Source organism: Lytechinus variegatus, chromosome 1 (assembly GCF_018143015.1).
Source record: "Lytechinus variegatus isolate NC3 chromosome 1, Lvar_3.0, whole genome shotgun sequence".
Classification (NCBI taxonomy): domain Eukaryota; kingdom Metazoa; phylum Echinodermata; class Echinoidea; order Temnopleuroida; family Toxopneustidae; genus Lytechinus; species Lytechinus variegatus.
Window position 1 is genome coordinate 50,257,917 of NC_054740.1, and position 72,089 is coordinate 50,330,005.

General features: G+C 35.5%; 2 protein-coding genes and 1 long non-coding RNA gene across 3 annotated transcripts; 2 read left to right on the top strand and 1 right to left on the bottom strand.

The window, feature by feature from the left end:
* The first annotated feature begins 11,529 nt into the window (after positions 1-11,529).
* On the top strand, positions 11,530-16,311 carry LOC121406466 (monocarboxylate transporter 1-like). Its single transcript, XM_041597476.1, has 2 exons — positions 11,530-12,464; positions 16,107-16,311. The coding sequence occupies exons 1-2, from the start codon at positions 11,597-11,599 to the stop codon at positions 16,244-16,246; spliced, it is 1,008 nt and encodes a 335-aa protein (XP_041453410.1). The 5' UTR covers positions 11,530-11,596; the 3' UTR covers positions 16,247-16,311.
* Positions 16,312-22,850: 6,539 nt separating this feature from the next.
* On the top strand, positions 22,851-57,474 carry LOC121415767 (cytochrome P450 2U1-like). Its single transcript, XM_041609096.1, has 6 exons — positions 22,851-23,474; positions 28,218-28,428; positions 50,477-50,894; positions 52,705-52,894; positions 54,387-54,524; positions 55,838-57,474. The coding sequence occupies exons 1-6, from the start codon at positions 23,081-23,083 to the stop codon at positions 56,026-56,028; spliced, it is 1,542 nt and encodes a 513-aa protein (XP_041465030.1). The 5' UTR covers positions 22,851-23,080; the 3' UTR covers positions 56,029-57,474.
* Positions 35,046-38,272, bottom strand: LOC121415777. The gene is made up of 3 exons (XR_005970051.1): positions 38,240-38,272; positions 37,114-37,243; positions 35,046-36,643 (listed from the first exon to the last, which is right to left on the bottom strand). It is a non-coding gene; the product is annotated as an uncharacterized LOC121415777 (long non-coding RNA).
* Positions 57,475-72,089: the final 14,615 nt, after the last annotated feature.

Sequence of the window (72,089 nt, forward strand, 5' to 3'; positions counted from 1 at the left end):
AAAATGAGAGAAAAAATTAAGTCTTTAAAGAAGAAATTGTCAGTGGAAATTAAAGATAAAAGAGTATTGTGGGATTTTATGAAAATGGAAATAAGGAAATTTACTATTAAAATATCAAGAGAAAGGGCGAAGGAAAGAAAAGAAAAAATTGAAAAACTGGAGGAAGAGATAAAGAACTTAGAGAGTCTATTGTCGATTGATAGTGGACATCAGAAAGACATTTTTGAAAATATAAGAACTAAGAAGCAACAACTAAGTTTACGATTATGTTAATGAAGGTTTGAAAGTCCGTTCAAGGTCCTCATGGTATGAAAGTGGAGAAAAGAATACAGCATTTTTTAAACAGTTAATAAAATCAAATAGGAAAAACAGTATAATACAAAAATTAATTATAGATGGAAATATCACTACTAACGAAAAGGAAATTATTGAAGGAATAAAATCATTCTACAGGCAACTATATAAGGAAACAGATATTATAGAAGACAACACTTTAAATTTCTTTCCTGGTAACCTACCAAAATTAAATGATACATCACAAAATTTATGTGAAGGAACAATCGTTGAAAGAGAATGTGTAGAGATATTGAAAGGTATGACACTCAACAAATCTCCAGGAAATGATGGTTTAAGTGTAGAATTTTATCAGAAATTTTGGTCAGTAATTGGAGATTTAGTACTTGCATCTTTTAATGAGGCTCTGCGATTGGGAGAATTATCAGCCTCTCAAAGACAAACAGTTATTACCTTGATACACAAAGACGGCAAAGATCCAGAATTTATTAAAAACTACAGACCGATTTCGTTACTAAACGTAGATTACAAAATTTTATCTAAGGTACTTTCAAAGAGAATACAAGAAGTTTTACCGGAAATTGTAGGTTTTGATCAGCTGGGCTATGTTGGGGAAAGAAATATTGGAGAAGCAATCCGAATAATAGATGATATGATCTTTCATACTTCTTTCTATAGAGAAAGGGCTTTTTTGGTAGCCATTGACTTCGAAAAAGCGTTTGATTCTGTGTCACATTTATTTTTACATAAGGTACTAAAATCATTTAATTTTGGACCAAGGTTTCGCAAATGGGTAAGTATTTTTTATACTAATACTGAAAGTTGTGTTATAAATGGATGCGCATCGACAGGTTACTTTAAGGTTGGAAGAGGAGTAAGGCAGGGAGATCCTCTTTCTCCATATCTGTTTGTTTTGTGTATTGAAATTTTAGCTCACATGATTAGGAATAATCATCAGGTAAAAGGGATCCGTTTTGGAAATACAGAATTACAACAAGTTTTGTACGCAGATGATATAACGCTTTTTATTAAAGACTTACCTTCATTTAAGGAGACTGAACGCATTTTTGAAGCATTCTATAAAATATCAGGATTAAAGATAAATAACGACAAGACGTTTATATTACTTTTAGGCCCACAGTTTTCCACTCATAACTTTCCTTTTGGGAAGCAAGTCGATATCGTTAAGATATTAGGAATTTATTTTTCGATACACGAAGATATCAAGGAAAAAATGAACTACAAAGAAATACTAAGTAAAATTAAAAAATTATTTAATTGGTGGAAGCAACGCGATTTAACATTAATGGGAAAAATTCAATTAATGAAAGTATATGGCTATTCCAAATTGATATATTTATCATCATTGATGCCAGTTCCAGAGTGGGTACATAGTGAGATTGAAGAAATAAGTTTTGATTTTTTATGGAAGGGTAGAAACAAAATAAAAAATACCATAATAACTTTAGACTATTCGCAAGGGGGGCTCAAAATGATGAATTTCAGACTGTTTGTGAAAGCACAGAGAATAATGTGGATAAAAAGGCTTGTTACAGGAAAACAAGGTATTAATTGGAAAAAATACTTCAAATATTTGATGAGACCAATGGGAGGTAATTTGATTTTTTATTGTAACTATTGGGACAAGAGTGTGAATATTAAGCTACCTACCTTCTATCGAAGTTTAATAGAAACATGGACGGATATGAAAAATTATGTTAAAGCAGAAGAGAATTACAAGGGAAATGAAATTTTGTACAACAATAAATATATTCAGCTGGATGGCAAAACATTATTTGATGAAAATTTGTTTTTGAAAAATATATATCGAGTTCACCATATTTGTGATGAAAAAGGGTTATTGAAAAAGGATGCTTATTTTATTTTAAAGGGTTTAAGTAAAGAAGAAATTACAAAAATTGGAAAAATATATTCAATAATTCCTCATGAATGGAAAAGAAACTTTCAGCCGGAAAGGAAGTCTATCCACTGTGGCCTCAGCCTAGAAATAGTATTTACAAAGAAAGTTTATAAATTTGAAGAAATAAATGCAAAAATGGTTTATAGAAGTCAAATTAGCAATAATGTAGAAATTAGCTCTGCTTTTTATAACTTAATGGAAGTTTATAATATAACAGTTAAGGAAGTGGAAAAGATTTTTGTTCGACCAAGGTTGTGCACATTAGTTTGCAAATTGAGAGAGTTTCAGTTTAAATTATTGTATAGAATAGTCTATACGAACCATCATCTACACAGATTCAAACTTCGGATAAATGGGTTGTGTTCATATTGTAATACTTCAGAAGAAACATACCAACATGTATTTTTTGAATGTAATATAATTAAAAGACTGTGGGAGAAATGTGCTGATAAATCAAACTTACCGTTTCTTAGGAGAATATCTTGGAAACAAATTCATATTGGAATAAATGGGACTAATGTAAAAACAGAACAATTATTAAACCACATTATGATTTTGATAAAATTCATGATCTTCCATGGTAGGGAAAAGGGGTTACCTCCAAATGTAAAGGAAATTAGAGATAAATTAATTGAAAATAGAAAAGAAGAGAAACGGCTTGCAACGGAAAGGGGAACCTTGGCATTTCATTTAAGAAAATGGGAGCACTTTGACGAATCAGCCTCACAGTCTTCCACCACTTAGGTTTTTTTTTTGTTTTGTTTTGTTTTTTTTTGTTTTATTACCATTATTATTATTCTTTATTTGTAGTTTATGGGGGTAGGGGGGTTAAGTGTAGCTAAGGGTCTGGTTTTAAGTTGTGTGTATGTTTTTTTATTAATATAACTTCCTCATTAATCAGTTTGAAGAGTATGGAGAATTTTGAGTTTTATATACAGATTATAAGTTTATTTCCGTAATTTAGATTTTTGCTGTTGTACCCGGATTCTGTTCTGTATTTATCCCTTCGTGATTATAAGTTGTTAAAAAAAATTTGAGCAGATTAATTTTAAGTTTACATTTGAAATTCATATATATTCCTTTTCTCACCATGTTAAAATGTTAATGTGTTAACTTGAAACAATTAAGTTTTAATGTCATGTTATATATATATATATATATTTTTTTACATGTGATATGAGGAAGAAATAAATATGATTTAAAACAAAAAATTACCGTTTCTTAGGAGAATATCTTGGAAACAAATTCATATTGGAATAAATGGGACTAATGTAAAAACAGAACAATTATTAAACCACATTATAATTTTGATAAAATTCATGATCTTCCATGGTAGGGAAAAGGGGTTACCTCCAAATGTAAAGGAAATTAGAGATAAATTAATTGAAAATAGAAAAGAAGAGAAACGGCTTGCAACGGAAAGGGGAACCTCGGCATTTCATTTAAGAAAATGGGAGCACTTTGACGAATGAGCCTCACAGTCTTCCACCACTTAGTTAGGTTTTTTTTTCTTTATTACCATTACTATTATTCTTTATTTGTAGTTTATGGGGGTAGGGGGGTTAAGTGTAGCTAAGGGTCTGGCTTTAAGTTGTGTGTATGTTTTTTTTTTATATAACTTCCTCATTAATCAGTTTGATTGAAGAGTATGGAGAATCTTAACTTGAGTTTTATATACAGATTATAAGTTTATTTCCGTAATTTAGATTTTTGCTGTTGTACCCGGAATCTGTTCTGTATTTATCCCTTCGTGATTATAAGTTGTTAAAGAAATGTGAGCAGATTAATTTTAAGTTTACATTTGAAGTTCATATATATTTCTTTTCTCACCATGTTAAAATGTTTATGTGTAAACTTGAAACAATTAAGTTTTAATGATGTCATGTTATATATATATATTTTTATATGTGATATAAGGAAGAAATAAATATGATTTAAAACAAAAAAAAACATTGTTTGTATTGCGTCTTCTGGGCATTGACACCGTGCTTGTTCATTGAGAATATGCCTATGCTAATTCTAAAAGGGAAGATGAAAAGAGTACTGTAGGTCAAGTCTTGATTAGGTAAATAGGTCTGCGTCCCAAAGTTTTCAATATTAACCCATCACTAATTGCAACACTGGATGTTCCACTGAAATGCTCTCCAGGAAGGTCCCCTAAACATGCTAAACAACATACGAAAAGTCCCCAAAAATCCAAGTGGTGGAAATTTATGAAATTTGCATATTATGCAAATTAGCCATAAAAAGTTAGAAAAAGAAGGAAAATAGTCCAAAGATTACAAATTATAAGTCCAAAACAATTTAATTTTATTCAGCTTTCATGATAAATAACTGATTTCAATGTTTTCAATCAAAAGTGCAAAAGAATATACCTCATTTGCATAATATGCAAATAAGCATCCTTATATGGAAAAAATGTCAAGATATTGTGATTTTTCTCTTATAGACTGCTTGAAAACATTTCATTATTGTTGACATTTACATGCTACTATCACTAAGCATGATAATTCATCCCAATTCCTGAACATCAATTTGCATATTATGTATATGATGCAAATTAGCCATTAAAAATAGAAAATAAGGAAACTAATCCCAACATTACAAATTAATTGTCCACAGCAAGTAATTTGACAAAAGTTCATGGTGAATAGATAAGTTCAATGTTTTTATTTTTTATCAAAAGGTAGCAAATCTACCTCATTAGCATATTATGCAAATAAGTGGAAAATGTCATTTTTTTCTCTCGTTGATTGCAGTGAAAACATTTCAGTCGTTCAAATTAATATGCTGCTGTCACTGAGCATGCAAATTTATCCTTATATAATTTATATATCGAATGAAAAATACTGTAAATATGTTCTTCGCTTCCAAAAGCCATGTTGTTAGTCTGACAAGATGGTGGATTGGCAAGAGCAAAGCACAGTATTTGAACTGGTGTGTAGTTTGTAAGAGTTCACAGCCCTATCTTGTATGGATGGGAACGACAAAGACTTTCTTGAAATTTCACCGTTTAAAAAGGGAGGCCAGGAAAAGCAAACTTATGGCAGGTAAGATCTGATGGGTAGTTTCATTTAAGAAGTGTAGCAGAGATTCCATCTGGCCTAGTAGCTTCATGCAGGTTATTTCTGTTAACAATTTCTTCAGTAGTTTATCTACACCTGCTGGACTAAACATTATGTTATCTGGTCATGTCTGGAACATGACTTGTAGAGCAGCTAGCGTCATCATCATTATCATGATCAGTGGTAAATACTGAGACAAAAACATTTTGCCTTTAATAATGCTATTCCAATGTAGTCATAGCACATGATATCAAGGGCTTGTTACAACCGATAATTTCGCACCAACGCATAATGTCGCAGATTGCGACATTATGCCAAGAGTGTCCGTCGCATAATGTTGCAGTCAACGCATAATGTCGTAGTTTTTCTAACACATAACGTCACATGTCGCAACGCATAATGTCGCAGCAAATTGTCAACGCATAATGTCATATGTCGCAACGCATAATGTCACAGCGGTATTTTCTTCAGGAGTCGAGCTACAGATAAGATACAAAATATGCTATCACTAAGTATTTTGAGACACGAGAAAGAGAATGAAGTTATTTGAAAATCAGGATTACTCTTTGTATGGATATTCATCGGTTTATTGGCATTTCGTATACTGCGTTTTTCCCCACTATCGCATGGTCTGATATCATTTCGTCTACCATTAGTTAGTCAACTATCAACATAGTCCAATAACCATTTCGTCTAATTACCATCTCGTCTAATAGCCAGTTGGTCTAATTGCCGTTTTGTTTATTATCATTTAGTGTAATTGTATTTTTTTCAATTGGTCCAATATCCACTTTGTCCAATATCCTTACGTATATTACCTTTGGTCTAATAGCCAGTTGATGTAATAACCACTTGGTGTACTCTCATTTTGTCCATGTTCTATTTGGTCTGATTTCAGTTGGTTCGCTATCACTTTGTCTCAACCCATTTCGGCTAACAATCATTTGGTATCGTTGCCATGGGTCTAATCACCAATAGGTCAATCACCGGTATAGGACAATTACCCCCCCCCCCGACAATCACCTTCCGGACAACTACCCCTGACAATTAACCCCCGAGGACAATTACCCCCGGACAAATACCCCTGGAAAATTACCCCCGGATAATTACCCCCGGACAATAACCCCGAGAACAATTACCCCCCCAAAAAGAAAAATTACCTTAATTTTAGGACATATACCCCAGGACAATTACCCCCGGAAAATCCCCTCCCCCCTTCTCTCCGGCATCGATGTTAGAATCAAGCGTGACCCATTGTAAGTCTTGGTCGGTGGCACAAGTTTTCAGTATATTTTCTACTTTTTCTTATGTTGATAACTTTATCTCTTATATTGCTCTTTCTCCTTTCCTCTCTCACTCTCTCTCTCTCACTTTCTTCTTTTTCATGTTTTCTTCCTTTTCCACCTTTTTTCTTCCTTTTTTGTTTAGCAATGCCTTCTGCATCATGAAAAATGGGGATGGGGGCTTGCGCTATATAGCTACGCATATATACATCAGAAAATGTGTAAACTGGCCCTCATGCTAAGTTTTCATAGAACAATTGAACATTCAAGAAAGGACACGATTAGACATAATAATCACAAATGTTAATTTATCTGATTCCAACTGATCTGATTTTTTAATATTTATTTGGGGTTTAATTTCAGGAAAAAAATCAGGCAAATTGATAATACGTTAAAAAGACACCTTCACAGGTAGAAATATTGAAAGTCGATAACGCAACCCTCAACACTACCACTGACAAGTAGGACCCATAAACCTGTTATTTTAAAACAAAAAGACACCTTCACAGGTAGAAATATTGAAAGTCGATAACGCAACCATCAACACGACCACTGACAAGTAGGACCTATAAACCTGTTATTTCAAAACAATTCATCTAACAAGAAGCTAAGAATTATGAAAGAATTGGTGCACATTCCAGATTAAGATGTGGCTTTAGTTTATAACTTAATACAGTAAACAAACTAAAATTATGCAAAGATAATACACACGAGAACGCCTTGTAATTTAACCATTTAGGCCCTAAATAGTAAAATTACAAGGTGTTCATGATCTTGTGCTACCGTGACATAAAAATTATGATAGAATTTTGGGTTTCGTAATGATTTGCAGATGGAGTTCACTTTTTACGGCTTTCTTACTGTGTTCGTTTGATTCCAAGATACTCGACAATGCCTTGAGTACTTCTTACGTCAAACGTATGACCGTCGTATGACTCTGTGTACACACTTTGTCAAGGGGGTTATTGTCCTCGGTGGGTAGTTGTCCAGGGTGTAATTGTCCAGTTGGTAATTTTCCGGAGGAATTGTTCTCGGGGATAATTTTCCCAGGGTAATTGTCCTTAAGGGGTAATTGTCCTCGCGGGGGGTTATTGTCCTCAGGGGGTAATTGTCCAGGAGGTAATTGTCCTCGGGGGTAATTGTCAGGGGGTAGTTGTCCGGAAGGGTGATTGTCCGGGGGGTAATTGTCCTAGATCGGGTGATTGGACCTATTGGTGATTGGACCCATGGCAACGATACCAAATGATTGTTAGCCGAAATGGGTTTAGACAAAGTGATAGCGAACCAAGTATGGAGCCCTGAGGAATTAAACTGTGGAATGCCTCAGGGCTCCATACTTGGACCAGTTTTATATACAATTTACATAAATGATCTCATAATATAAGTAAAAAAAAACGCAAATTGCATTTATACGCAGATGATACAGTGTTATATTTTTCTCATAGAAAATAGACATTATTTAAAAAATAAAAATTTTGATCTCCCTAAAATTCATAACTGGTTATGTTGTAATAAACTAAGTTTTAATGTTAATTAAACAATTTGAATGTTATTGGGAACTGGGACAATGCTATCTAAATGTGATACTTTAAATGTAGCTATATCTGGTAAACTTATTGATCGACGAAATACTGTCAAATATCTGGAAATGTACCTTGATCCAAAGTTATAATGAAATATATATATTGAGGAAATGTGCCCTAAAATTAGTAAAGTAGTCAGCTTTCTGGTCCGTCATAGACATTTTGTATCAGAATCAAATCTTAAGATATTTTACAATTCTATTATCCTTCCGCTTTTTGATTATGTGGATATTGTTTATGATTCGGCAAGCAGAAAATGCACTGACCGTTTGCAATAATTACAAAATATGGCGGACGTCTCATTTTAAAAATAAATCCGTTTAATCAAGTTTCAAACAATGATATTCATAGAGAATTAGGATGGCAGTCTCTCAAATCAAAGCGTAAATCACATTTAAACACAATGGTTTACAAATCCATTCAAAACTTAGCCCCACCTTATTTAGAAGAGTCTTTCCAATATTGTAATCATTCGCATTTTCTTCGATCGCAAGGAAATATTAAATTCCCAAACCCTAAAGTGAGAATATAATGATCTACCATCTACAATAAAATTATCAAATAGCCTATTTACTTTTTATAAAAATCTAAGTCAGATAATTCAGTCTTGCCCTTACCTTTAAAATAAATATAGGTTTTCCAGGTCAAATGTCCGCAGATTGGAACCAATTGTCCAAATAGGTATTTCAAATGTCCTTGTACACGAACAAATGTCCGAATAAGAAATCGGATGTCCGATTTCAAATGTCCACGTAGGTTCAAAGTGTCCATATAGCTAAATCAAATATCCGATTAGGGAAATCAAAAGTCACATTAGAGAGTGAAATATCCCACTTGGGAAAACAAATGTCGTATAGGGATCTCAATTGTCCACGGTTTGAAATAATGATGACTCGAACGTGATAACTTCATTTTTCATCTTTCACTTTTTCATTTTCTGTCACTCACCCTTCCCTTTTTCTTCCTGCTCGATCTATCCATTTGTTAGGCAAGGGATTTCGCCCCCCCCCCTCGTTTCACAAATTTGCTGACCTCCTTGATTTTTATCCTTATTTCTATTTATTTATTTATTCATCTTTTATCTCCTTTTTTTTTTGGGGGGGGGGGGTGGCTGGGTCTTGGCCCTGTATGTTTTCATCGTCTTATTTATTTATTTTTGTATACAAATATCAAATAGTGATTTCAATAGTCTCTATGGGTGTAAAATTTCAAGTTTCTTGCATATTCTGTTGTTATTTACCAAATAATTACATTCCTTCCACTACATATTGAACGCCACGCAACATTATCTACAGACAAACTACGGATATATTATTTCAATTTTTTTTCTCCAACCCAGAATATACAAATCTATGGCATTTAATATCATCATTCATATGAAAAACTCATTATTTGTGAAAATGTTTGTTCCTCATGCACAGTTATGAAACCTATTTAACTCATAAAAATAATTATTGTTTAATTCTTCTTATAAAGTATTAGTTTATATATATATATATATATATATAGATAAATTTTCTCAGTCTCTCACCCATCCCAAACATTTATCTTCTTGCAGGCACAAATAAAAATTATTTCTATTTATGTCTGTATTTTTATAATGAATATACCTACAACCTTATTTTTTGTGCCATGTGCTAAATCATCTCTTCATGAAAATGTATGTTAATTCAAAACGGTTACATTTCATACACTCATTTGCATTACCTGCAAACGTGTAACAATCTTGAATGCTGTTAGAAATCCTCTTAATTATATTTTGGTAATTCAGATAAACGCCTTAGACGAAATAATTTTCAATGTTGGATTTAATTTTGATTACTTTAAGTCGATTTGATTAGATGGGGTGGGTAGGGTGTATCTAACTCGATATATGCAGTAATCATTTTGATAGGCTCACTCAGGCAGGGTAGCAATTTCAAGTTTTTGTTGTTAAAAAAAATCATCATTATGCAACTAACTATGATTTATTAAAAGTACCTCCTAATAATTAAAACAATAGTTCTGTCATGTTTATTAACGATTATTTATTTTTTCATATCTTTTTCACCATTAATTACCTTGTTTTGGACCCTATATGGTAGGCTAGCAGAGTGATCGATGAGAACAGATATTTAGACATAATAATCAATTTCAACGCATTTTCCTTTAAGTAAATGTTATTTATGTTACACTCTCGTTATATGAAGCATGTTTGTTTTTGTTAATCTTTCTATATATTTTCAAGTATCCTCCCCCTTTTCTTTCAATAAACCAAATTGTAATTGGTTTTTACTTTATTGTTTGAATAATATTTACTACTGAACAGAATTTCGATACTTAGTTGTGTACATTTGTCATACATTATAAGAAAAAAATCAATCTCTTTTCAGCATCATTAGCAAATGGACATTTGAATTACCTAAACGACATTTGATTTACCTATGTACGACTTGATGTCTTAATTTATGCATGATTATGTAACATTTGCTATTCAACGGATATTTGAATTCCCTATGGACATCTTATTTACCTTTTAGGACATTTGATTTTCAAGATGGACATTTGATTTACCTATTGAAAATAAGTTCTATGCGGACATTTGAATTATCTAAGGACATTTTATTCATCTATTGGGATACAAGTCTGGCTAATGGGACATTTGAAATCCCTATTGACATTTGAATTACCTAATCGGACACTTGCTCTGACACGGCGGACATTTGACCTGGAAAACCTATACTAGCGACAAGTGGGTGGGTGGGGGTGGGGGTTGCGTTAGGGTATAGAGGTATTCTCTTTCATTCTTTTTGTTGTTTTTCATTATTGTTTAGCTCAATTATTTCTAATGTATAATTATATCTTATGTCATCATCTGTAACTGTTATGTCATGTTTTGTACAGTAGGCCCTTACTGCTGTTGCATATTCTCTGGCCCCCAGGGAAGAACCGTTTTGTTATATTAACAAAGCTGAGTGGGTTTATCCAGCTATATCTCACTATATCTCACCGTTAAATAAATGCATGAATTTCCCTTTTTTTAATGGTTCCTGATGACTTGTTTTTTGTTTTCTATTCCTAATCGGATGTGAAATTATTTGTTTATTGATGTACACAAGGTACAGTAAAAGCATTTTCAATTGAGAGAAAATCACATTTCATTGATTTTTCACCATTCGCTATATGTAGGAATTCTGCTCGTATATGACGTCACAAAGCAAATAATCAAATTTCTTTAAACTTTTTAATTCTTTGGTAGACTTATTTGAAGCCTTCGTCAATATTTTCTATCATGTTTTTGTAATTAGTACAATAAACTTTTGTCAGGGTGATCTTCCCCTTTAATAAGAGACCGAAACAGATCACACAATGTTGATTTTTTTTCTGCATTTTTTTGTAGGTCTTTTCGCTTCTCCTCTGAGGCAATCATCAGGTGAAATACTCCATCAACACTTCAGAGAACATTACGGGATGGCTACGACAATAACGCAATTGGGAAGTCAGCTTGGGAGTTTCTTTTTGCCGTACCTAACTGTTTTATGCCTGGATGCATATGGACTGAGAGGGAGTCTTTTACTTCTGAGTGCCATGATGTTTCATAGTGTTCCAATTGGAGCGACAATGCGTCCACCCCGATGTCCGAAAGACCGAAGTAAACTAAATGATCCTAAACGAACAGAAGATGCTCACTGTGAACTTGAACCACTTCAAACCGGTAACGTCGTTGAGAGTTGCGAATCTCCGGGTAAAAAAGAAACATCCCGAGAATTAGTGAATTCAAAGTCTGATATAAACACTGAAAACAAGGAGAAGCGAAGTTTTCTACACTATATCAATGTGGCCCACGTGGTCAGTAAAATTCTTCATGATACTGTCGATTTCGTTAAAGCTGAACGTGTTTTTACATTCATTATGCTCCCCTGCCAGACTTTCTTCGAAATTTCTTACAGCTGTTGGATAATATCTTTATTCTCCTATGGAATATCAGAAGAATTATCGAACGATGAAGCCGTTTTCTTGGTGATGATGGGTTCTATCGGTGGCATAACTGGGCGTTTTTTGGTCATAGCAATCCTGTACAGGTATCCTGTCGTTTCGCCTCAACTGCTGGCATTAAACTGTTTAATAGCATCCATGTCAATGTTGGTCTACCCTGTCAGTTCATCTCCGACATATTTGGCAATTTGTTCCTTTTTTGCCGGATTTGGTTTTTACAATTCATACTCGGCGTTTTACGGAGCAATCTCTGTGCTTGTGGGAAGCAAAAATTTCGCAAAGGCCATTGCTTTATCTTTCGTTGTGTGTGGAATATCATCTCTCATATCAGGACTGATTACAGGTGGGTGGAACATACAATTTATTGCATGCCTGACGTGTAATCTCAACCAAACAATTGTTTCATTGGTTGTGTTACAACAAAGTGGGAAAAAGTCTTATATGTGCAGTTGCAATCAATTGGGGATTTTTTTTAGTAAACCTACTCCATATCTATATATTTGAAGGTTACATCGGTCTCTTGAACTCAATACCCTTGGTTTTTTGGTTTAATATTGAGTGCATTCAGATTTCAAAATGCCGTGCGACTAAGGACAAACGAAATCATTTGAATTGAAATACACAGGATTTATTCAATATGTTTTTTACAAAACATTCTGATGAATGACAAAATATTTCAATAACATTTACATATTCTAAGGGTTATGCGACATTTTTCAAAAGATTGGTTAAAATGCCCCCTGATAAAATGAAACATAGGTAACTGTAAAGTGAGAAACCGTGTTTCTTGTCTCTCATGTTTATTTTACCAATAGGTAATGTTTATGCCACTATATTGCACGTATACGAAAACAAAAAATATTTTTCTTCCAGTATATCAGCTTTGGACACTTCGAAATTTAGCGTCTTCTTTTGGCATTGTATAGCCCTCTCCCTAAATGTGCACATTTTCGAGTAGACGTCAGAATAAAAATGACATTTTTTAATGTTGGTTAAGCTCAACTTGTCTCCAAAAGCACATTCGTACATTATTCTCTACATGATGACGTTCATGGCATTATGTAAATCTTTGAGCTCTTTGGCGAAGTCAATTTCCTTTAAATGTAGCATGAGTGATTATGGACATCCTAGACTTCATTCACTTTTTGTCTCGCCTGCATAGCAGAACGAGATCTACAGGCGCCGCTTTTCCGACGACGGCGGCGTCGTCAACATGAAAACTTAACCAAGATTAAGTTGTTGAAATGTAATCATACATTAGAAAGTATATAAACCTAGTACATGAAACTTCGACGTAAGGATAATCCAGCAATACTAAACATCCTCCCTGAGTTTCAGGGGTGGTATTCTGAGGTCATTTTATCTTTAAAATATTTTATTTTATCTCTTAAAATGAAATTGGTATTCTGAGATGAGATTTTATCTCTCAGATAAAATTTTAGATTTTATCTTGCGTATAAATTTTATCTTGCGTATCTACAGATGATACGCAACAGAACAATGCCTGCGTACACATACCCATCGCGCATCTGGCCATTGCAACGCAGATGATGTGCTTGCGCCCATGTTACTTTGGAGAAAAAATAAAATAAACTTAAAAGAGGATAGAGGGTATTTTATCTCTGCGACGTTGATTTCACCAGTATTTCTTGGTGAATTAACCCAAATGGTGACATGAATATGAAGAAAAATTATATACTTATATATTATATCTCTGCGACGTTGATTTCACCAGTATTTCTTGGTGAATTAACCCAAATGGTGACATGAAAATGAAGAAAAATTATATACTTATTGAGAATAACACCTTAACTTTGTTCCAGTACAATCAGAGAGTATTTCATAAGACTTTTCTTTACTAATATTGTCTTTGAAATGATGTTTGAAAAGATGCGATATAGACTTCGAAAAAAGATGAGAGTATTGTCATTTTTGTTAAAAAGAAATCTCCGTAAAGACGCACAAGCGTATAGTGCAAGCGTATTTGAAGTCAATAAATTGACGCAATCTGGCCCCTTTGCCACACCTCCTGGCGGAATGGATTTCAATTGGTTGAGTGATATGAGAGAGCTATAAAAGCGTGTTTCTAATTGGACACTGATTAAAAAATAGGTGTGTCTTACAGAGATAAAATGAAGATAAAATGGTTCTCAGAATACCAATTCGGAGAGATTTTAAGGGTATTTTATCTCACTGATTTTAACGGCGATAAAATATTTTATTTTATCTGAGATAAAATGGATCTCAGAATACCACCCCAGGTCAAATGACTAAGGTCAAAGGTCATTTGGGATCAATGGACTTCGACGATGTTAGGGGAATCAACATTTAAATCATGATACCCAAGGTTAAATGTTTTGAAATTTCGTCATATCTTTAAAAATTTATGGATCTAGTTCATGAAACTTGGACATAAGGGTAAAAGTGTATCACTAAATATCCTGCCTGAGGTCGTTTAGGGTCAACGAACTTTGGTCCTGTTGGGGTAATTGTTGCATTGCAATCATAACTTTGAATGATTGTGGTTCTAATTTATGAAAATTGGACATAACGGTGAGGGTGTATCACTGAACGTCTTGCCTGATTTTAGGACACATGATCAAGGTCAAACGTCATTAAGACAAAAACGAACAAACGTTTGACATGTTTGGGGGGGATTGTTGCATGGATTGCATTACCGTGAAGGTTTACAGATTTGTTCATAAAATCTAGACATAAGAGTAATCAAATATCATTTAACATCTTGCCTGCTTGAGTTTCAGGTAACATGACCAAGGTCAAAATCATTTAAGGTCAATTAACTTTGGCATGCTGGGTTATTGTTGTATTGCCATCATATTGCCATCGCACCGGTGTGTTTGCTCAGTTGGTACAGCATCCGTCTCACAACCGGGAGGCCGGGGTTCCAGCCCCGTCTGAGTCAGAACAAAGGACGTTAAAAGATGGAAGTTGCTGCTACCCTGTTTGGCGTTTAACAATTAAAAGGATAGAGCAGCAAATATGGATTTGCATCATCTTTCATCATGACTTTGAAAGTTGTATGGATCTAGTTCATGAAACAATGACGAAAGGATAATCAAGTATCATTTATTGTTTTGCACGAGTCTTAGGTCACATAGTCAATGTCTCAGGTCATTTAGGGTAAATGAATACAGTATTTTATTATCATATGAATGTTTTTTTAATATTATTTCAAACTCGTTTTCAAACTCAGCACTGCTGCTTTATTGAATCGCGTAATGCAGGCGAAACTGTCAGAGGCGCACCACCTGTTTAGAGGTGGGATATCATTTCTTTTTTGCATTTAACAGTGTGAGTTAAAAAAAATGCCACCTCACGAATCCCAAATTTAGGGAACAAATACGTCATGGACGCATAATTATTATATATGTCCTGAAAGAGTTCCAAATAATTTGATACCATATTTATATATTATGTGTTAGCGCTTGGATGATCAGGAGGTATTCAAAGTAGGGCATGACTGCAATCAATGAATCGAGATGTCAATTATGTTATAATCCTACAAGGGTTGCATTAAAATGCATGTATTATAATTATTTGATAACAATTTTTATTATAAATTCTCAAGTTAATTTCATTTAAAAGTGATTTGCAAATGTGTTTACTAACTCATGGAGTATTATGACATCATTGCCATCTGGGGTTCATTCATTGCAGTCACGCGTTACTTTGCCTTAAATCAAAATTTACATCACTGCAAAGAATACCTACTGTCTATCCAAGCGTGCAGACATACAACATAAATAATTACGCTATCAAATCATTTAAGAGAAGATATTCTTTCTAGCCATGTATGATTATTAAGTGTTCATGACATCTTATTTATTGGTTATGGGTTTATTCACACGGGTGTGTCGTTATCATGATAGTGTCTTTTGCATCATTGACGTTTATTGATTAGTTTAATTTGGCGAATATAGTTATCACATGATCTCCATGGGTTATTTTTCTTCTCTACTCTCAGGTTTCCTGTATGATCTATTCGGTTCATACCGGGTTACTTTCCGCATCGCGGGGGTTCTTCTGGCTGCCATCGGTTTGTCAATCCTGATTTATCTCGGCAGAGATTCTTTACGGCGCAGGAAGACTTTGACAGATCAATGAATGTACAAATTGACAGAAACACAGAACGAAAGTGATGGTAATAATTGGATATAAAAGGATACGTAACAAAGACACGTTTAATCGTGGACGCCAATGTTTCCAACATATTGTATTTTCCTTTAAGGATACTCTCCGGGCCAGTTTCCGGTGGCATTTTGTTGGAGCTGATTGTGGTACAAACCATTCCCTAATCGTTAGTAAGGTGAGACTCATGACTAAGAAAACACACTGTGCAATAACCAAATCACTTATTAACACCTGCTTTCCCAAAGATCCGGTAAAGTCTTCCCTCTTCCAAGACTCACTCAACATGAAATTGGCTTCCTCCACCCCCGTTACAACCGACTTTACTAGCAAGTGGTGCCGTTTACTTTTGGAAAGAAAACAAACATCGATCGGACTGCGGACTGGTATGAAGCTCACTTGAAGGAGATGTAACAAGTAAATGAAGCTGGAAGCCCAGCTGAAATACAAGCAGAATCCTTCAAATAGCACAAGTGACGCAGTTAAAGCTACTCACAACGAGGCCCTGCTGACAACTCGCTGCTATGCAAACGACTACTGGCTATAATGTGCAACAGTACCGAGGCAGCCGCAAACACTGGGTATACAAGGGGCATGTAGGGCAGCATCAAAATAATCAGCTACCGGTTCCACCACAACCAAGACAGCACCTTCAGAGTCCAAGACGTGTGATATCATCACTGGGTGGAACAATACCTAGAGCTATACGCAGTCCAGAACGTGTCAGCAACCACTGGTTTAGACGCACCCCACCCAGTCTTTTAGTCGTAGATGCATAAGCTTGATGACCTGCCAACTAGAGCTCAGTAAATCAATTAATCGTCTCTCATGAGGGAAAGCATCTTGAAGAGATTGCATCCCGTCAGATAATACTTCTGGGGCATCTGCACGAGCACCTGTGCCCAAGTTTGGAGAGGGGTCCTGTCCGCTCAGACATGCGCGGGGCCAACATTATATAAGAACAAAGGGCACCGCAGCCAATATGACAACTACCAAGGCACAGTATAATAGTGAAATTCTTTGCTCGTGTCGTCCTGGCACGCCTTAAAGTATACACACAAAGAAAATTCATGAAAGTGATGATTATAGACAAATTATATATGAATGGAAAGGTCTTGTCTTTTTATACACAAATATGTCACTAAAAAGTCTTACAGATGTGGTGGAATTCACGAAATGAAATTAATAGAGACCCTTCTCAGCCCCCCAGCCGCCCCAAGACAGACAATCACGCGGTCGAAAACAGTCGAGAATAATGACGTCACATGATCGACTCGCACCTTATCTCTCTGTGCATAATACACTGACACACCTTTCTGGTCTCTATTTTTCTTCGAATTTACCGTTTTCTTCATGTATTGTGATATCCGATTTCTGTTTTCGACAACTTCAGACTATAAGGGAACCAGAACTGTCTTACTTTGCCCCTTTTTTTATTGAATTGTGAAATGGAAAGACCGATTTTGTCCACTCGACAGTCTTCGTTGTGTCGCTCTACTATTGACAAATCTGTACCGGTACGGTTCCATTCACTTGCTGCCGATGCATGTTGCAGGTTACGCTGTTTGATCCAGTCAAAAGTCAAGGTAAGCATGTTTGGAAACGATGCATTCAGGTCAGATGACAGATACAGATCTGATATAATTTTAGAATCATTAATTTTGGCATGACTACTATTAAAATGAAAAGTCTTTATTTTAGAAATAATGTCAGTTTGCACAATTCCAGCAGATTTTTTCTTCAGATTTCTAAATAAACTGGTCAGGACTCAGGCGATTAAATTATTTAGGAGCACTGGCATGGACCATGGCTGAAAATCTGCTGTTTCAGAGGAATGTTTGGCATTATCGTAGTTTATGTCACCAGTCCATTCAATGCCGTTTATTTCGTCAACGGCGGTGGCTTATTCCACTCCCATTGACTTTATACACAACGAGTGCACACACACCAGAAGAGAGGTGACAAATTTCACGATAAGGCCGAATGTTGAAGATTTTATTATACACAGGTCTAGTACCAGATGCGTGTTATGCCCAGGAGGGCCCTGCATCGTATACATCTAGATCCAGATACACAGAATTATATCACCATAATGCCGATGTCATGAAGCCAGACAAATTTTCAGCAATGGTTACCCTGATCATGCTGATTCTTGGCCAAAATTAGAGTCTGGTGTTTCTTTCCATTAGAGTGCTGATGCATACGTACGCGTAATGCCCTCAACAATGTATGCACTCTTTGTAATGACACAGAGAGCACCGTACCTCAAGTGATGTTCGTGTAGTCTCCACTCCTCTTCACTATCGCTATAGCCTACACTACGCTGCACACCTACCCGGGTAGGTGTGACGTACATGTATGGTAGTGAAGTGGAGTGGAGCCTACACAAAAATCACTTGAGGTAGAGCACAAGTTTTCTGAGTGGGATTTTTCAGGTGTCTAAACCTATTTGTTGTTTACCGGGAATTACATGCCACCGCACGTCATCAATCATCAAGATAATAAAATTCATGCTTTGATTTGATTATTTAAACCATTTCTTTTTTTTCTCCCACTCTTCTACACACAGATCCGCATACTTGCTGACTCTGGTGACTTCTGGTCTCTGCTCGCTACTTCAATCTGGGAACACCATCCGTGTACCCGAGTGGCAGTTGTGATTTCAGGGCAGGTCTTTCAACATTGGACACGATTTTCTCTCTATGCCACGTACCCGCACAAAAAGTGTCGAGAACAGCAGAAGTCAACGTACATTCTCTTCATGGACCTGACAAAAGCCTTCGACTAGATCAGGAGAAGTGTTCTACTCAGTCTGTTTCAGATTAAACTTAAAACATTCTTCCTTTCAAGTCGACCTGTCATTTTGATATATATGTAAAGTCACATATTTTCACGTTTGTTTCAGACAACGTTAGTTGGTCTGCCTGATTGATGGTTGGAAAACTTGATAACTATCAAATTCATTATGAATGAAAACCCATGAAGTATTTTAAATGTTGTTTGCTGTATGCAAATTTGAAATTTAGTGTTCATGTCCACGTGTTTGACCCTTGGCAAAAAGTGACTTTAAATATAGTTTGTGTATGTTTCACTCTAGTCAACAAACCACACATTTATCTTTGGGTCTATTAGGTTTACTTAATTACGATAAACTATATGATGATTCTTGAGTTTAACACTCTTCAATTCAATCTTTTTATGAGATTGAATAATGATTGTCCCTCAATAACCATGAAAACACGAACAAGAGAAATAATGGATGTGTTTTGATGATATTCAGCTTTACTTTTCGTAGTTTCTACCGTTATTCAAATTAGAAATAGCATGGATGTTAATGATAATAATAATAATAATGCTCAATTCTTGTATAGCGCATCACACATAGCATAGCATGTCCATATGCGCTTAACGAAGAAATAGTGTAAGGTAAGAATAAAGTATTCAAGATATTTATATTGGACCATTAGTTCAAAGTTGGTATTTTATGCATTGAATAGATATGTTTTAAGGGATCTCCTGAACCTACATAAATTACTTTGATATCTCATTAAATTAGGTAAAGCATTCCAGAGGACAGCAGATGCATGAGTAAAAGCACGCTCACCATATGACTTTGTAAAGACAGAGGGAACAATGAATAATTATTTTTTTTGCTTGATCTAAGATTTCGGGATGGTTGTTGACATGATACTAAATCGAGTAAATAGGACGGGGCAATTTTATAAAAACAGTTGTGTGCAAAAACTAGAAGCTTGAATACAATCCGGGAACGGACAGAGAGCCAATGTAATTCTCTGAGAAGGAACTGGAGTAATTGCTTCATACTTGCGGGTTCGTGTTACTAATCTCGCAGCTGAATTTTGAATGGTTTCCAATTTTTTAATTTGTTTAAGAGGTAATCCTGAAAGGAGACTATTGCAGAAATTACATGAAATAAAAACATGTACCAATTTTTCAGTGGTGGGTTTGTCCAAGAATTCACGAAGTTTACAAATTTTGTATAAGGCATATGATGCACAGCGACATTTTTGGGATATAAATTCATCGAATGTCAATTTATCATCAAATATAACTCCTAGATTTCTACAAAAAGTACTTGCGCGTATGTCCATTCCACCAAGTTTTAATATCTGGATTGATTCTGTTTCTCGAAAACGTGAGGAAATGTGTAAAAGCTCTGTTTTTTCACCGTTTAGTTTGAGGCTATTCGTCTGTGACCATTCTTTAATCTCTTGAATACATTGTGTAATTTCAGCAGTGAGGTCAGAATCCTTACACTTTTAAGGGTAACATACAGTTGTTTATCATCCGCATAAAACAGTTCATTCATTAATTCAATTTTTCCAACAAAAGTAAGAAGCAATAATTACAATAAATAAAATATAACATCAGAAAATACAAATGATAAATATTCAAATAAACCAAATATAAAGAATATGCAGTTTTTGTATATTGAACTTATCAATTATTGACTATAGTGGGGAAGTGTACAATGTAAATAAATATAATTCTGCCTGGTTTCTCATCTGCACAATTGGTTTTCATTAGGGCGATTTCCATGCTCAAATAAAGTGCATGCCTATAGTTGGGTTTTATGGACATTGCTTGTTAAAGCATCTGTAATCTGATTGTCCGTCTCATTACATACTCTGAGAAATACCTCCCTCTCCCCCATTTGTTTTGTACTTTTCACTGCATACCTTTAAACGTCCAACATCATCACAAAAGGTGATGCTTAATTATCGTTTGTAAACATGCTTAGTTAAAAAAGGAAGAAAAATGTATGCCATGGCATCTATAATATGCACATCATACTGCCCCAATATTTTTCACAGTGTAAGAGCCGATTAAACCATTAGAATATTGTGGATTGACTTGTCTGCCGAGATATTTTGATATGTTTGTGTGATCATGACTTTATTCATTATGACTTATTATACCTACCTGGATAATTTCATACGTATTTCCAACATAAACAGTACTTGAATAATAACTATACTTGCCTATATAGCGCTTAATACTTACTTTATCAGAAGTCTCTAAGCGCTCTACAGTACATGCAGCATAATGAATGTCAAATGTCATTGAATTTTGAATGTCAAAACAATGCTAAATGATGTTATTCAAGATGTCATTTTCTGCAATTGTTGAACTGTTCTGAATTCCTTTAGTTATACTGACTTAGAAACATGTATCCAATATATTTTTTTTATTTCCTTAGTTTTCCATTTGATGCATTATAATTGCTATTTCCGAGAATTTTTTTTCTCCATCTTTGTTAAATACCCAATCTCTTTAACTTTGTTCCTGTCTCCCTCTCTTGCTCTTATTTCATTCTGTCTTTCGTTCTAACATGTTCTCACTACATGTTCTTTATTCTACCTCTGAGGCTTTCTTCTCATTTGCTGGATATTTCCATTACTTTCATATTTATGTATAATTATTTTGTAGAATAATTTCATTTGATATTTGCCTATTTCATTCCAAGTTGCATATTTTTTATATGTCTGTATATACCATTAGTAAATTGAATGTAATTCAGCCATTGGCTGCTATTTTCAGTGAATATTTTAAATAAATAAACCATTCAATCAATCAATCGATTCAAGAAAATGATAATATAGCGAACAAATACATGCATGAAAAATAAAGCAAGGTGTAATACGAGTATAAGCATTTTGCTTAGCAAACTAAAATGTAAACTAATTTAGAGTCAACAATACATTGAATTGAATACCTGCCCAGTTCTATCGTTTTATACCAAACAGATGACAGGTCAAAATATTTACACAGGTTATAAATTTTGCATGAAATTAATCTTAATAAAATATTTATGACGGTCTCATTTTAATTACATCCTTCATGGCCCGGGAAAAAGTGTTTACAAGATTTTATCTTTTTTATTTCTTTTTCAACAGTTCAATAATCTTATCGAATGGGAGTGGGCTCTAGCGGTATCTTTCAGTTCAGAATCTGCAGTTTATATATGCAACATTCACAGTGCCAAAGGCTACGTCGTCCTGACGGTTTCGATTGTAGTCACCGTTGACCCTTCATGGTATATCCAAATCGTACGAATGTCTACGATCAGAGATTCGTACAAATGCATTGTTCGTACGGACCTTCGTGACTGCTGTAGCTTGCGTCTTGTAGCCTCTCATGCATAGGCGGAAATCCCAGGGGGACAGAGGGGACGCGTCCCTCTACCCAAAATATTAGGGGGGACACAATATCAAATGCCCCCCCCCCCCTACTATTTTCGGTCTTTTATGTGATGGAAAGAAACAAATTGAAACAAAACATGTATTTGGGAGGGGGTGACCTTACTTATTGGGTGATAACTTTTTTTTTCCTTGTCAAATTTTCCAGCCCCTGGTACCCCATACCTTTGGAGACAGATTTCCGCCCTTGCTCTCATGCCCAACACCAAGGTGCAAGCGCGATATGGAATTGTCAACAGAATTCTAATTCATGATAACCGTGCATTCAAACAGAAATAGAAGGCCAGCTAGAGAAGCAACGGCCTTCAGAGTCGTTGATTAAAACGACTACGTTACCGCCCACATCATGATAACAATAACCTTTCAACATGTTCAAAACACAGTTTGTAGTCAATTGCAGGGTATAAAGGAGTCTTCCATCCGTTTCAAGGGAGCTTACGAAAGCAGTCCCATAACACAATGCCTATCATGATGCGCCATACAGGACCTAAAAATTGTCGCCTTGACTAAAGTTTTTAGTTCTTTTGTATCAGGTACGTGCCTGCTGGCTTATAACTTCTTGAGGGTAATAGGGCCTACCAAAGGAAAAATGGTATCAGATATGGCAGACTTCTTTGGATTTAATGAGATTTGCTGTCGAGAATACATCATCTTTGTGACAATATTCCTCCTCGTTCGTCTACTTGTTTCCCATGGATCATTTAAGAAGAGAACTCCACGGCCAAATTTTAATCAACTCCTACCATTCCCACCGGGGCTCCCGTTTTGGGGGAACCTGTTTGCTTTCAAGGATGACATGCGGGATATTTTTGCGAAATGGACCGATGAGATTGGCGGCACATTTCGGCTTCGGATCGGGCCTGTAATGGACGTAGTTGTGGTGAACGATTTGGAAACATTAAGAGAAGCATTTGTTGAAAAGGCAGAAGACTTTTCGGATCGAATGATCCCTCCAATCTTAGGTGCAGCGTTGGGTCAACGAGGTAAGAGTCACTTGTCACAGATCTGTAATAATAATTATTATGTTGACCCATAACAATTATATTGACCCTCTCGATCCCCTTTTTTATATCTATCTCTGTTACTACAATGAAAACAGAAATACATCTAGAGTAAAAAATATTTGCTAGTTATCTGTTGTGAACATGTTGGTTTATAGCAGCCCATTTCCCATCTCTCCTCTTTTTCTTCTCCAAAGAGTATGCGCAAAATATTTTCGATGCAGATATTCACAAGAATCAATAAAGAAAGGATTGTTCACTAAACACTTTAGGAGATTATAATTATTATAGTCATGTACCTGTATGCTATACTACCAGTGGCGTAGCTAGGATTTTTTTTTCGGGGGGGGGCACTGGGGTCCTTGCTTTTTCAGGGGGGCACAACTTTTTCCGTTGTGTGTGTGAATGTGTCACAAGGGTGGATCCGACTTTCGCCAATAGGGGATGGGGCTCGAAATTATCTTCACCTATATTCTACCCGATCGGTCACTTCAGTTTATTCTTATAAAACTGAAATAATTTCATAAGCCTTATAAAAAGTGCGAGCGCGAGCGATTTTTTATTTTTTTTACTTTCATTTTTTTTGTCCTGAAAATTTAATATTCTGGGCAATGTTATGTAACTAGATGGTTACTGCAAACGCCAAGCGCGAGCAGAATTTTTGATTAACTGTTCTAGCATTATCGAAAAGGGACCTATTAAGGACTGCTTATAGTTATCCACGAAGATGGTATGTAAATCAATAATGAGAGCGCGAAGCGCGAGCGAACTTTTTAAACATTCGGACCTAAAAAAAATGGCCATCCTACGCACTTTTTGTGTTAATAAATGGGATAGGTATGTAGCTAAACAATTGATGCGAGCGCGAAGCTCGAGAGGAAGAAAATTGAGATTTTAGACCTAAAAGCGGGACACTCTATTCATATTTTTTAAATCATAAATAGGATATAGTTAATTGGATATCATTAGGCCCTAATAATGCGACCGTGAAGCGTGAGCAGGCAATTATTGATATTCTGATGTGAAACTGGATAATTTAAATACAATTTAAATAAAGGGCATGCAGGCTATCGCGCATGTTCTAGATTAAATCCTACAATCTGGGCATTCTGAATACATTTGTTTAATGGAACATTATGGAATACACGTAGACAATAGGAACTTGGCAAATCAAACAATGTGACCACGCAGCAAGAGCTAAAAATGCTGATGTGTAGACCGTAAAACGGACATTTTACAGAGCACTTAAATTTGTAAATGAAAAAAAATAGTGAAAGCTCGATGTTCGAGCTAAAATATTTTTGTATATTGACTTCAAATCTTGCTCCATATCAGCCTATTGAGCAAGATATGAATCTCATCGAACAGGCACTTCTGGCGCGGAGCGCAAGCAAAAACTTTATATAGTAACATGAAAGATGTTTTCTTTGCAAGTCTTCCCCTCACATTATTTCAATCACTCGTCTTCCTCCTCTTATTTTCCGCTTCTTTTTTCTTCTGTCTTTTTTCTTCTTTTCCTTTTTTTTCTTTTCTTCTTTCTCCCTTTTTTCTTTTTGGTTTTGCTCTGCCAATTTGTTCAGGGGGGCACCCCAAATCTCAGGGGGCACGTGCCCCCAGCCCCCCCCCCCCGTAGCTACGCCACTGTATACTACAACTTTATTATATCGCTATGATACTGCTTCACCAGGCTGCTATTGCTTTTAGCACCTCTGTGCTTATAGTCCAGGATAGGCCCCATAGGAAATTGACTAAACCTTGTTTTTTCATATATACAATATTTTTTGATGGTTTCTTGTCAATTCGAGGGTACTGATTACGAATCTGAATGATGCCACTCGTGTAATCTTGAGCATTTTCTCCAAATTGGCAAAGTCCAATATGGCCGCCAAAATATTTGACTTACCCATGAAAATCACAAAACTACCCGCACATTAGTAATAAAATGCATGAAATTTTGTGGCAGGAGTGAAATACACTCTGAAAAAATATTTTTTTGGTTCTGGATATTCAAAATGGCCGCCATAGGCCTCTGTGTACTCTATAATGTAAAATATGAATAGGGAAAACAAATTTTCACCAAAACTGAGCACCAAACTGCAAGAAATCGTGATATATGAACGAAATACAATATGCAAGTCACCATTTCTAACGAGATATATCATTTATTATGTCATGTATGGGGGAATCGCTGTATTTTCATATTCAAATTAGCCGCTCCTGCATGGCTCAAACAGTACGTGTTTGACAATGGGGGCCATAAAAGAGCAGTAAAGTGCATATTATTAAGATAAACGAGTGGAAAACTGACTTAAAACATAATTGTTAACGAAATATATTATTCAATATGCCATGTATGTGATAAATGCTGTATTTTGACATTCAAAATGGCCGCCATAGGCCCTATATTTATTATGTACAATGCAAATGGAGAAACTAATTTTCACACGAGTAAGAAACATAGAATGCATGTAATTGTATCTACAAGTAAAATATTGTCTGAAAATGTTTTCTAGTGAGACATATCAGTTTTTTTTGTCATGTATGAGATAAATGCTGTATTGTGAAATTCAAAATGGCCCATAAAGGCCTTAACAGTATTATCTAGAATGTAAATGGGGACATACAATTTTGTAAGAATTTGGGGTTGCTTGACTATGAAATCCATATAATCCTGTTGTATGAGTAAAATATTGTTTGAAAACATATTTTTAAGGAATTATAGCATTTCTTCTGCCATTTAGGTGATAAATCGTGTATTTTGACATTCAATATAGCCGCTACAAGCCCTCACTAACTGCGTATAGGGAAACTAATTTTCACAAGAGTGAGAATCATAAAATGCATATACATGTAACTGTGATGTACGAGTCTTAAACATGATTTCTAACTACATACATCACATAAATTATTGGTCATAGAGGTAATAAATGCTGTACTTTGAAATCCAAGATGGCTGCCCGACAGGTCCTAAAAGTCTTATGTACATTGGAAGTTGGGACATATAATTTTGACAGAATTTGGCTTTGCTTGACAATAAATACTGCATGTAATTGTGATGTAAGGGTGAAATATTGTCTAAAACCATGGTTTCTACCGAGATATATCATATCTTGTGTAATTAAGTTGATAAATGCTGCATTTTGAAATTGAAAATAGCCATCATAGGCCCTTATCGTCAATATGAATGTGAACCGATAATTTTCACAAAAGGGCATATGACACGGCCATTTTGAAAGTTGAAATACAGTATTTATCACCTAACTTACATAAGATATGATATATTTTGTTATAAATTATGTTTTCAGACAAAATTTCACTCATAAAACACCCTTTAGTCAAGCAAAGCCGAAATCTGCTGAAATCATTGTTCAACTTCACATGGTACATAATAACGTAAGGGCCTGTAGTATAGCCATTTTGACATTTGAAATACATTATTTGTCACCTAACTAGCAGAATAAATGATATATCTTGTTAGAAGTTATGTTTTCAGACAATATTTTACTCATGGATCACTATTACGTGCATTAATGGTACTAACTCCTGCGAATATTAGTTTCCCAGTTCGCATTATACATAATCATATAGTCAATGTCTATGGCGGCCATTTTAAAAGTCAAAATACAGTATTTAACACAAACTTTATTTCGTTGGAGATCTACTCCATTTACATATACTACGAGTATTCATTATGTTTTTTAGAGAGTATCCCATTACTTTATCACATAAATATGCATTTTAGTGCTCACCCTGGTAATTTCTTTGGTCCTCTTTCTTATTGTACGTCATACTGTTATGGACTTTGGCGGCCATTTTGAATATAAGAATACAACATTTATCACATACATGGCATATAAAATAATATATTTCCTTAACTATTCTGTTTTTAGTCAGTATTCCACTCATTTATCTTAATAATATGCATTTTAGTGCTTTCTCTTGTGAATTTTTTGGCCCCCATTGCCATTGCACTTAATACTATTTGGGCCAGTGGCAGCTATTTTAAATATCAAAATACAGCAGTGTTCCCGTACATGATATAATAAATGATATGTCTTGTTAGTAATGATGATTTGCATACAGAACTTCGTTCATAGATCACAATTTCTTGCAGTTTAGTGCTTATTTTTGTGAAAATTAGTTTTCTCTATTCATATTGTACTTAATGAGAATACAGGGGCCTATGGCAGCCATTTTGAATATCCAGAAAATAAATATTTTTTAAAAACTATTTTTTTCAGCGAGTACTTCACTCCTGCCACACAATTTCATGCATTTTATTACCAATGTGCGGGCAATTTTATGATTTTCATTGGTAATTTGCATATTTTGGCGGCCATATTGGATTTTGCCGATTTGCGGAAAATGCTCAAGGTTACACCCGTGGCATCATTCAGATTTGTAATCAGCACCCTCGAAATGACAAGAAACCAAAAAAAATATTGTACATATGACAAAGCAAGTTTATGCCTCCTCTATCCTGGGCTTTGCTGGTCAATTGATTTAAGGTGATACACGTTGGTATCAATAATGTTTAATGCATTTTTTCACAAGAGCACTGTAAATAAAATGCATTGCTCAAGGGCCATTCGAGAAACCGCGAACCTCGGATTTCAACAGTGTAGTAGTCGATCGCCTTAATTCGATCACTCGGCCATGACTCCTCGCCTTTAATTTCACTTTTGTTATTAAAATCCATTTCATGTGATTCTTTTCAACTGCAAGGTAGCTTTATTTGGCCTACGGGAGATGGATGGAAGAAAACTCGCAAGTTTGGACACAGCGCCTTTAGGAATTTGGGAGTTGGTCAGAGAAGCATGGAAAATAAAATCATCGAGGAGGCAAGGTTGTTGGTGCAAACGTTTGAATTGAAGGAGGGCGAGCCTTTGAATCTCAAAAAGTTCATCTCCCATGCTATTGGCAACGTCATTTCATGGTTTGTTTCATTATATATGTATACATATATAGAAATATACGAGCATCTTGGTTTTCCACGTATTGGCAATAATAAGACATCAGAAATGCGAAACAAATTCACGAGTAATGCAGTTTTTGCAAAGCCAACAATTGATTTTATTTTATTTATTTTTTTCTGCATTCACATCAATATCAGAATTACAAAATACATATATACAATATTTACAAAGGTAATACATGATTATAACAAAATAATAATAGCCGCATAGTATAGATATTGTAAATAAATATTAACAAAAAAAGAAGTGTTATATATTTTTTCAAAACAAGATTATAAATGAATGCAGGAGACCGCCATCGTGAGCGATTAGGCTTGATGATGATGGAGGCCTCATAAAAGGTACGTAATAGTTCTTCATTGATCAAGTGGGTGCTGTGCAGGTGCGGCAGAGAGCAGTTGAGATACTAAGTCTAAGATGGGGCTGCGTAAGATGTAATAATGTTACGTTTAATATTAGCTTTCAAGGACTAGATTGTTGAACATGATTTGATATTGTCTGGAAGCTTGATCCAAATATCGGGACCGTAATGTCGAATGGATTTGTGGGTTATTAATAATTTGGGGTTAGTGAGGTGGAGGTTTCCAGATATGCGGGTTGGGTAGGAATGGACAGACCTGTTGAATCTAAACATATTATTAAAAGACTGAGGAAGTTGATTATTAAAATACTCAAACATAAATATAGCAATTTGAATCTTATTAATATCAAAGATTTTTAATGTTTTGAGTTTGTGAAACAATGGGCCTTTACGAGCCAAGTACTGTGAGCCTGTACACATACGAATAGCTTTTTTTGTAGTTTAAATATAGAGTTTAGTTTAGAAGAGCCACAGTTTGCCCAAACGATATTGCAGTATGATATATATGGAAGAACTAACGAATTGTATAATAAGAATAAAGTTTTATGAGGAAGGAGGAATTTTAACTTTGAAATGATTCCAATACTTTTTGAAACGCACATTGTAACATGGTGTATGTGTTGGTTCCAAGACAGAAATTCATCCATAATAACACCCAAAAATTTTGAATTGGTTTTCTGTTCTAAAGGCGTACCGTCAATGTTAATGTAAAACGGTGTGTTGATATTATGAGATTGATGTCTGAAGTACATAAAATGTGTCTTTTTTGTATTTAAAGAAAGTTTGTTGGCCTTAAACCAGCTAGACACCTTGTAAATTTCACGATTTACTATATTGTTTAATGAATTAAGGTCTTGATGAGAATAAAATACTGAAAAGTATCGTCAGCAAATAAGACAAATGAAAAAATAGAAGTTTTTATAATATCATTAATATAGAGTAAAATTAAAAGAGGACCTAAAATCGAACTCTGGGGAACACCATATTGAGCTAAAAGAGAATCAGAGTGGTTATTATTAAAAGTGACATATTGCCTTCGATTATTCAAGTAATCTTTGAACCATGAGAGAGATTGGCCTCGTATTCCATAATGATTGAGTTTGGAGAGTAAAATATCGTGGTTAAGAGTATCAAATGCTTTACTTGAATCACAAAAAATACCAATTACGTGTTCTTTATTTGCTATGGCATTACTTATTTTGTCATAAATTTGAAGTAATGCCGAGTCTGTTGAATAATTTTTCTTAAAACCATATTGATTCGAATTTAGAATATTGTGTTTGTTGATAAATTTGTATAGTCTTGTGTATACTATTTTTTCTAGAATTTTTGATATTGTTGGAAGTAAAGAGATGGGACGGTAATTACTTATTTCGTTAGGATTGTCTTTCTTAAGAATTGGATTGACTTTAGCTATCTTAAATAAATCTGGGAAAACGCCTTGAGATAAGGAGTTATTAAATATGTGAGCCAAGGGGCTAGCAAGAGGGTGAATTATTTGCTAAAGTAAAAACATACTGATGCCATCAGACCCAGAAGATCTAGTGCTGTGAAGGGTACGGGAAATGTTGACAATTTCAGAAGGGTTTGTTGGGGTTAGAAAAAGAGACTCCTGATTTGGATCTGACAGATAATCTGTAAAATGTGCATTGGGAGTATTTATTTTATTTGCTAATTCGGGTCCGATATTCGTAAAAAAAGAATTGAATGAGTTTGCATAAAGACTGGGATGAAGTATTTTAGATCCATTAAGAGTAATGTTATCATTAGGTGGGGTGAGATTTTGTACCCAAAACTTCTTTAATATTTTTTTCAAGTTATATTTGTATTTCCATTGGCATTATTTATTTTGCTAGTATAGTGCAATTTTCGGGATATTCGAATCAATTTAGTTAGTTTATTACGATATATTTTATATGTTTTTAAGGAATTATCATTTGGATTGCGCAAATGGGACTTATAGAGTCGATTGCGTGCATTGGCGGCGGAAGCCATAAAATTTAGGGGGTGTCCACCTGAAATTTTGGCATGGACACATGTAAAAAATTAGACAAGCGCCCCAAAAAATTTTGACAAGCAAAAAAAAAAAAAAAAAAAAAAAAAAAGGTCATCAACCTAAAATTTAGGGGGGGACATGTCCCCCCTGTCCCACCCCCCCCCCCCGCTTCCGCCGCCTATGATTGCGTGTCTGTATTGACTTCAGTAGACCTTTTGTTATCCAAGGATTTGGGGGTTTATTACGTTGGGTTTTAGCTTTACCTAAAGGGATATTTTTTCATAGTAATGTTTTAATTTATTATTAAAGTGATTGTAAGCAATATTGGGATTTACTTCATCGTAAACGTCTTCCCAATCTTCTGAAAATAAATCTTGCTTTAATAGTTCTATATTTTGTTTAGATTCTTTACGATAAAAATATTCTTTTTTGGATTTGGGGTAAGATAGTTTACATTTACAAGTTAAAAATATAGGTAGGTGGTCCGAAACTTCAGAACAGAGAGGATCCCTCCGATAGCTTTGCTATTATGGATGTTTGAAAAAATGTTATCAATCTGATTTGATGAATTTAAATTAATTCTGGTGGGTTTATTAATGATAGAAAGGAAGCCAAATGAGTACATCAATTTCATGAAATTAGTTGCATTATTATTATCGGTTGAGGGCAAGAAGTTAATATTAAAATCACCGAGTAGAAAAATATGTTTGTTTTCATCCCCTATTTTATAAAAAAAATTCTAATTCATCATGAAAGAGGTCTGTATTTGAATTAGGGGGTCTATAAACCAATCCTATGATAATGTTTTTGGAGCTAGTATTTTCGATCTCTATGAACAAAGACTATGCATGAGATAATTTTGCATCAGAACGAACTGTGCATTTAAGATTATGTGAAATATAAAAGGCAACACCACCACCTGTTCTTTCTCTACGGTCTGTCCTTATTAAATTATAATTAGGTAGATTAAAAAGATCTGGGGATTTTTCATGTAACCATGTTTCAGATAAGCCAATTATGGAAAAGAGAAAGTTGTTTAATTAGTGTAAGAGGTTAACTAAATATTCAAAGTTCTTATTTATACTTCGTATGTTTGCATGAAATAGTGAAATATTGTCTGAAGTATTATTAAATTTGTTTTTAAATTCTTGGGGAGTGTAATATTTGCTATCTTGCGAATTCTCAATAATAACGTCCGGGGTAAAGGTATGTGATTCAGACAGGGGGCGTGAAAATGTAAAGTACCGGAGGTTTGGAGAGAGGTCAACTGCAAGCATGGCAAGTGTGCAAGTGGTGCAGGTGATTGTGTGTGTGCGTGAAGGTGTGTTCATGTTTGAAAGTGGTGCTCGTGTATCAGCAATTGGAACATAATATACAAGTACAAAATGAATAAGACCCATCTTGGTCTATGATGAATAGGCAGAAGAGCAAAGCCCGACCACCAAAAAACAAATACAATAAAACAATTTCAGCAGCAATACTCAGAATTTACAAAGGGGGAATCGAGACAAGACAGAATTAACAAACAGAGCCTAAATTCAGCTATATCGAACATTTGATTATTTACAGTGGTTTCTATCGGTAAAAAAAATACTGTTTTGAAAGGACATGAATTGGTATGCTTGAGAGATGAATATCAAGAAAAATGAAAATTAGGTTCTTTTATTCACTCTCCAAACTTTTGGTAGACACCTACCTTCTTCAGGGAAGATTCGTAAATTGTGACAAGTTTGAATGACAGTTGTTTTTTATTAAAGCGTGCGCGATCTCAGCGGCCGGGACTAGGGAACTGCTGCCCGTGCTAGGTGCGCAAAATGCTGCTATGAATGTATATTGCGCGCTTTTGAAAGGATCATTAATGACGTACATGTAAGTTACGTAATAATAAAAGAGTATGATTTAAGTTTTGTAACAATAAAAAGATTTCGTAATAATAAAGAGTGTCTAGATGAGACCGCGCACGCTACACATTGCACAGAGAGATCATAATAAATATGATAGCTGAATTAAAGGGGTGGTCCAGGCTGAAAATATTTATATCTTAATACACAGAATAGAACTCACTGAGCAAAATGCTGAAAATTTCATCAAAATCGGATAACAAATAATAAAGTTATTGAAGTTTAAAGTTTAGCAATATTTTGTGAAAACAGTCGTCATGAATATTCATTAGGCGAGCTGATGATGTCACATCTCCACTTTCCATTTTCTTATGTTATTACATAAAATCACATTTTTTTCATTATTTCATGCTTGTGTGAATAATTTTTCTTTCTTATAATGAAATAAGTTGCAGCAATAAATATCTAATGCACTAAATCAGTTGTCAATCCAATTTTTCTAGTTCTTGGAGGAAAAAATTGAATAAACCTAATTTCATATAATAAGATACAATAGAACAAGTGGAGAGTGACATCATCAGCCCACCTAATGAATATTCATGACTGTTTTTACAAAATATTACTAAAGTTAAAAAATCAACAACTTTGCTATTTGTTGTCCGATTTTGACAAAATTTCGGCATTTTGCTCAATGAATTCTACTCTATTTATTAAGCTATAAATACATTTTGCCTGGACCACCCCTTTAAGGAATCAAGGCAAAGAGGAGAAATATATGATTATCTATACAGTGCGTCCCAGAAAAAACGAAACCGAGATTTAGCGATCATTTATCATTACTTAATCATAAATAAAATAGACAAATGACCTACCAATTTAAAGCTTATACCCTTTTCATAAACCTATCCTCCAATTAGCCGCCTTATGCGGATAATTCAATAAAAATTGCGTTCATAAACTCCGAAAATAAGCCGCATTATTGTTACGAGCGCCTGTCCTGAAAAAGGCGGATAATCGCCATGACAACTGGACACGCCCCCTCCGATGCGGTTGTGTTGGAAAAGGGTGACCTTGTGACCGCACCAGGGGGTGGAAACTCCGCTTCTGCATCCGGTCAGAATTGAAGAAAATTTTGGAGGGTCAAAAGTGCACACTGCTCCCATTTTACATGTACAAGCCTATGGACACCGCCACTGCTTTGGTACACCAGCGAAATGGAGGCGTGGTCATTAAACGTCCTTCGCGCATAGCGTAAAAATATGTAAATGAGCATTTGGTCACTAATTAGCATAATGCGCGACCTGATTTAATATCGTTTGTGATTATGACATCATTACACTCATTCATTCTTAAGTACATGTAATCTTATTTTTATTGATCTATTTGTTCTTGCCTGTCACGATTATTACTGCACCTTTGATTTATTTTAGCTGCAAGTTGCCAGGATCTTTGCGAAAGCAATAACTGGAAACTTTATGGGAGGGAATTTAATTGAGCTTGATTTGCCCTCTTTTCATATAATTTTCTTTCTACTAATTACATTCACTATTACAGAAGAAGATCCCAAAGAAAATGTTGCCATAATATTTTTTTCCCTTAAATCGTATAAGTGTTCCTCGGTTGACAATAATGGTTGAATGTAATTACGATGGCATCTCTTTATGTTTCTGAAGCCCTTATTTGAAGAGCTCACTTGCAAAAGGGGTTAGGTCCATTTTTCATCAAATTTGATTTTTTTTGTCGCAATGTATAGATGTTTAGTAGCTCTATAAGATGATACCAAAGAAAATTTGAAATTCACATGAAAACGTGAATAAAAGTGGCAAAGAAAAATCACTTTTTAAATCAAAATTGATTGGATTCATTTCAGTATAGTTGCAAAAGGGTTTAGGTCCAAAATGATGTTTTAAAGAATATATAGAAAAAAAAAATGAAAACAGGTAGATTTCTTTTATACCCGGCCAATTTTATGTTCACATGATAGGCTAGTACATGACAATTTAGTTGAGTAATGCAATAGGTGAGAATAAAAAACATGGATTTTCTCAGAATGGTAAAAAGTGGACCTAACCCCTTTTGCAACCAAACTCTTCATTTATATTTCTATCTTTTCTTTTTATTTTTAATTACGGAACAGAAAACAAAATGAACCTTTATTTCATAATTTTAAAAAATAATAAGAACAAATCAAATACTTTTACATAATTATTGTAGTCCCCAATATAGGTCCTATTATGAATAGCAGTCAGGAGCACTTAATTTTAAATGGCGACTTCTATGTCATTATCATATCAATAACCATGACCTAGGTACAATATTTTAGGGGGATTCTCAAAATTATCTATAGGCAGGAGAGCAAACCGATCATAGGCTATAGGATATTTATTTCCAACTGGAAATGAATCTGGTATAATTTTATATGGAAAGAAAAATACATTTTATATACAGGTTCCAAATTTTGTAGAAATAATTCCCCTCCCGTATACCCATCGTGAACAGTAAGGTCTCATGATTGCTTCTTCTAAAACAAACAACTTTCTCTAACTGTCCCCATCTCCTGCCCCTTCTCTCTCTTTCTCTTTCTCTCTCAGAAACTGACACACACAAATATATGCATAAAGGCAAATAATTCTGTCATTTTACATACTTTCCCACTCTTATCCTTATTTCTCTTGAAGAATATTTTGATTAACTGCTGTTTGCTCTCATGATGTCACAGTAGTATCACAATTGAGTACAAGGTGCAACATCTTGTGCCATTTGTGCATAAAATTTTTTGGTAGCAATATATCATCACAAATTGGTGATTAATAAATGAAAATGACCAAGATCAGATAATTTAATTCAAAATTAACATGTTTATTACGAAATCCATTTTCTGAAACATTGAAAATAACATAACAACTAGAGTCTACAAGCATTAAATTAGATTTTAAAAAAATAAAGGATTTAGTACATTTTCTACACTTAAGTCAAAATATACAATGTTTATTAAAATTTCACTCAAAAGATGTTGATGAGCCTAATAATTAATAAGAGGGATGCATCCAAGGTTTCATAAAAAGAGCATAAAAATCTGAAATATTCTGTTTATTCTTTCCACACAAGTTTGTCACTCAAAAAAAGGGTAAATTCCTTCCAAATTTGCGGACAAGAAATATTCTACTAATGTGAGAGCACTCCACATAAAAAAAGGGGGGGGGCATAATTCAAGAATCTCCCTAAACAGTGCCTTTCCAAGTCAGTGAATCACTAACAAAATTTGATATTGTGGGTAGAATTCAATCTATTTTTAAAAGTCTATTTATATATTTTTTGCAGAGGAAACCCATTTCAAAACTTTGAGTAAGATAACAATAAATGCAATTTAATATCCCTACATAATTATTGAGCCATTATATGACGACTTGCAATTATGGTAACTTTGTCCAAGCCCATTGCAGCTACCATAAAGACCTTGATTTCTTGCTCAGCCCTGTTACCATGGTAATTGTCATAGTGACAAGATTACAATAGTAATAACTTGTTTATGGAATGAGGTCCAGGAGTGATACTAAAATTATTTCTTAATCCTCTGATCACCTTTATTAACATTTATCTACGCATGATTTTTATTTCAAAATATAAATTTTTGTCTTGTATACAATAGTCCTTTAAACTGGAAATTATTTAATTTCACAAAAACTTTCAAGAACTAGTAGAAATATTAAATATTAATAAAAGGTGATACATTTGCCCATTGGAAAATTTTTTTTTCTTCCTTGTATTTTGTGTGAAATTTTGTATACTTTAATGTCATTGCCCGCTGATGAACCTGAACTCTTTTCTACAGATGTGCAGTTTAAAGAACATTCACTGCTTTGTTGATATATCTATTCAAATTAATTTGAAGTAACTACTTATTAGCTTGGCCTTCATATATCTTCCATCTTGGTACTTGTGATACCAGTACTTAAACAGCTTGGACAGTGGGAAACCTGCATTGTAAAAAATAGAGAAAGAACAAAATGAGATGCTGATGTAAATTATTTTTACTCATCTAGTCCAGTTTTATTAAGAAGATTTAAACTCTATTCAATACTTTTGTCACTTTTGTCCTACATCCAGATAAATTGATATATCAATATAACTATTTACAGTATGTTTTGATAATAAAGAATCCAAATTAATTGAAATATTTATCAGATGATAACTGTTAATATCATGTTTTTATGTACATGTACATAGACAGAAGGTATGGTCGGTGAAAATGGAAATACTGGTGAATCTGAATTCAAGCAAATATTAACTATCAATGGAGCTTTAATTGTACATGATATCTTATCTTGATTCAGCTCAATTAGCCATACCCCCCCTCCCCCCAAACTGAAGAGGGAATATTTATTTATTTAGATTTAGACTTTTAGCTTAGATACAGCCTGTATTATTATTAAAACAACAAGCATACCTTGCAATTTTCCAATTCAGATGTCCTGTTCCTCATTAGAGTGTAACTCACACTTGCAGCTGATCTGCATGGTTCTCAATTTTGTCCCTCTGACCGGGTGTGAACTGCTAAGATCTTCGTCCTATTGGATCTGCAATAAACATTTTTTTAGTTTGAGAGTATTAGAGATAAATAAAACTACTCTTCTTAAACAATATTTTAAAAAATCCAGCTGCCCATATCATCGAAGTATGAATATTCCAAACTAAATTATCTGGTCCAAAAACTTCATTCTCTCTCTATCATGAAGTTTCACAGAGGCATATGCATACCAGGTACCCGAATGTTTATTAAAGTAAAATGAATGTAACCACATATTGCTCCAGCTGTATAGCTGAATCAGGACCTGGTCAATGCTGGTCCTGTATATAACTAAAGAATCACATCACATTTGAATGAAGTAATATCTATGTAATAAAAACGTTTTCAGAATACCACCCCAGGCCAGGCCCAGGGCATCCTGTTCAAATAGAAACTTGATTTACGTCTAAGTCATTTCATTCAAAATCAAATCCTAACACTAAATCAATTGGATTTCATTCATGATTACTCTGAAGTAAAAAGTTTCTGAATAAAAGAAGCTGCTGAGAATTATACTTATTCATATGAAGATGAAATAGCGTGGACGGACTAGGCCTAAACTTCAACTTTCAAGCTTGAAGTTTGGGCCTAGTCCGTCCCCGCTATTTTCATACCCCATGACTACATCGACAATCTCGCTAGCCGGCTAGTGCCGGCGATATCAAGGCCGGATCTCGCTCCAAAATCGACAGTTTGTCGTTACTAAAACAGGAGGTCGGAAACAAGTCCACATCTACCCCTGATAATTGACAATAAAACTGAAATACAGGTTTACTTTTTGCCTACATGAAGCATTTCGATGAAGGTCTACGACAAATGGTAAGTTAGGCCTATTTTTTGGAGAAACTAACTAACTTACAGATGATTTATTTGGAATTCAGGCAAAAGAAATGGGAGTGTATGGAAATGGGGTTTACGTAGTAAAGTAATACGGGATGGGCCCCGAACCCGGCAAACACATCACCATTGCAAGTGAGATCAAAACATGAAAATGAACTTAACTTACTTTTATTCTTATGGAATGTCATTAAATTAATATTGATATTCCCTCCAAGATTTTCTGCTCCAATGAAGTTCACTCCGAAATCACGATTTCGAACATCAATTCTATAAACAGATGATTAGTCGAGCTATTTCGTTGTAAAAACTGGAAATTCGCAGAGTCCAAAAGAACAACACTTCGCACAGATCTCGTAGGGAATTGTGGGAAGGAAAAACGTGTTTAATTCATAGATATGAATAAAACATTAGCTTCTTAGCCAATCATAGAAGTGTATTTTGCGTAATTTGACGTCATTTTATGAATAAAACATTGACCCTCCAAAATCACCCTTCAAATTGTCCGCCGGCAGCCATATTGGCTGTGTACAAAACCTATGGGAAATAAAAACGCGCGAAAAGAGTTACCTCTCTAGCTCCCTTCGGGAGCTTACGTATACGTAAGATCGTATCTCTATGGACCGCACCATGGCAATTATCCGCATTATTTGGAAATGCGTTCATAAACTCAAAATCTTGTCCCGATGCTGCTATTATGCGGATAATAGCAGCATCAGAGTAATGCGGATAACTCTTGTCCTCCTCCAATTTTACGACCAAATTATGCTGCTATTAGCCGCCTAATTCATTTTAATGGGGTTTATGAAAGGGGTTTTAGAATCTCCTCTTTCATCTGACATTACTTACATTATTTCTCATTCACGCATGAGTGAGCAAATACAATTTGAAAAAAGGATATCAAAAACTCATTTGGCGGGGGGTATCTGGGTTTCAAAAAGAAAACCACATTTTTGAAAAGTTCAATATCTCCTCTTTAATTTGATACCTAAATTACAGAAAATGGTCAAGAAATAACAAAGTTCTGGTCATTTGAAATGAGGTTTGAATTTCAATAATTTCATAAAATGAAGAGGTTCTCCAGGCTGGCTTTCAAACTCACTCAACACTCCGTTTTGTTGACGATCAGCTATATATTATATAAATAGTGTACAATCTATTGTACAATATACTGGATTATATGTACGACAAATATAAAATCATCCCGAGTGCAGGTTTATTTCACCGAGGCCGAAGGCCGAGGTGAAATAGGCTTGCACGAGGGATAATTTTATATTTGGAGTTCATATAGTCCAGTAATATTGTATGATAGAACGTTCACTATTTATTATAGTAAATAGATCCCTTAATCTAAGCCCCCCATCATGGATTTTGCCATCCAAAAATCGAAAGTTATATTGTACATATGTACAATATAACTTTTTGAAGGGAGGTCACGTGGTACAAATCCAGCCAATCACAGCTCGTATTTTACTACCACTATTTACTATAAGTCTTTAGTTCACTATGCGAAAGCTTCTGTGGGAAACCGGTGAAAACACGTTTATCTCATGAAATTATGGAAATACAAGCCTTATTTCAAATGACCAGAACTTTTTTATTTCTTGACCATTTTCTGTAATTGAGGTACCAAATTAAAGAGGAGATTTTGAACTTTTCAGAAATGTGGTTTTCTTTTTGAAACCCAGATACCCCTCGCCAAATGAGTTTTTGGTATCCTTTCTTCAAATTGTTTTTGCTCACTCATGCGTGAATAAGAAATAAGCTAAGTAATATCAGATGAAAGAGGAGATTCTAAGCTTTGAATTAGTAGGTCATTTGTCTATTTTATTTATAATTAAGTAATGATAAATGATCGCTAAATCTCGGTTTCGTTTATTTTGGGACGCACTGTAGAATGTGAATGCGTTGAGCCAAGACAGATCTTTGTTGAGGCCGTTTTCAACTTCGTGCTGCTTTTGACGATATGTCTCGGCTCAGCCCATTTCCGTTTCTCTGCCGACCTGTATCCTCCGCCGAAGATGCAGACTTTGATATCTTTGACAGAGTGATTAGGGAGGTTGAAGTGCACTGTAAAAAATGAAGTGCTATTTTAGCACTTAAAGTGCTTGTATAGTGACTGCACTACGAGAGCTGATTTTCTAGTTTAAATTGAACTAAAAAATCAGCACTCGTAGTGCAGTCACTATACAAGCACTGTAAGTGCTAAATTAGCACTTCATGTTTTACAGTGTGGTCGGCCACAGGAAAGTCCTTTTTGTTTTTGGTGATTGGAGCTGATTGTTTTTGGAGCTTTTGTGGTTATTGAATCTGGTGCGAAATTTGGAGCTGGCTTCACCAATGTAATACCCTTTTTACACACGCTAAAATGTCCTTAACCCCGTACTATAGGTGGGGCTAAATTGCCATTTAGCCCCACCTATAGTACGGGGTTGAGCTTAGCCCACTTTCTTTTTACACAGCATTTTTGCAAAGTGGGATAACCCCACCTTTAGTATGGGATTATTTGGCCCTGCAAAAAGCAGGGTTATCCCAGCAATTGCGGTGCTAAGAGCGATAGTACGGGGTTAAGATCGCTAGTGTAAAACGAAAGTGGGCTAACCTCAACCCCGTACTATAGGTGGGGGCTAAATAGCAATTTTGCCCCACCTATAGTACGGGGTTTAGGAAATGTTACACTGTATAAATGATGTGCTAATTTAGCACTTACAGTGCTTGTATAGTGACTGCACTACGAGTGCTGGTTTTCTAGTTTAAATTTGAGCTAGAAAATCAACACTTGTAGTGCAGTCACTATACAAGCACTGTAAGTGCTAAATTAGCACTTCATTTTTTACAGTGTACTGTGTGTAAAAAGTGTACGAGTGAAGTACTTGTACTACCATGACTACGAATGATCGACACATATATTTAAAGCATGAGATACCACTCATGCCACTAGTCCGGGGTTAGCGAGTTTCGTGTGGGAAAAGCAAGCATTCCTTATCCGGGGTTAGCAATAACAATTTGGCATGTGTGAAAGGAAAAAAATAGTACGGGGTTAACGATAGTCCGGGGCTAAGAAAATCCTGTGTAAAAAGGGTATAAGTGACCCCCGGGCATTTGGTACACATTATTGATAAAAACAACTGTCATTCAAACTTGTCACAATTCACGAATCTTCCCTGAAGAAGGTAGATGTCTACCGAAAATTTGGAGAGTGAATAAACACTCAAATTGTTGGAATTGCAAAAACTGCATTACTCGTGAATTTGTTTCGCATTCATGATATATATATATATATTTGGGGGATTTTTTTAGCTGAAAGGTTTCTATCATTGCTCCAAGGGGTGGATCCAGCTTTCGCCAATAGGGAGGCGAAAAAAAAATTACCCATATTTTCCCCGATCAGCCGCTCAAAGTTGATTTTTGTTTGTTTCTTTGTAGGGGTATACTGTAACAACCACTTCTTTATTCTTACAAAATAAATGAGCCCTAAATAAATAGTGCGAGCGCGAAGCGTGAGCAATTTTTTTTATTTCATGTATTTTGTCCTGAAAATTGAACATTCTGAGCAATGATTGTGATCGTGAACAAGTTGTGTATGCTACTAAATAATTACTGCGAGCGCGAATCGCAGCGAGCAGAAATTTATAATATACGTTCTGCCTGATTCAAAAGAAACCTGTTAAGGACTGTTTGCAGTTACCCATGAAAACGATACATATTTCAACAATCAAGTAATGCGAGTGCGAAGCGCGAGCTGAAAATCTTTGACCTCAAAATTTGACATTCTAAGCACTTTATACAGTGCGTCCCAGAATAAACGAAACCGAGATTTATCGATCATTTATCATAACTTAATCATAAATAGAATAGATAAATGACCTACCAATTGAAAGCTTCGAATCTCCCTTTCATCTGATATTACTTAGCTTATTTCTTATTCACGCATGAGTGAGCAAAAACAATTTAAAGAAAGGATACAAAAAACCTAAATTACAGAAAATGGTCAAGAAATAACAAAGTTCTGGTCATTTGAAATAAGGCTTGTATTTCCATAATTTCATGAGATAAACGTGTTTTCACCGGTTTCCCACAGAAGCTTTCGTATGGTGAACAAAAGATTTAATGCATGGCTGATCGTCAACAAAACGGAGTGTTGAGTGAGTTTGAAAGCCAGCCTGGAAAACCTCTTCATTTTATGAAATTATTGAAATTCAAGCCTTATTTCAAATGACCAGAACTTTGTTCTTTCTTGACCATTTTCTGTAATTTAGGTAACAAATTAAAGAGGAGATATTGAACTTTTCAAAAATGTGGTTATCTTTTTGAAACCCAGATGCCCCCCGCCAAATGAGTTTTTCCTTTCTTCAAATTGTATTTGCTCACTCATGCGTGAATAAGAAATAATTTAAGTAATATCAGATGAAAGAAGAGATTCTAAGCTTTAAATTGGTAGGTCATTTGTCTATTTTATTAATGATTAAGTAATGATAAATGATCGCTAAATCTCGGTTTCGTTTTTTCTGGGACGCACTGTATAACCATGAACAAATAGGTATATAACACAATCAATGCTAGCGTGAAGTGCGAGCCAAAAAAATGAGATCTAATTAGAGCTAAAAACGGGACACTCTATTCATGTTTTATATCATGACAATGATGAGTAATTGGGTAGGTATCTTCCTACATTAATAATGCGAGCGCGAAACGCGACAAGAACATTTTCAATATTCTGATATGAAACTGGATAATTTAAGCACATTTTGAATAAAGAACAATCTGCATATCTATATAAACATTTGGGCGCATGTTTTATGAGATTTAGAAAAGGGTCGATTTAAGCACTATTTCAAGCACTGTGTATAGGAAAATTATAAAGTCAATATAGATTGCACTTGACAGAAGATGCAAGCGCGAAGTGCGAGCCGATTTAAAAAAAAATCATTTAGATCTAGCAATAGGACATTGCTAGGATATTTTGTCAGATATGAAAATGATTACCTTCCTATTCCTCTTCCGAAGCGCGAGATAAAACTTAATATTTCATTCGGAAAAAGGGACACTTTTATTATGAAGAATTCATGAAACTGCTATATTATTTATCAAATTATTGAGAGCGCGAAATTTGTTAATATTAGGGTGTGAAAACTTGACATTTTAAGTACTTTTTTTAATTGTCTTTCTGCCTACTTGATCGCATATGGTAATCCTCGGCCGTTGATCATGTTGATGGAGAGCAGGAAACCCATGTGCAAGAGAAAGTCTTTCATTGATGGGCGCGCAGTTGTGGGTGTGGTTTGCGTACATGGAAACCAAAAGAATGCGGTGCCACTGCGAGTAGGCCTTCGGGGATCGGGCCGGCCGTTACGAGACCGTAAATGAAACATGGGTATAATACCTCCTTCGTACTCTCAACTTAAAAAGGAAAAAAATGGTTGCCAAAAATAAGGGGGCCGGCAAGGCACCCCCCCCCTTGGATCCGCGCCTTGCTCCAACAAAATAAGCAAGTGTAATTAGTTTGAATCCGTGCATATTTTTACCAGTGCTGTGTCCGAGACCGGGTGGGTGTTTCATAAAGCTGTTCGTAAGTTAAGAGCGACTTTAAGAACGACTGGTGATCCGTTCTTGTGGTAAATGGTATATTCATTGGAGATGGTTTAGTGCGTAAGAAGGGTTCACCAGTCATTCTTAAAGTCGCTCTTATCTTACGAACAGCTTTATGAAACGGCCCCCGGGGAGGGGGGGTGCTGCGTGTATTGTTTTCCAAAGCCAGCACCCCAAGAAATTCTGCGCATACATTCTTAATTCCGAAGCTTCGTTATTCCGAAGGTTCGGTTATTCCGAAGGTTCGTAATTGCGAAGGTTCGTTAATCCGAAAGTAAAATGAGGTTCGTAATTCCGAAAGTTCGTTAGTACCAAAACGAAATGAGGTTCGTAATTCCGAAGGTTCGTTAGTCCGAAAACGAAATAAGGTTCGTTAATCCGAAAATTAAATAAGGTTCGTATTTCCGAAAATGAAATTAACGGGGAAATTAATTCATTTTGGTAACAAGAACGGTGCTGTTCTTGCAAGATAACGGAATATCATGCAATGATAAACTATCAAACGATGATATATGTGTGTGTTGTGGCCAAAGAATGTATTGATTTAAGAATAGGCGCCCGGATCAAACATATGCTTAATTTTTATTTTATCTGAGCAAATGCTGCCCAAGCAAATGGTTTAAAGATAATAATAATAATAATGTCCATTTATATTGCGTAGTTACTATGTGCATATACTCAACTGCGCTTTGATACTTGGTATCATATTATTACCCCGGCTGTAGCTAAGCCGCCATACTAAAGCGTTCAAGGAATAAATCCTACCGGGTACCCATTCACCTCACCTGGGTCGAGTGCAGCGCAATGTGGATAAATTTCTTGCTGAAGGAAATTACGCCATTACCCTCTGTTTCAAAGTTCGGAGACTTATCCACTGGGCCACAACGCTCCACAAGATGTTGGGTATTAAGTGTGTTGGTCGTTTGCGAGTAACCTCCAGATAATAGGATTTGTATTGGAGGGGATGTCATTTTTAAAAAGAGCTTCTGCTGGTAATAAAAATAAAAATAATACTAATGATGATCATAATTATCGCAAACGAGGATCATAATAAAAATGGTGATAAAGAAAATAAATGTTAACAAAATTTTATTGATCGTTTGCCTAGTGTTAACAATATTTATCCGTTTTTCATGATTACAAAAAATGCTCGGAATGTTAACTTTTTATGCGGGGCGTTGTGGCCCAGTGGATTGGTCTTCTGACTATGAAACAGAGGGTCGTAGGTTCGAATCCCAGCCATTGCGTAAATTCCTTCAACAAGAAATTTATCCACACTGTGCTGCACTCAACCCGGGTGAGGTGAATGTGTATCCATGGAGTATAAAGAAATTAATTAAATACCTTCCTTTGGGCGCCTAGACAGCCCAGCTAAAGCCGGGGTAATAATAATAGTAGAGCCCGTTGGGTGAACATTTTTCAGAACTGAGGTGGCTTAATTATTATTATGATGTCTTATTAGGCCTAGGCCTACATGAAATTTCCAAAAGTTTGAGCAGTTGATTCGCTCGCAACGTCTCACAATAATGCCCTTTTAACAGTAATTAAGTCAATAATTGACAAAAAAAGCGAGTTTTACAACTTCAGATTTGATTTTTGTTCCAAACCGCTTGCTCGCTACGCTTTTCGCGAGAAAAATAAAACCCAAATGTATGTGTTATCAATCAGAAATCAATTGAAAAAACTTTGCTCAACTTAATTAGTACAAAACACGCAACTTTTTTACATAGATGATAATATTATGGTGAAAATATTCGTTTGCACCAAAATGCCCTTTTTGGCACAGTGCACTTTTTTTACTCCCCCCCTAAAAAAAGAAAAATACGTTTCGCCGCCCTTGGTTGACACATGTATCGTCTTCACGGCTAACTGCAAAAATCCCTTAACATGTCCCTTTTATATCAGGTCAGAGCTTATAATTAAAATTTCTGCTCGCGCTTCTTGCTCGCAGCTGTTATCTATAGTTACATAGCTATCTTGTTTTGAAGATCACAAACATATTGCCATCATATTTTCAACGAAAACTATAGCTCGCGCTTCGCGCTCGCATTATTTAGCAAGGGCTTATGATGTTATTACATATTTACTTTATTTTATAATAATTATTGGCTAATATGAATACCCTTTCAAAGAAACAAACAAACAAAAATCAACTTTAAAGCTGCCGATCCGGGAAATTATGGGTGAAAAGATTTCGCCACCCCCCCCCCCCCCTATTGGCGAAAGTTGGATCCGCCGGGGGTAGCAGGGGGCACTTGAACCCCTAAAAGAAATAACAGGGAAATGCTATTTTTTCCAAAATGGGAAATTCCCTTTTTTCAAAATAAATACTCTTTTTAAAGTTTACATTTTAGATTAATATTTTGAAGCTCTTATTAAAAATTACCTCCCCTCCGATACAAATCCTATTATCTGGAGGTTACTCGCAAACGACCAACACTAGCTGCATCTTTAAACCATTTGCTTGGGCAGCATTTGCTCAGATAAAATCAAATTAAGCGTATGTTTGATCCGGGCGCCTATATTCTTAAATCAATACATGTTTTACATACATACATACATACATTTAATATTTATATAGCGCTTTTCCATGTAAACATGCTCAAAGCGCTTTAAAGTATATTATAATTATGTTGAATATTCTGCTCTCCAAGTGCTAACAATATCAATCAAATGGATATTACAAAGAAAATAAATAGGTCTTTAGTTTGTTTTTGAATAATTGCAGTGAAGGACATGAGCGGATGTTGATAGGGAGGTTATTCCAAATACTGGCCACAACACACACATATATCATCGTTCGTTAGTTTATCATTGCATAATATCCTGTTATCTTGCAAGAACAACACCGTTCTTGTTACCAAAATGAATTAATTTCATTTTCGGAAATACGAACCTTATTCAATTATCGGATTAACGAACCTTATTTCGTTTTCGGATAAACGAATCTTCGGAACAACGAACCTTATTTCGTTTTCGGATTATCGAACCGACGCGTCAGAACAACGAACGTTATTTCGTTTTCGGAATAACGCCACAAATGTTCGGATTAAGGAACCCTTTTTAGTTTTCGGATTAACGAACATCGAGGTATAGGCAATTTACGTGTTTTGGAACTACGAACCTTCAGAATCACGAAGTGTAACCAAAATTCTGGACGGTGTGACGAAATGGAGAAATGTAGCCAAAATTACCTTTCTTTTTTTCTAAACCTTTCTTTATGGTCAAATTTCTCGGGACGAAAATGACCTTCATTTTGGAAAGAAACTTTGTTGGGGGCTTGTCAAATTGACGTCAGCCCCATGAGTGGAAGTCCCAGGGGGACACGTCTGCCCACTTTTTTTGAATGGGGGGCGACACAATTTCAAATGTTACGGCCCCCCCCCCCCCACTATTTGTGGAAGGGGCAAAGAAATGAGAAAGAAATGGAAGGAAGGAAAGAAAAACAGAAAACGAAAGGAAAAAGAGAGAAAAAGAAAAGGAAAGAGGAGGAAGATGATTTACTAAAATGAGGTGATGAGAAGACATTTTTTATGTCCCTATATAAGATTTTCGTTTTTGTTTACGCGTCGTGCTCACATTGTCTATTCTATACGATTCATCTCTTGCTCACTAGGCTGATATAGAGCTTAACATATCAAATTTTGAAGTCTATATACAAAAAAAATATTTATCCGATATCGAGCTTTCATTATTATTTTTTTTTTTAATTTTTTTTTTTTAAGTGTTCCAAAATGTCTGTTTTATGGTCAGCTCGCGCTGCATTACTTCATTTGTGAAGTACTTTCTCTTCGTGTATTCCATACAGTTCTCAAATTATCCCCTTTAGGTTTGATTGCCAAAACATTTTAACTCCCGCTGCGCGCTCCCATTTTGATTGGTGAGTTATGTATACACTGTAAAAAAATAAGTGCTACAGTGTTTGTATATAGTGCTTGCACTACGAGTGCTGATTTTCTAGTTTTAATTTGAACAATAAAATCAGCATCCGTAGTGCAGTCATTATACAAGCACTGTACTTAGTTTCTTACACTGTACCTCTATTAATTATTAAAATCCCCTCTCATGACATTCTATGGAATATTTCAGCTTCCGATTTGCACTCGCACAATTTTTTTATTACTACAAATATGTTAACCCTTGCATCATTTTCGTAATTACACAGGTGCTTAAAATGTCCAGTTCTCTGGCCTTAATGTCAACGAATGTCGCGTTCTAATTAGGCTTATTTTCATGAATTCCTAATAATCAAATTGTCACTCATTCAGATTGGAATATCGACAAGGTTCATCTCGCGCTTAGAAAGAGGAATAGGAAAATTATGAGAATGTCGTGGTCCACGGTCAAAATAATAATAAAAAATATCTTCGCGCTCGCGTCATTTATTAAGTGCGATCCATATCCAATTCAGAATTTTTCTACACAGTGCTTGAAATAGTGCATAAATTCACCATTTTCAAGATCAGAATATCAAATATTTTCAAATTGCGCTTCGCGCTCGCATTATGGATTTTCATAATGAAGAATGTAGGCCTGTTTAGAATGCCCAAGAGTCGAAGCGTAAATCTAAACACGCGCACGCATGCTCTTTTTTTTTAGATAGGCAGCTTGTTCTTTATTTAAAACGTGCTTTAATTATCCAGTTTCAGATCAGAATATCACAAATTTTCTGTTTGCACTTCGTTCTCACATTATTAATGTATAGGAAGATAACACGATTTCTTATTCTTTTCCTGATTCACAAAACAGGAAAAGAGTGTCCCGTTCATAGATGTAAATCTCAATTTTGTTTCCGCTCGCGCTTCGCACTCGCATCAATTGTTTGGTTATATACCTATCCTGTTCATGATTACAAAAAGTGTTCTGAGTATGTGCCTATGTTCAATATAAGGTCGGGATGTCAACAAAATTTTCAGCTCGCGCTTCGCGCTCGCATTATTTGATTGTTGAAATATGCATCGTTTTCATGGGTAACTGCAAGTAGTCCTTAACAGGCCCCCTTTTGATGAGGCCAGAACGGATATCGAAATACCTTAGCTCGCGCCTCACACTCGCACTATTTAATTATACATCTATGTTGTTTATATATGAGCTAAGAAGTATATTTATTGTAGCCGACCAATTTCTTTCCCGATGAGCTGGTTCGTTCGGCTGCAATATACAACCAGTTGGTATAAAGTCCGTCTTTGCACTTCAGACTCTTTGCTCCTTCTCAGTAACTTGGATTATATCTCATGGCTTTCAACATCTCCGTCATTCCGTATCTCCATTATCTCAGTAATTCTAGTATTCAGTATGTCCGTAATTTCAGTATTTCGGTATCTCAGTAATTTCAGTTTCCTCACTCATCTCAGTATTCTCCGTATCTCGGTAATTCAGTATTTTCCATATCTCAGTATAAACATGATAAAGTCAGTATTCTTAATCCTCCTGCTTTTCCGACCATGTATGAACTTGCGGCTCCATTAAACAATATAACGACAAGCAGGAAGCAAAGTATTCAGTTATTATAACTTAACTAAATAATGCTCATCTTGTCGCAGCAGGTTCCTATAAGAAATTGAACATTTTCGTTCAAAAACCTCTTACTGCCAAACGTATTGCATGGCTCATAATCGAGCATGGCGTTCGATTAAGCTTAACGATTTAGGAGGGAGATTGTCAGTCCTTCAAATTTATTCTTCTTTTCAAAACAGTTAGGATCATGAAATAAATAAACAGTATAGGTAATTTTCACCACTTTTTATACTTAAACAGTCAAGAACAATTAAAGACAAATTTCTAACGCAATCATATAGTTTTAAACATCATTATTTCTCAGAAAATAGTGCTTAAATGCCTTTAAAAGAAAATACGTACAAAATCGATTACAAACGATTGCTGAATTTCCCTTTGCAACTATATACATAGATTAAAAATTGTTCTACACTGTTCACTGTTACGAAACCATGCTGAACATTAAATAAACCTTTCATTTTGTTGCAGAACTCCCTCATTCGAAAAGCTCGGTCCCCGAGCTGACCAATTCAATAACAAAACAGAAATAGTCCAAACTGCAATTCTAAACAAAACTGCACTACATGGTTTACTTATAGAACTTGCAAAAGATTTGAACATTGTTATCCATACTTGTGTAAACGATTTCGAATATTTTCATCCCCCTGATTTTAACAACATAATGCTAATTGTGACACGTATGACAAGATGTTTATCGGCAGTCATAATCGCTGCAGTAATTACTTCAATTTTCATATTTAAAGGACAAAGTCCACCCCAACAAAAAAATTATTTGAATAAATAGAGAAAAATCCAACAAATAAACACTGAAGATTTTATCAAAATCGGATGTATTTTTTTTGCTTGTCAAAATGTATTATAACAAAGAATAGATCCGCATCCGGCCTCATCCCCATCGATGTCTTGTCACACTTAAATTTTCAGCAAAATTGCCAACATAAGAAGGCGCTGTCTATCAAAGTTTCGATAATGAAAATCATCTAATATTATTTTTTCCCCCTTTGGAAGTTTTGAGCTGATTGTATAGAAGAAGTTCATGAAAGCCACCTAAATTCCTGTCATTTGACCCTGTCTTTGTCTTACTCTCTGGCCCTACACATAAAGCAGATGCAATCACCTAAAAGAAAAACTGGAAGATCTTTGTTGGATACAACTTTGCACCTTAGAAAACGTTTAAAGCCTTTTTGTGGGCGGATAGCAAGATTTTGCACATTTTCGTATTCTATCTACATTTTACCTCTACTCTTATGTCACTACCCCAATTTTCCTGAATTTTTTTTCTCTCTCTCCCACCCTGAAGCTTAGTAAGTGGACATCGCTTTGAATACGACGACCCCAAATTCACAAAGGTCGTTGGTGACCTCGAGCTAGTCACAGAAGACATCTCACTGACATCCATCGGCAACATTTTCCCGCTCCTCTATTACACTCCACTCTTCGCCAAATTCCGTTGTTCCATTCAAGAAACCGTCACGTATATCAAATCAATAGTCAGGCAGCACCAGGAAAAGTTCGACCCTCTAAATGTCGAGGACCTGATCGATCTCTACATGGCCGAAGTAAAGCAACAACGAAAACAGGGCGTTACCGGTGTTGTCGAAGAGAATTTGGAGTGGAGGCTGATCTTCGATATCTTCGTAGCTGGCATGGTCACCACAGGTGATTCTTCGGTTTGGGTCATCCTATTCGTGGCACAGCATCCGGATCTTATGAAAGAGGTAACCTGAATATTATGTCTATTGATAAACTGCATAGTGTTATTTTCATGACTTTCTCAGGATTTCAGAAAACAATGTACGGAATTGAGCCTCTCGGATAGTATGACAGAATGAGACCATTAAAGAAGAGGTTCGGTTGAATGTTTACATGATGATAGGTTGCGTGCATGGGAGCTAAGTTCGTAAGTTACCATGACTCTACACACGAGTGCTGATTCTTTCTTGTACACAATTAGACTCTTACAAATAATGTTCCCATCTGATATCTTCTTAGATTTAGAATCTTCGTTGTTCGCAAGCATTTAAATGCGAAGTTTGTAATTTGACAAGTTCACGTCTATTATATTAAACAGGAATGATTTGATATCTCATTTAGCGCAGGTAGGGTGACCAGTCTAAGAATGAATTAGAGAGAAAAATGAAACCAAATCAAATAATATTTCCCACGAATGTATATGATTTATGACCGACATAACATCGTTCAGATGCGTGTCGGGGTAAAATGGTATCATGCACGGAAAATTCCATAGATATTTCTCTTATCACGGAGGAAGCCCAGTCAGAGGAAAGGTCAAAGTAGTGCCCATCTGGACAGAGTTACTCGGACGTTCCTCCGACCAAGATACCCATATTATGGTTTACAGGATTTGGTTGGGAAAAATCGTTTTCAGTCTGCTGCACGGACTCATATTTGACACTTTAACCAATCATACAATCATCGTATAGGGGAAGGCGGGGTAAGTTGAGCATAGGGGCAAGTTGAGCCACCAGCCCCAGGCCAATAATGAATGAGTCAGACATTGTGGTGGTGTCATGTATTAATGACCCATAGCATAACCCCTAACCCCACCACATTGTTTTCAACTTTGAAACAAAAAGTAGTTTTTTAGAGGGAAAAATATGAATTTCAGCCAAAAAAGTAAAAGAGTGTGAAATAGATAACTGCTTTTATAAACACACACGTCTTTACATATAATAAAGACATGATAACAACATTATTAGTCTAGATATGGATCTTCATTCTTGTCATAGTCTTTTATATGATAGATGCATAATAAATGTGTGGATACAAAATTATCGCACTAAGTTCGGACTGGGGTAAGTTGAGCCAAACAGCATGGGGTAAGTTGAGCCATGGTAATTCCTATGGTAATGTATCTTAAAAAACAAACAAACCATAAAAATCGATTGAAATGCTGGCTGAAAGTAGCAAATTTGCATGACTGCTCTTTTCCTTTTAAAGGATGTTAGTATTTATAGAGAATTAGCAAGTGAAAAGACTTTAAACAAAAAATTGACATGCTGGTTCTCCCCTCATACATTTTGTACATAGTTTTTGTGGCTCAACTTACCCCAGAAGGTGGCCCAAACTTACCCCATATATGGGGCAAGTTGAGTCATTTTACATCGTTTTTTAAAGGTCACGATGACTTTCAGTGTGGGGATAGAAAGTTATATATAGGTGGAAAATATTTCAGAAGAATTAAATTTCAAGGCAAGGTACTTATTTCGACAAGAGTATTAATCAAATCAATTCTAACATGCATAAAGCAAAAACTGTCACAACTTACCCCGCCTTCCCCTAATTGTTAAAAGTGTCAATTATTAGTCTAGAGTGTAGACTATAGATGCCATATCTCTGTCTGTGTCAATTAAGCACCCACAATACATAGTTAATTTAGTCTCACCACTTCAGTCTTTGCATCAGGCACTATGCGAATTGCGTCATTGCGAAAAGCAATGGTAAATGCCTGGCAGCAGCTATGCATGGCATATGACCATTTAGCTCAACACTTTTAATCTACTTCAGATCCAAAAAGAAATCGATGAGGCAATCGGTGAAGAGCGATCGCCCAAAATGTCTGACCGAGATACGTGCCCTCTCACCGTAGCAACACTAATGGAAGCGCTTCGAATACGTCCACCAGCGCCGCTGGGGTTACCGCGACTTACCAGTAGAGATTCTACTGTACAAGGATACCACGTTCCGAAAGACTCGGGTGAGTTCTTCAGTAAATGCTAACATTAAAGCTAAATGAAAGTAGTTGCAGTAAAATACTGATTTCGTGAGAAAGTCTGTAAAACCAAGGTTAAGTATTACTATATCATCGTGGATCTAGATCTGGTACATACATAAACAGAATTAACTTTGTGAAATCATAAAATCTAAGCAGAAAAACGATCACACTGAAGATCGTCAACACAGATAGGCACACATTGGACAGTGTATTATTATTGATGGAATAAAAACCCGACGGAAGTGCCCGAATCCGCCGGGGGGCCACTTCCATTCACGAGTGGATACCATGCGCGACAAGTATTGGCGAGGGAAACCCTACCCTTAACAAGTATTGGAAACAAAACGATACTCTTGGCAAATATTCCAAGAAATGAACCCCTAAAGAAGTACAGGAATGTTTTATTGTTACGGGTCCTTCGGTCGTCGGCTTTACCTTACTTGGTTTAGTAAAGACCCCACCTTCTACACCTCGCGCAAATAGGACTCTAAACACGTAGTGTTGGGGCAAAAAGGACATCCTTTATAAAACATTTTAATTTTGTTTTATCATTCCCGCAAATACGACCCTAAACACGTAATTTTTCTAGCGAAATAGATATCCTTTTTCCATTATTTTTGTGTTTTTGACACCCTCATGGCTTATCACGTTACGTACGTAACGTGCCCTATCGTGAAAAGGGCATCCTTTTTTACGTGTTTTTTTGGTCGCGCATGGTATCCACTCGTCAATGTAAGTGCCCCCCCCCCCCGGGCCGAATCCGCGCTTATTTTGCTTATTTCTCAGCAATTACACAATTTCTGCCAGAATCCTTTGGCACGTATTTTCTTTTCATGCAAACAGACATTTTGGCGGTTATCATATTGGATTCTGTAAAGAGTCATTTTGAGATCGTTACCACAACTGGAATTTATATCTTTAACATGATTAAGTAGGGATCGAGTGAATCGTTACTTCAAAGACAATCCGAATGGCTACCTTTTTTAGAAGAAAAACTGAAAAATGTAGGGCGACATGTGGTCTTTATCACTATGTCTTGCATTCTCCTTCTGAAAACATTGGAAGAACATAGGAATGCTTTGTATCAAAAGGGCATTTAGGCCAACATTAATGTACACACACGCGCGCACGCACCCCCCCCCCCCCAAAAAAAAAAAAAACACACACACGCCCAAAATACCACGGAGTGAATGATTAAAAGCAAGTTAAAAACGTCAACTCTTAGTACAAATTTATGCCTTCATCAAAGATGTTCCGTTAAAGCATTCATGAGATATCTCGAGATTTGAATGTTCTTTCGCTCAATAAAAGTTTGATTCTCCGGAAAGGGATTAGCATGCATTGTGAAACACATCCTCAACTGATTTTTTTTGGGGGGGTCACTTTATATTGGGCCCAAGATGACCTGCGGACATTTAAAATTGAATAAGAATATCGTTGTTTCTATTTTTTTTTTGTTATTTCCCCTACACAGTTGTCATAATGAATCTCTGGGAGATTCTTAACAGTCCAAAGTACTGGAATGAGCCTGAAAAATTCAACCCATATCGTTTCTTGAGCGAGGATGGACAACGTGTGATAGAACATCCTGCTTTCATTCCGTTCGGAATAGGTATGATTAATGATTTTGTAGGAAAATACCAAAACATATGTTAAAACATTGTAAAAACACACATGTGACGGTTTGAGGAAAAATCCATCAAAAATCAAGAAGTTTTTCAGAATTTGATTTTTTTTGTGACGTCATATGCGAGCCGCTTCCCTAGTATGTATTGTAATTAATTTTTTTTTAAATGACATTTAATTTTTTTTCTACGCTATACATTATAGGGAAGCTGCGCACATATGACATCACAAATAAAGAAAAATCACAATAAATTTTTAAATATTTGATTGATTTTCCTCAAACCTTCACCTATATTTTGTATTATGTTTTCTGCTACTTTTACATTAAAACTCCCATTCATAGGGCGAACTTCAGTTTTAAATTATACTTTCTGATAATATGATATCCCAATTAGAGTGGGTCTAGTCGGCTTTTGATAAACTGACTAAATAGCTTTACTATCCATAATTTTGAATAATCATGAATGGTAAAGCTTAAATTCATTAACGATCAACTTTTTCCGAGAATAAATATTGTAGTGTAGAACTGGGCATGGCGGCTCAGTGTTTTATACAGAATCGATAAAAGAAGTTCATGGGTCCGACGTTGCCCTAGTAAGCGGATGTGCTGGAGGTGCTAAATCATCCCCCCCCAAAAAAAAATACATGGGGGTGCTGGGTGTATTATTTGCCTTAGGCCACAACCCGTGGAAATCTGGAAGGTATGGTAAAAAAATGTAACCAAACCTCAGCTTCATTTTGAATTAAATACTTTTTTGGGGGGTGTCAGATTTTGCCTGGGCCAAATTCCCTTCATTTTGCAGTTAAAACCTTTATTTTTTGCTTGTTATTTTTTAACCAGCACTCCTTATTAAAAGAAACATTCACAATCATAGGACCCTGGGGTCCGATCCCTCGCCGAGTCGTAACAAATGTGACAAAGACTTTATAAAAATGAAGAAGGTTAATAACGGGCTAAAATCAAAATGTATAGCAATTGCCTGCAAGCTCTTTCATAATCATTATCATGATTACGCGTAATTTACATACAATTACAGAGACGTTTTTGTTTAAAAGCATTTGCTGGATAAGCAATGCAAATGTACGAATAATTTATCCGTATATATAAGATCATGTAAGATTATTTTGAGCTTTTGGTTAGTCATAATAATGTGACCTTATAATTTTACAAACGAATATACGTTTAGCAGAAATTAAACATTCTATATAGGCCTAGTCCATTTGGCAAGAGAAGTTAGATTATAGCACAGTTGTTGAATAATAAATTTCCTAATCAAAACATTATGTTTAACCACTCAGGACTTCGTCAGTGTCTTGGCGAAAAGCTGGCAAAAATGGAACTGTTTATCATCTTTGCGAGTCTACTACAGAGATTCACGATTTGCCTGGCGGAGAACAGCCGATCGGTTGGTATTGAAGGGAAGGTGGGAATTACATATTCCCCACCAAAGTTCGAGATAATCCTGAAGAAAAGGGAAACCAGTAACTGATAGAGTATATATTACGATGTTCATTTGAACTTTGGTGGGATAACATTTCCTATGAATATATTTATTTATCTATTTTATTTCCAGGCAAAAGACAACAAAGATTATGTACAAGAAGAAATCACCGCCGACTAGTGCCTGAGGATGACTAAAAGAAAAACTAGTTTCTGTTATGAAGCTCTCCTAACTAGTCGGGGTTTACAAATACAAATATAAAATCGGTATAAATATAGTATATGAAACAATCATTATTTATGTAAATGGATAAAGATTCTGTTTTACTTTCCGAAATCTATAATAATCTTATGTATTCATCATTTGTAAGAAGAGATTGACAGTTACTTCACTAATAGAATAATCAAATAGGTTTGTCATTGTTTACAAGTTCGATCGTGCATGTATTCTCATTTTAAAAGCTACAGCTTAGTGTTATTATCATATCAGATGATTTTGGAATAACAAGCTAATGGTCGATGAAATGGCCCTGGGACGATATCTTTGCTTTTTTTTGACTGGGGGTGCTGATATAAATTTGACAAGCAAAAAATATATTTGAAAAAGGTGCACTGAAGAATCAAGGTAATTTTTCTCCTGAGAAATTTGACAAGCAAGTAACAAAAAGGGGGGTCAGTAAAATCTATGGTAATTTTTGTTACATTTATCTTTTTTTTTCACACCTACCAGAATTCCAGGGGGTGCTGCCCGTACTGCTTACAGAGAATAATACACACAGCACCCCTAGCATGCACCCCCGCTTCCCAGGGCCATGTCGCCCTTGGAAGTTATATATTTCTTTATAAATGCTGTTTAACCATTACCAATGCTGTAAACACTTGGCACCGAACATACATTTTTTATTGAAGGGGTACTTTGGGCTGAAAATTGTTAAATTTATTTAAATAAATAATTAAAAAAAAAACTTTCACTGCGAAAAACGCGGTGTCATAAAAAATGACATAATCTGATAGAGCAGTTGAATATTTGATTCAGCATTGTGAAAACAGTTATACGTACACCGTCATAATGTTATAGGTGGGCTCATGATGTCATGTTCCCACCTTATCTTTTTGTTACATGAAATTATAAGTATTTGATTTTTTCATTCAGTCGCCAATAAGAAGAGGCGGTAAATAACTATATCTACACTTCCATCCATAATCAAAGATAAAGGATAAGTATCTTCTTAGAGAAATTATGCGAGCGCAAGCTGAGAAATTTTGATATTCCAATCTGAAAAGGAGGAAATTTAACAGGAAATAGATCACACTTTTTCAATGATGCGAACTCGAAGTGCATGCTATCTGAAATTATTTGATATTCCGATCTAGGACTATAGAAATTAATGAAAGATATGTATCTCATCATTTAATTGGCCTAATGAGAGTGCGAAATTTAAATATATATTCAGGCCTGAATAGCACCTTTTGTAATTGCATACAGGAAGCGCATGTAGCTTATTTATTACTATTGATACGCGCGCGAAGCGCTAGTCGAAATCTTTAAATTGATATGATAATTGGATCTTAAGTAGTTTTTTAATGAATATGGAAGTATATATAAAATGCGAGAACGCAGAACTATGAGTTTTGACAATTAGACCTGGAAAGGGATATTGTTCCGATGCTCGACAGAACCTAGCTGTTACATCAAAGTCGTGTAAGTAAAATATTTTACCCACTGCAAGAGATAAGTTCAAGTTTAAGTATAAACAGACAAAGTGGAATATAACCATCTTTAGATGTTTTTTTACAGACGGTTCCGAAAAAGTTGAGTCGGAAGTAGGTTAACGGTGTATCATTGTAAAAAAAATACCCAAAGTGTAGTGAATGAATTTATATGTTTTCATTGCAGGTTACCATTCAAAATTAGCAATTATCACTGCTATGTCTACATTTTTATGGGGAAAAATAACTTTTTACCAAAATACCGGATATTTTCAGAATACATTACTTGATATTGCTCTAAAATGAGACCAATGTGCTTGTAACAAGAAATTAGCTGGTCTCTTGTCACAGGCACACTACCGAATTGCTTCTTGGACTTGTTGGAATATCATCTATGCCTTGCTCTACCAAGTCTACTGCAATTATTTAATCGCAAATCTCAAGCTAGGAAAACTGAAGAATTAGACTCTTTGCTTTGATTTTAAACTCAGACACCAATAATCATATTTCGCTATGAAATTTTGAATTTTTCGTGCATTGTACTGTTAATATTTATAAAAGTAGATTTAACTATCTGATTTGGTTTTCACAACGATTTAGGATTTTGTTTACAATCAATTTCTGTTCTTCAGATTTGGAGTGTTATCAATCATGAGCATACAACGACAACAATAATTATTTGGTTGTTTGCTCTTGTCAAAAACAGTGATGTTAAAAATATAGCGGCTGTCTTTAAAGAGGACGACCACACAAACATTGTACACTTCAGTGTGTTCCACAAAAAAAACGTTAATGGCATTTTAATTCAGTATTATGTGAAAATTACTGAATCCTATTGTATATAATTTCATAATCGTAAATTAGGTTTTTATACTAACTTGAATTTCATTCAATATGATTTATTAAAAACAGAGCTATGAGCCCTTTCAGATCTCGTCAGAAAACCTCTCAGTCCGAGTTTCGTTATTGTGTTGAATAAAGTTTTTTTTTTTTAGTTTTCGGCCCACAACTGACGGGATGATACTTGAATTTAAAAGGAAATTGAAGTTGTAAGGAAAATTGTCATAATATCTTTGAAAATATTTGATCCGAATGAAATAATATTCATGCATATTTAGTCACTGGTTCTTCTTGAGCTCAGAATTTGTCATGAACTGATGGTGCCTATGACAAGGTTGTGCCCCCCCCCCCTATATAGGATTAATTTCAAGCAAACAAGCATATATATATGATTAGAGATCAAGGGGAAAATACAAGGGATTGAGCAGGGCCCTTGCAAAGATATTGTAACAGAGGGTGCTGGTGTAAATTTGACAAACAAAACAGGCATTTTTGTGTTACATTTATAATTTATCACACCTACTAGAATTCAAGGGGGTACTTCCAATGGAGAATAATACAAGCACCCCCGGGAAAATCGTGGGGTTACGTCAGCACCCAGCACCGCAGAGATACGCTCTTACGTATACGTAAGCTCCAGAAGGGCACCTCGTTTCCCAGGGCCATGGTCGATGAAAGTGAAAATTGGTATTATCAGGGCCTAGTCATGCGTCTTTTTTGGTGAAACCTCCAATAATAGTAGTGTAATATATTAATATCAAAAATATATCTTGAAGCTAATATCAATTCTACATCCAGTGGGGTGAAACTGCACAGTCTAATGCCTGTCAAAATGCTATACTGTTCTGAAATTCCTGACACCGGTTAAACTGAATTTTAACTTGAAATCACAAAAGTTTTAATATGAAATTTTAAAAGGCACATAATGATTTCTTTTATATAAAAATGTTTACAAAAATATGTGGGGTTATTTTTCGTAATACAGCTCTTTAAAATAAATCAATAACATATTTCTTTGATTGTTGTTTATCATGAGCTAAAATTCATTTCAGATACAGGGCGCTATGTTATTAACCTTAGTGGTCTAAGGCGCCTGAGTATACATGTACTGTACCTATGTCCGTGGGCATGGCATTTGATCGACAATGCCCTTTTATCTTTTATATACAAATGAATTTGCTATATGCACTTGTGGTAGCTAGGTGTGCACTTAAAAAAAATGTTCAGTCCCCCTTTCTTTCTTTAACATCATTAGTAGAAAGGGATAAAACTATTGTGAGATTGGAATTCCTCGGTGTTAGTTCAATTGCGATTTTACAGGCCTATGAAATAAATTAATTGCATCCCTTCTTGTTTGAGGGGGCACTCCATGCTGAATATAATGTTTTTTTGAACAGATAAAGAAAATTCAGTCAAACAAAACAATGAACGTTGATCAAAATCGGACAAGGAAAAGCAAACTTACTACATTCTAAACATTGTGATTATTTCGGTGAAACAGGTATATGCATGTCTTCATGAATATTCAATGATGCCATATCCCCACCTGTTTTTTTTTATAGTTTATTGTATAAAATTATGTTTAATTCGAGTTTTTGTCCTTCCATAATTAAAATCATTTGGATTGAAGCTGATTTAATGCTTTAGATTTTAATTACTGCAACTTGTTTCATGGAAAGGAATACTTATCATACACATATATTTCAAAATATTAAATGATTATGATTTCATGTAAAGAAAAAAAGAAAGTGGGAACATGACATCAGCCAACCTAATGAATATTCATGCCGATATACAAACGGTTATAACTGTTTTCATAATACTTTATACACCTTAAGTGATGACTATTTTTATTGATGTGTTGAAGGCCTATCCGGTCTTCAGCTATTGCTTTTTAGGGAATTACATTATCGTATGGATACAGTACTTACATATAATATCAATATTCGTTTGACAAATTGAATTGGAAGAATTTGTCGAAAATCAACTTCTGTCAAAAAAGGGGAAAATACCCAGGGTACATGAACGCTAAAATGAATTAATGAATAGTTAACTTGAAACAATAGGCTAATGTGACAGTAGAAACATGATTACGAAACACTATAGATTACATAATTACAAACAGCAGGCATTCTGACATATTACTTTTGCACGTTTAGTCGTTTTAAACAGGGTAAGCATGGAGCTACTTCGGATAAGATTAAAGGGATTGCTGAAGCAATGATTTTTTTTAATGATTTTTAGCCTTTATTCAGATAAAATCACATTTTCATGCATACAAGGGGAATAAATAAAATATAAAAAATAAAGTGAAGTACATGTGTACAGCAATATAACAAATGAAACGTTATATATTATGATAAACATTTTTTTAACAAAGATTATCACAACCCAAAATACACACATAGACAACATTTATTTTCATTGGTATTTACTATATAATAATGCGGTAATGTATGATAAAAAATCCAAACATAAAGGCCCGAATTCACAAACGTGGTTTTGAAAACCCACGGTTGAATCCATGGTTTATGCAGATTTCCTGTATAAATTACGCTTAATCTAGCGCGTATCGCGCGGGTGTATAAAAAATGCCCAATGCTGATGCGCGCTTTTGTCACATTGCGCCAAATTGATGCCTGATACCATGGTTAGATACGCTATTTTATTCATGAGTCCACTGTTTGAAGAGTGGACTCATGAATAAAAACAATGGACTCATTGTGGCGCACTGGGACAAAAGCGCGCATCAGCATTGGACATTTTTATACACGCATCCGATGCGCGCTAAATTAAGCGTAAATTATATAGGAAATCTGCATAAACCATGGACTCAACCGTGGGTTATAATACTTTATTCAATAAAGATGTGAATAGACTGTCCCATAATAATAAATATATATATATATATATTTCGTAAGACAATACAAAAAAGAATAAGTCTCTACGTTTGTGCTTAAAAAGTGTACATCAATCTTAAAAAAATTTTATACAGTGCGTCCCACAAAAAATCAAACCGAGCATAACTTAATCAGAAAAAAAAAATGACCTACCATTGTAAAGCTTAGAATCTCCTCTTTCATCTGAAATTGTTTAGATTATTTCTCACGCATGAGTGAGCAAACCCAATTTGAAGAGGGGATACAAAAAAGTCACTTGGCGGGCTGTATTTGGGTTTCAAAGAGAAAAACGACATTTCTAAAAGGTTCAATATCTGCTCCTTAATATGATACCTCAATTACAGAAAACGGTCAATAAATAACAAAGATCTGGTTATTTGAAATAAGGCTTGAATTTCAATATTTTCATACAATGCATAGGTTTTACAGGCTAGCGTTCAGCCTCACTCGACACGCCATTTGTCTATTTTATTTATGATTACGTTATGATAAATCATCGCTAAATCTCGGTTTCGTTTTTTTGTGGGACGCACTGCATATAAAACACACAAAAACAAAACAACAACAAAACAAAAAATGTTAATGGAGAGCAGCCAAACTGAAACCCTTCTCATTTATCTTTTACCCATAATGGCATCGTGATGTATTTCATGATATTGAATTACTATTATTCCAATATTGTACTATAAATCATTTTATACAAAATAAGCTTTGTTGGAAGATAATCGTATATTGATTTTGGTTACATATATTTAAATTGATGGGTAAGGATCAGTGGGAGAAAGAGTTTCAAGAAAGATTTGTTTCTTTGGAATAATATTTTATTTTCTTCCTCTTTCAAATCAATAAGTTTACAATCACAATTCATATAAATAAAGATTCTTTTCATGTATACAATAAATAAACAAACAAATAATTATATCAATATCAATGAGATTACAAATATTTTTGAAATTATTACAAATGAAATTAAACTGCCAAATGTCTCTTCTATAAAAATGTGAAAGCAGAGGGGAAAGCCATATCAATCGACAAAAAAAATACTTAGTAAAAGATGATTTTTTTCCCTGAAAAGAATAGAAATAATCTCTTTTGCACATATTAATGTACAAGAATTAAAAAAAGGGATAATAGATTACTTTAAAGGTTAATTAGAGGAATGTTATTATCCTAAAACGTCCCTACACACTCACCTTACCCCATACCCCCCCTCATCTCTCTCCCCAGACACTCACACAAGCTCACTTCAACTCACCACCAATCCCAGCTCACCCCCCCCCCCCCTCTTCCCCGTCACAAAACTCACACATCCATCTACACACGTACACCCATATACGATGCATCCTACTCTGGTACAACTATCTGCATTTGAACAAATAAACAAAACAAAACAGAAACAAAGTTTTTATTTTCCACTGCGAGAAAAACCGGAACTGCTCTGTGGATAATAATAAATGAAATGAAATACAAAATGCAGTCTAGCCTCCCCAAAGGCCCGAATTATGAACATGAAATTATTTCTATCATTTGAATATTGATATACAAACGTTTAGTCTATTCTTAATGAGTTATATAAATCAATAAAGTCATGTGATCTTTACTTACGCTTGTCTGGCATGCTTTGCGCGCGGATGAATCAATATCATGTGCTATGTGATGAAATGCTATCTTCATTTAGATGTAAACATATGGAAAGTGTTCTATTTATTTGTAATCCTTACTTGTAATGTTAGTCCTGTACTTTGTCGTAAAAAAAAGGTAACCAGGACTAATTGTACCTTCATATCTTATCCTATCGAATAAAAGTGATATACAAACAAACACAGACCCCCCCCCAAAAAAAAAAGATCTAATTCCGTGGCACTGCCACGGGAGCTGAAGAACTCAAACTCTGCAGCCTCCTTTTAAGGGCGACCTAAAATTCAATTTGTTCACATGCAGCAGGTAATAGGTTTGAAGACATACGTTTTTCCTCTATTGTAATGTGCCTTTCTTCTTTACCTTTCGTTTTTGCTGTGTTCATAGCTCCTTGAGCATTAAGTGGAAAAGATGCTTTATAAATCCTATGTATTATAATAATTATCATTACTATTATTATTATTATTATTCCCATTGTCCACAACTTGATGTTCTGATGGTATATTAAACAGCAACCGGACTTCTTCCAGAAATCTAGGGTTATGTTCTATATTCTATAAAAATGGGTCCTATTCTATTATTATCATTATCATTATTACTATTGTCATTATCATCATTATTATTATTATTATTAAATCTAGGGTTACTGTTCTATATTCTATCAAATTGGTCCCATTATTATTATTATTATCATCATCATTATTATTATTATTATTATTGTTGTTTTTGTTATTATTATCATTATTATTCTTGTTATTATCATTATTATTATTATTATTTCATAATTAAATTACCGAAGTGAAAAAAAAAATAATTCCTTTGAGTGGTGTTACTAAGAAAAAAAAGGGTCAAAATATTGGATTTCGATGCACCCCCTTATCTGCCTTTGTCAGAATTCGCCAATATCCGTTTGCAAAAGTAACTCTTTAATTGGCATTTAGAGTGGGCATTTATGCCATTATCCTCTCTCATTGGTGCATTGATGGGGATGTAGGGGACAGGTGCCCATTCTCCCACTAATTTCACAAACGTGGTGATTTTGGTGTAGAGCATTGGGCTGTATTTTTCATCATCGTATTTGTCATCGATTTTCCGCTAATATTATGCCGATTTGACAATTCTCCACGATAAATCATAACAATATCGGTTTGAAAAAAGATTCCATATTTGCTCTTTAATATGGCGTAGGTTTGGTTTCCTCTGAAGAATGGTAGCTTTTCCATGATTTTAAACTGTAAAAATTGTGGTGTTAAACTGACACCAGTTGGTGTCTATAGAGGACCACACCTGAGATGTTAAAACTACATCCTCTGTATTGAATATAACACCAAATAGTGTAAATGTAACAACCAAAGGTGTTGAAATAACACCTATAGGTGTTAAAATAACACTACATTTAACATCGGTCATAAATAACTGGTGTGGTTCTCTATGTTCACCGGTTAACATCACAATTTTTTCTGTGTATAAAAGTGGGACGTTTTCAGTCGCTGCTTGTACCCTCCATCCGGTGACGATCAGCCACACATATTTTATTTCAAGTTCAGTACTCTCTTGCTATGGCAAATAGCCAGTGAAACTAATTTGCCTAAGATATTTATTAATATAAATGCATTTTACATTTTTGTCTCACCTGCGAAGCAAAGTGAGACTATAGGCGCCGCTTTTCCGACGGCGACGGCGGCGGCGGCGGCGACGGCGTCAACATCAAATCTTAACCTGAGGTTAAGTTTTTGAAATGACGTTATAACTTAGAAAGTATATGAACTTAGTTAATAAAACTTGGCCATAAGCTTAATCAAGTATTACTGAACATCCTATTAGAGTTTCATGTCACATGACCAAGGTCAAAGGTCATTTAGGGTCAATGAACTTAGACCATGTTGGAGGAATCAACATCGAAATCTTAACCTGAGGTTAAGTTTTTGAAATGTCATCATAACTTAGAAAATATATAGACCTAGTTCATGAAACTTGGACATAAGGTTAATCATGTATCACTGAACATCCTGCATGAGTTTCACGTCACATGACCAAGGTAAAAGGTCATTTAGGGTCAATGAACTTTGGCCGAATTGGGGATATCTGTTGAATTCCCATCATAACTTTGAAAGTTTATGGATCTGATTCATGAAACTTGGACATAATAGTAATCAAGCATCACTGAAAATTTTGTGCAAGTTTCTGGACTCATGATTAAGGTCAAAGGTCATTTAGGGTCAATGAACTTTGGCCGAATCGGGGGTATCTGTTGAATTACCATCATAACTTTGAAAGTTTATTGGTCTAGTTCATTAAACCTGGACATTACAGTAATCAAGTATCACTGAACATCCTGTGCGCGTTTCAGGTCACATGACCAAGGTCAAAGGTCAATGAACTTTGGCCGAATTGGGTGTATCTGTTGAATTACCATCATAACTTTGAAAGTTTATGGATCTAATTCATGAAACTTGTACACAAGAGTAATCAAGTATCACTGAACATCCTGTTCGAGTTTCAGGTCACATGATCAAGGTCAAAGGTCATGTAAGGTCAATGAACTTTGGCCATTTTGGGTTTTTTTGTTGAATAACCATCATATCTCTGTTAGTTTATTGGTCTAGTTCATAAAAAGTGGACATAAGAGTAACCATGTATCACTGAACATCTTGTGCGAGTTAGAGTAGTATTCAAAGTCAGCACTGCTGCTATATTGAACTGCGTGATGCAGGTGAGACGGCCAGAGGCATTCCACTTGTTATACATTTTTGTTACTAGTCGATCATAATGTATAATAAGCTCTAGAAATATATAATTATTTTTTATTGGAATACGCATTGGCGGCGGAAGCCAAAAATTTTAGGAGGGGACAACCCAAGAAAAAAAATTTGACAAGCAAAAAAAAAAAAAAAAAAGGTTCTCAACTACAAATTTAGGGGGGGACCGTCCCCCCCTCCTCAAATTTAGGGGGGACACGTCCCCCCGCTTCCGCCGCCTATGGGAATACGATATAGTGCATGTGTGATGTCACAGCCTTTTTCAATCATAATATCAGTCGTGTTTGCATATAACGGTTCAGAGAAATCATTGAATAAAAACAGGACATTTTGCATCCATAAAAATTAATGAAACGCTGGAATCTCCGGGGGGGGGTCGTACAACGTTGCATCTTTGTAAGAAACGTTTTGAACCTATAAGGGCGCAGAAACTAAATTTTGCACTTTTTAGGGTGCTCAATATCACCTTCTGAAAAAAATGTACCTTTTGACAGAAAAAATAAAGAGAGGAAAAGTTGCAATCTTCAGGATGCAAAGCAGACATTTCCGGGTGCAATTAGAAATTTAAAAAAGTTGAATTGTTGTCCTTTCTTTGTACTCGGGGTGCAAGATTTCAGCCACCCCCCCCCCTCCCCCCCAAAAAAAAAAATAGAATAGAATAGAAATTAAAATTAATTAATTTTTATAAATATCCTATATTGTTATTATAAATTAATTAGTTGATTATTAAGTAAATTAATTAATTAAACTAGAATCTGCCAACGTCTTGTTTTATTATAAGGTGCAAATTTGTGTGTTTTGTGTTCAAAGTGCGCATGGGGGAGTTATTGAGTTTTGTGTTTAGGGTGTGTAAGTGAGGGTGTGCATGAATGTTTGTAAATCTTTTTCTGTACTTTATTCTACCAGCCCCCCCCCCCATTTTTTTCTCTCTTACTCTGTCTCACGATTACCGTACGATTGCATGTGTATGGTATCGTAGGGGTTGAATGAAAAAAAAATGGTGGCCCATGCACAAATCATACAGACTTTTTGTTTTGTAATAATATTTATTAATCATTCAGTTCAATACAATTCATCGTACAAATACTCATGGTATTAACATAATCATATACAGTGGATAAATTCAGTAACAAAAATTAACCACTTATAACCAATATAAATTCACAAAATCATACAATAGTTATGTAGAAAATTTATTACTCAATATTGAATAAACTGAATGAAATGTACAATAAAAAAAAGGGTTCGAGGGCACCCCCCCCCCACAGACACACACAGAAGAGACATAAAATGATTAGACAGTACAACAACAAAAAAACAATACAAAAACAAATTAAGAAAAGCAGAAGGAAGGAAAATAAAGAGAGAAAAAAAGAAAGAAAGAAAGAAAGAAAGAGAGAAAGAAAAAAAGGAAAGAACAAGCAAAGTAATGAAAAGAGGACAGTCTATAGTGACAGACAGACCAGCCAACCCCGCACGTGTGGAAACCGGGCAAAACCATCCCTCTTTCATCCTTAATTGTTTTTTAGGTGTTCCCACTTTTTATAATGCTGTGTTAATGTTTTTCGCTCTATAGCAATTTTCTTTTCAGATAATACGATGCCACTACACCGATCGTACTATGCCCTGACCTGTGTGGCAACGCTGCACTGACCATACGATGATCCCGCACTGACCGTACCAGGCGCGCCGGAACACTTTCAGTTTTGGGGGAGCAAAATCCCGAAGGGGGCACAATATTTTTGACAGCGTGAGATACCGAAGCGATCGAGCGGGAGAGGCTATGGGACACCCCCCCCCCCGGTAAGGATTTTGTGTAAAAATGGAGTATAAAAGTTGCGTTTCTAAGTGCATTCAAAAATAAATTTCTTGAGAATTAAACAGTCTTGGAGTTCTTTTTGCTCCTTCTGTTTCCTCCCTTCTGACCCAGCCTGGTGTTTCTTCATGACCAGGGTCGCAGTTCCGGCAAATAACGAGCCTTATTGCAAACGCAATTGTTTCAAACCAATGTAATATAGGCCTTTTAAAGACTTTAAGATGACAAACATGACCGTACGCAGCCGGGGGCCGCCGAACGAGAGGGCAAAATTCACCAAAAGTGTGCACGAAATCCTTCAATTTTATTCTAGAAAATACAAAAGCTCCCTCATCACAAATCCCCTCGCTTTTACGTTTCTTCGAAAATTTAGGTCTTGCAGCCCCACCCACTCCCGGGTTTTTTTTTTTTTTTTGCACACGTCCATGAATAACAAAATCTGGGATGAACCAGAGAACTTAGCTGCCATCTCGATCTGATTAGTAACAGGTAATGGGAAGAAGTTTTCGAATCTAAAATACATAAGTGCTATACATGTATATGAGCTGAAATACAGTGCCGGCCGCGGGAAACGTCACAGTGCCCCCTAGGGCGGACGCGGTAGCCCGTAGCGGGCATTTGAGGGGAGCGGACGCGGGAAGACGCCCGCGTCCACTCCCCTAGAAAATTATTGCCCTAGGGAACCGCCCGCGTCTATCCCCGGGGCACTGTGACGTTTCCCGCGGCCGGCACTGTAACACTAAAACTTTTCGAAAACTATCTTTCAAATCGGAAGCAAAAGGTAATAAGAGGCTGATAAAAGAAATAGAAAACTGGGAGCCCGGACTGAGAGAAGGGGAAAGGGGAGAAAGAGAATAGGGGGGGGGGGTGAAGAAGAGAAAGAGGGAAAAGGTAAAATGGAGAAGGGATAAGGAAGGGGGAAATTAAAACAAGAAGAACCTAGAGAGAAAGAAAACAGAGGTGATGAAAAAAAGCGAAGGTGAGATAGAAAGAAAAGAGGGAAGGTGGAAGGCAAATAAAAGAAAGAAGGATAAAGAGAAGGAATAAGGGGTGAGAAATTAAAAAGGAAGGGAAAATTGAGAAAGATGAAATAGCGGGGATAAAAGTTACTGAAGGCGAGAAAGAGAGAGGAAAGGGACTAAGAAAAGAAACAAGGAAAGGGAAAGAAAAGGATACGACTATTCTTATCAAAATACTGGAATCCCTCTCTAATTTTCATAATTTTTTATCCCCTTCCTGATTTACCTTTATCTATCTCAACCACTAGCTCTCATCTTTTCCCGATGTTTATCTGTGGACATCATTTTCATATGCACCTCTCATCATCAAATTTATTTTCATTTATCGTTTAGTTATAAAACTACTCATTCTCTCTTCCCAACATATAATGCTATGTTAAATTAAGCTACTTATACATTTCTATAGAATACAAGAAACTGTTGTTTCGCAATATAACGGAGGGGGTATTACAAAAGAAGGGGAAGGGAAAGCAATATAAAATAAAGGGGAGAAACAAATCAAGGAGTGAAAGGGGGCACAGAAAAGGAAGGGGGGGGGGAACAGAAGGGATAAAGGAAAGGGAAAAAAGAAGGAAAGGGAAAAAAAATATATACAGGGACAGCAGGAGGGAAAAAGAAAAAATATGAAGGGGAGCAAGAAGGAAAAGAGTGAATAAATGGGGGGGGGGGGTAAAAGGAGGGGAAAGGGAGAGAAAATATAGCGGGGGATATCGAGCGTGATGATTAAAGGGATTTTCGACTATATTGTATAGAGGTGAACCCGGACGGGCTTTTATTCTTCAACTTGGCTCGACTAACTCCTTTGTTCCCCGAAAAGAAGTTAGGTTTGATAGTTAGCGTTTGCGTGAGCACCCGCTAAAATTCTTAATAAAAGAAAAGAAGGGTTTGTATAGCTCCATTCTTGCTTTGTCGGCAAGTGATAATTAACTCGCTAAGTACCCATTCCATACAACACGTCATAGTAGCTTTCAAAAACATACTTTTGCTTGGGTTTAAGCATTTAAGCTAAATGTGTTAGGAAAGTTTTTCATAGTTACATATATGCAAATAGTTTTGTTGTTCTGCTCTGGAGCACATTGAGCATCTAATCAAGATGGAAAGTGCGATTTACAAATCTCATGTATTATTATTTTTATCTTCCATATAACACTGAATTATGTATTGTACCAAGCTGTGGTTTGGTTTTGTGATTTCGTTTTATCATTTCCAATTCATATAACATTTTTTTTTAATATCACCTTTATTCAAAACAAAACAAAGGGAAGTTAAAAACAATGAAAATAAGTCCAGGTTACTTGTTTTTTTAGGACGAAGTACAGGACTAATAAAAAATACAGATACACAATATATAACATATCACAATCAAATTTACATGAAACGATTATACATGGTGATTGCAGGAAAAAAATGAAATAGATCAAGCACACTCCCTTACAACTGAAATGAAGAGAGGATAGAGGGGAGATAGAATGAGTAGAGTTTATGAAGGGAAATAGGAGGTGGAAAAAGTGTGACGAATGAAAGGAAGGGGAAACAGGATAAAAGGAGAAGGCAGAAAAGGAGAAGGAAAAAGAAGAAAAAGACGAATGAGAAGAAGTAAGAGAGTGCAATACGAGTTTTGTGAATATATTCGAAGGAAAATATTGTTTCACTGAAATGAAATAATTGAAACAATGTCTAGGACATAAATGATATCCAACTAATCTATCAATATAAAACTGCAGTTCGTAAAAATGATAGGTTAATCTTTACTTCGACGATCATCATATAAGTGTATCAAGGATATTAACATTCGTTTTAAACCCATCTATAACTTTTTATAAAATTGCGCGTAATAAATGCGTTGGACAAGTAATCTTTACTTTGATTATGTTAATTATTATTATCTTCCCAATCCGAATATCTACCGATGTAACTAACACCGCAATCGAGAGCAGATAATGTAATCAGATGTTTTAGCAAAAAGACAAACTTGTTAAATCTGCAACATTGGGGGTAAATTTATACTTTTTACAGGGTGGGGGTTTTAAAGACCCGATTTGAACCGAATTGAAAAGAATATCCTTATTCATTGTTGTTGACGCATCAGATAATTAATACCCCCCCCCCCCATTTCTAAGAACATCCTGTCATAAATTGGGAAGCGGATGTGATCAAAGGAGAGGGGTCGGCGTGGACGGGGAGCAAGACTCTCCCAGACTGCACAATAACAAAAGAACCAAATAAAAAAAATCGATGAGCACAACCAGTTTTGCTGGGGTTCGCTTTTTGCGCGTCTACTTTTTATGATGTGAGAAAGAACAATTTTCCCCGATATGAGAGGGTTTTTTTTGCTCCCCCCCCGGCCCCCTATATACCCCGCTTATTATGATAAAGGTTTATAAAATATCAATACCGAAATGAGATAAAATGACAATAAGTGGGGCTCTTGCCTTCCGTGCATGATGTGATGTCGAAAGAACACACCAACGTCGGATCGTAATCGACACCCCCTTTAAAGAAATCAAAGAAAGATCGTGGCACAAAAAGGAGGCGGTGAAATATCATGAGTCGACCTCGCGCATGACCGATGTCATAAACACGTCGTAACGTTGTATCGTAATCAACGATCATTGTGACTATTCCAGCGAAAGGAAAGGATAAATGAGCACTGAAAAAATGTCAAGACTCGGGGAAGGCCTTCGTCCGAGAGTATATGCATGTATCTATTTGTCGAAAAGTTTAGATTCATTGCGATAATAGCTTCGACGTTCCAGCCGAGGTGAAAAGAAAGAAAAATAATTCCTTCATTATTTGAAAGAAACAAAGACAGAAGAAAAACGGAAAGGAAACAGGGAAGGAAAGAAGGGAAAGAAATAATAAGGGAAAAGAATTAAAAGGGAAACAGAAATTAAAGAATAAAAGAAAAGAAAACAAATAACATCTTAAATCAAAAATTCAACCTACAATAGATCCCGATCACGCTAGTTTAAAAACATATTGGTCTATCACAAGATAATCGAAGTACATGTACATGTAAACATAGTGCAATGTACGTACCCTCGGATTTCCGAGGGTAAGTGCGGGCACGGCCAATATTATATAGCACGCGGGAAACCGCGGGCGCGTCTAAACGCCTAGACTGCTCCCCTTGAATACCCTCGGTTAGACGCGAAAGCCCCCTAGGCTGTTTGCGTGCTCGGGCGTGACGTTTCCCGCGGCCGGCACTGTAGTATCAGACAAAACGCCTTCCAATCATGCCAATGAAAAGGAATAGAGGAAAATACGGGGCTGTGAAAATATCTCTTGAATTTTTTTATAGTAGAGCAGTACTGTAACGCTTATTTTTTCTTTTATATTCTTTACATTTTTATTCATATCTCGGATAATATGAGTCCGGTCAAGAAGACACTTTCACAGATGATTTTATTTTTTTCATGTCTAAACAT

What these genes read in the sequence shown, in the direction of transcription:
- LOC121406466 (XM_041597476.1), top strand. Translation starts at nt 11,597, where the DNA reads ATGGCTACGACAATAACGCAATTGGGAAGTCAGCTTGGGAGTTTCTTT. An exon ending in CATATCAGGACTGATTACAG is followed by an intron (nt 12,465 to 16,106) that starts GTGGGTGGAACA and finishes CTCTACTCTCAG; the next exon opens with GTTTCCTGTATGATCTATTC.
- LOC121415767 (XM_041609096.1), top strand. Translation starts at nt 23,081, where the DNA reads ATGGTATCAGATATGGCAGACTTCTTTGGATTTAATGAGATTTGCTGT. An exon ending in TGCAGCGTTGGGTCAACGAG is followed by an intron (nt 23,475 to 28,217) that starts GTAAGAGTCACT and finishes TTCAACTGCAAG; the next exon opens with GTAGCTTTATTTGGCCTACG. An exon ending in ATTGGCAACGTCATTTCATG is followed by an intron (nt 28,429 to 50,476) that starts GTTTGTTTCATT and finishes CCCACCCTGAAG; the next exon opens with CTTAGTAAGTGGACATCGCT.